Source organism: Miniopterus schreibersii (assembly GCF_964146895.1).
Source record: "Miniopterus schreibersii genome assembly, chromosome: 18".
In the NCBI taxonomy this organism is placed as follows: Eukaryota; Metazoa; Chordata; class Mammalia; order Chiroptera; family Miniopteridae; genus Miniopterus; species Miniopterus schreibersii.
Window position 1 is genome coordinate 38,694,024 of NC_138121.1, and position 68,623 is coordinate 38,762,646.

The 68,623-nt window shown below is 58.4% G+C and overlaps 3 protein-coding genes across 11 annotated transcripts in view; 2 read left to right on the top strand and 1 right to left on the bottom strand.

The window, feature by feature from the left end:
- The first annotated feature begins 8,219 nt into the window (after nucleotides 1–8,219).
- PLEKHF1 (pleckstrin homology and FYVE domain containing 1) lies at nucleotides 8,220–16,927 on the top strand. 2 transcript variants are annotated; one of them, XM_081117665.1, is made up of 2 exons: nucleotides 8,220–8,307; nucleotides 15,013–16,921. In XM_081117665.1, exon 2 carries the CDS (start codon nucleotides 15,022–15,024, stop codon nucleotides 15,826–15,828), a length of 807 nt encoding a protein of 268 aa, XP_080973791.1. In that variant the 5' UTR covers nucleotides 8,220–8,307; nucleotides 15,013–15,021; the 3' UTR covers nucleotides 15,829–16,921. The 2 variants fall into 2 exon arrangements, with proteins under 2 accessions (XP_080973791.1, XP_080973790.1); XM_081117664.1 differs by having other exon boundaries at nucleotides 8,249–8,380; nucleotides 15,013–16,927.
- Nucleotides 16,928–20,557: 3,630 nt separating this feature from the next.
- On the bottom strand, nucleotides 20,558–27,082 carry LOC308547380 (protein C19orf12 homolog). Of its 7 annotated transcripts, none has more exons than XM_081117671.1 (4): nucleotides 26,859–26,970; nucleotides 24,414–24,579; nucleotides 23,693–23,934; nucleotides 20,558–22,571 (listed from the first exon to the last, which is right to left on the bottom strand). In XM_081117671.1, the coding sequence occupies exons 2-4, from the start codon at nucleotides 24,539–24,541 to the stop codon at nucleotides 22,306–22,308; spliced, it is 636 nt and encodes a 211-aa protein (XP_080973797.1). In that variant the 5' UTR covers nucleotides 24,542–24,579; nucleotides 26,859–26,970; the 3' UTR covers nucleotides 20,558–22,305. The 7 variants fall into 7 exon arrangements, with proteins under 7 accessions (XP_080973797.1, XP_080973795.1, XP_080973793.1 ...); XM_081117669.1 differs by having other exon boundaries at nucleotides 24,414–24,660; XM_081117667.1 differs by having other exon boundaries at nucleotides 23,693–23,981; nucleotides 24,414–24,660; nucleotides 26,859–26,969.
- A 41,506-nt stretch (nucleotides 27,083–68,588) lies between these two features.
- Nucleotides 68,589–68,623, top strand: part of CCNE1 (cyclin E1) — a 9,906-nt gene continuing 9,871 nt past the window's right edge. Inside the window, exon 1 of one of the 2 annotated variants that reach the window (XM_081118198.1) lies at nucleotides 68,589–68,623. This exon is cut by the window's right edge and continues 203 nt beyond it. The gene's annotated coding sequence lies outside the window, so the exon portion shown is untranslated. The other variant, XM_081118199.1, reaches the window with a different exon arrangement.

A 68,623-nucleotide genomic window follows, 5' to 3' on the forward strand; every position in this document is an offset into this window, starting at 1 on the left:
GCCACAGCTGAGGGCGGGCGGGGAGGCAGGCAGGAAGGAGGGCCCTGGGCAGCCAGAAATGAGGAAGGTGGCAGAGCTGGGCCTGGTGGGGAGCAGGGTGGGCACACCTGCTAGGCAAGCCAGCAGCTGGCTGTGCTACGGTGTCCCCATCCCCACCCCTAAAACATGCGTTGTGAGTAAAGCAGGAGGGATAGTTTCCCGTGGGACATCTCCCCAAATACTTGGGAGTTACAACAGTGTGTGGTCTCATCTTCCACACACGTGAGACATGTGGCCCATCAGTGTGTCCCCTCCGTGGCAAGCTCCAGATGGGAGCCAGGAATCTGGCCGGTAGTGGCTGAGGACACTGAGGTTACTGCCCCAGGATCGCAGCAGTTGGTCGGTCCCGGGCTAGGCCCCTGTCCCCACGCAGCTTTGGTCCAGAGCGTGAGCACAGCTCCCTTCCCTGGTTGCCCTCACAGGGAGGACGGGACTGGCCTTTGAGAGAAGGGGACCCCTGCCAGCTCCCAGGTCTGGTGGCCTTTGCTGTAGAATTTAAAGACCGCAGTAAGGATTGAATATCCTATTACCCGGCCACCTAATTAATGTAGACGACAGTTACGGCCCGCTCAGCCCGGCGGGTGCTTCCTCAAGGAGGCCCTGCCTGCCCCATGGGCCCCATTCTGGGGGTGTGGATGGTGGCAGCCCCATTCTGGCTCCATCGAATAAAAGGTAAGTCACGGCCCTGAATAGAGAAGACGGGGGGCTAATGGGCCCCTAGAAGTGGCAGCTAAGGCTCCATTCCTCAGATGGAGAGGCACCTCCCCAGGCTCTTTGCTCTCAGACCCATGGGGGTAACTGCTCCCTGAAACCTAAGTGGCCACATTTGCTAGACCTTTGGGTGGGGACACAGGAGGGTTTCTCCCAGCCCCTTTGGGCCCCCTGGTCAGGCCCCGTCTCCCTCCAGCCCCTTCTCACCCCGAGCTAGCCCTGCCCAAAGCTCCAGGTTAGCACAGTCCCAGGCAAACCAGGACCGTCTTTCCTGTTCAATGTCTGGCTCCTTTTAGCTCCTGGGGGGGAGGGACGGACTAAATGCCACCTTCTCAGAAGAGGATAACTGAGTGGCCACTTTGCAGATGGTCACCCTCCCAGGCCCCCTGCTCTGGCCCCTTAGCTGCCCACTGTGACAGCAGCTGTCTGCAGCCCCTTCTCAGGGAGGTTTTCTGCAGATGCTAATGAATGAATGACCCTCACTCGTCCCAGGAAAGGCTGCCTCTTTTTGAAGTGGCTTAGGTCTCTGCTGTTGATTGCAGTCTTCCCAGAGCTGATTTCGGCCTCTCAGCTCTCGTTTCTGAAGTGATGGAGGGGCTGGGAGGAGAGGAAAAGCACTGGGGCCCAGCTCTCCTGCAGGAATTGTAATCTCAGGAGGCAATTTTTTTAGGCAATCAGAATTATAAGGTAGAGAAAATAGCTGTTTTCTTTTCAGTTCAATGTACAATTTATCCCTGGTTTTTCCCCAAGAGAAGGCACACTCACTTCTGCATAAATCACGCCCCGTCACACAAAAATTTGCCGCTTTTTCTGAGCGGCTTGACTTTATCATGGGAACAAAGTTATTTCTAGAAGTCTCATCCCTGACTTTAAAAAGTGAAGTCGATGGGGAAACGTGGCCCGGGGTGGAGAAGTTTATATATGTGTAAGTTTTAAGAAGACATACAAGCTCACAGACGCGCAAGCACTTCTGAAGCCCTGCTGGCTGCTCTGCTGAGCTCCATGCTGCCCTTCACTCACTTAACCCTCTCAGCCTCCGGGAGGCCAGCGGACACTGTTCCATGTACAGGTCAGGAAACGGAGGCCGGGGAGGTGAAGGCTCTTGCACAGGGCAGAGCTGGGATGAGCCCCAGAGCTTGGCCGCAAGAGTGTGCCCTTGACTTCTCTTCGCCCACCAGCACACTGGCACACCAAGACACTCAGGCCTCTGCAGACACACCACCAGCACCCGCGCACGAGCACACGCACACGCACATACACGTGCACACGAGCACACGCACGCACACTGCTCTCTGCTTGCTCTCTGCTTCCCATGAGTCCTATATACACGAGAGAGACAATGCTCACCCGCAGACTGGTCGCCTGGTTTACGACGGTCTCCCCACCCCCTGCACGGAGCAGAGCCCCAGCCTCCCCAGGGCCACTGTCCACTCTGATCCCTTGTGAGGCAGGTGGGCCTGTCCTGTTTGTTCAGGGGAAACTGAGAAGAAAGAAAGCAAGTGGCCAGAGTCACCCTGGGAGTATTGGGCAGGGCAGGGCTGCGGGTGCCAGGCCCCATCCCCAGCCAGGTCCCTCTAGGGCACACTGCACCTTTGCAGGGCAGCAGCAGCCCCAGGCAGGCAGGTCAAGGCCCCAGTTAGGGTGGTGGCGTTTTGGAGGGTCCACTACAGCCCAGAGCAGTCACACTGACACCCGGGTCAGGGGCTGAGGGGTGACACCGCCACGTCCTGCCTGCTGCCCCCCACTCCGGAACCCTCCCGGAGCCACCGGACTGGCCCCACAGGAGGGTTTTGCATTTATTGTCAACCCCGAGTGCTTAGTGGCAAGGGGCCAGCACAGCAGCCAGAGCTGTAAATCTCAGCTTCCTCTCCCAACCCCCGGCTTCTCCCTCACCCTTTGTGTGGCTGGAGGTTTTATGGGAAGACAAAAAATTAAAAAATAATAAAAAACAAAAAAATAAATTACTCGGAAATTTGTTTTTAATTAAGCAATAAGACTCACTGGGGCCTGGCGGCCGCCTCATAAAACCCCTCCCAGGGTGTGGGGAGGCATTCGGTCCAGATGAGCGCCTCAAATCAGCCCAGAATGTGATTAGCTGACTACTCCCCGGAGTTACCGCGACCGTCTTCCAGGAGCTGCCTCGTTGCCATTATAAACGTCTGTGGGCAAGAGGGAAGGGGAGCCGCTCTGCTGCCTGGAGATTCTCGCTGTCAGCACAGACATCAGGCCCGAGCTGCACCCCCGCCCCTTACCTGCTCAAATGGGGGAGCCCATGGGTGGTCCACCCAGCTGGATGGATGCTGACACCTTTAGAAATAAGTGGGAGTAGCATGTTTCAGCAGGGAAGTGGGGGGCGGGTGTGAGGAAGTCACTCTGGGGTATTTCCTCCTGCCCCTCCCGGAGCTACAAGCCGTCCTCACTCCCGGGGCAGCTCTGGGCAGCTCCTGATGCAAGAGACCCAAAGTAGGCATGTCTGGGAGCGTCGATGCTCCCGCTTCCCCGGGGCGGGTTCTAGCCTTCGCAGTGGTATGCCGGCCTACGCCTGGCTGTCCGCGGTCTGCATAACAGACAAGGAAAGAAAACCCAGCCCCGGGAGAGGTCACCTTGGTCTTCACGATAGAGCTGAGCTGGGAAAAGATGAGAAAGGGAAGGCCCGGGAGTCCCTGGGCCCACGTTCCTCCAGGGCCCCAGCTGTGGCTCCCGGCGGAGCTCTTGGGCTCGCTCCCCTGTCACCACGCAGGCCAGGCCCTCTCTGGGTGGCAAAGCAGCTGGCACGGAGAAGACCCCCACCCACAGCTGGCAGAGAGTGGCACCTAGGTCCTGGGTACAGCTTGGGACTGACTTTAATAGAAACAGTATGTGGGGAGACACTCTGCCATGTCTCAGACCAGGAGCAGCCACCGGCTGGCTGAAGCCCCGTGGCTGGAGGACATGCGAGCCGTGATGGCCTGACTCTTCTGCCCCGTGTCCAGCTGTGAGCCCAGCTGGGGAACATGGAACAAGGGGCAGGTGGTTTGTGCTGCCCCTTGAGACCCTAGAGATGCTGGGTGTGGAGGGCAGTCTGCATCTCTTCCCAGCCTGGCTGATAAACATAGTCTGTCTCCAGCTGGAAGGTCTCCCTGAGTCGTCCCACCAGGGTTTAGTCATATTACTGCTCCTTCCCCTTAATAGCTCTGGGGGTGGAGGCGAGGGGCAGGGCAGCTGTAGAAACTAGGCTCACTTCTGAAATCTTCTGTCTCTTAACTTCTGCTGCCCCTTTAGAAAGACCACTGGTGCAATTTCCCCCTGGCCCTTGGAAGGCCATTCCTGTACCTAGGTTGGTTTTTTGGTTTGTTTTCTCCTAGTTTTGTTTTTTCATTTGTATGAGGTTTTGTGTTTCATTACCACTGTTATTGTATATCTTTGATTGGGTTGATTTATTTTTACTTATCAGAGTTCTGCGTGTGGGAGGCTGTGGGAGGGGAAGTCTGACTTATCTGTGCAATTCCCTCCGTGGCTCTGAGGAAGGGAGGGAGTGCTGACCCCGGCCTCCTGGTCAGGAAGCTGCTGAGGAATCCCCAGGCGAATGTCAACTGTAGGCAGGGCCTTTCCCCAACACACAGTGGGAGAGAGTTCTGGACAATGGGGAATTGTGTTGGTGTTTTTCCTCTCCTCTCCTAACAATAGGTAACTCTGTTGATTTTCTCTGACGTCCAGATGGCCACCCAACCCCAACTCCCAGGCTGCCAGCCGCTGCTGGGGAGAGGGAGCAGTGGAGACCAGGACGTGCACTCAAGCTCTGATTTTTTTAGTTACTTTTATCGTAGTTGACTGAGGCATAACCTACATGCAGCACAGAGTGAGGTGTGCAGTCTTGGAGATTTTTACATAGGCACACACACGGCATCGTCGCCAAATCAAGATAAATAAAATTATATAAAGCATTTAGCACCTTCCAGGGCTCCCTCCTACCTGTCCAATCAACACCCCCTTCCCAGGCAACCGCTATTCTGATTTTTGTCACAGTGCATTCGCCTTGTCTGCTCCGGACGTCAGCTAACAGTGTGCTCGTCCAAGGCTGGCTCCTTCCCTGAGAGTTAGGTCCTCGGGCCCGTTCCTATGCGATGCGTGTTCTGTGCAGCGGCGTCTCACGGCCAAGAGCGTGTAGCTGTACAGACACGTCACTGTTCATTACCCGTCACACTGCTGATGGACCTTTAGGTTGTGTTCCCTTTGGAGTTACCATGAGTCATGCTTTTATAGCGGTCGCGCACATTTACGTGAGTGGACACATGCTCTCACTTCTCCTGGTTATGGTCCCTGGCAGTGGAGCGTCCAGGCCCAGGAAGCGGACGCCGAGCTTTGGCAGACACCGCCAGTGGTTTTCCAAAGCAGGTGGACCGTGTACACACCCTCCGGCTTCACCCATCAAAGAAACAAGGTGTGTCTCACTCGCCCTGAAGTGACACTGACATGCAACACTTCTTTCGTCCATCCGAGGAATCCTCCAAAGGCCGCCGTTTCCGTCTTCATTGTTCTCAATTCCTCTTTGAACCCAGGACAGGAAGCAGGCACGGTGGTTCCCGCAAACCTGAAACGGAAGCTGGGACGTGGAATGACAAACGTGGCAAACGCGCACGCAGCCAGGAGCAAATGCCGACAAGGCGAGGCAGGGCGCAGGCGGCCAGCTCTGTGGCTCAGCAGAGCGCACGAGGTCCCGTTTCAAATTCACTTCAGCACTCCAAACTCCAAAAGGCTCGAGAGGTTTTCTTTTGAAATTGCAGTTTCCAAACATCTCCGGGGCTCCTCCTTTAAAACTATTTTCATAACCACTGGAATAGAAATCTCTCCAATGTCCCCCACTTCCACGGCCGTGAGACTCCATGTCTCGGGTGTATTCCTGATAAAGAAAGCAGCACAGAGAGCCATGGGGATCGAACTGATCCGGAGTCGAGTTCAAGGTCTGCCCGTTATAAGAAGAATGGCTCTTTCCTTTTCTTTGTGTGTTTTCCCAGCTTTCTGTTTCCCAGTCCTGACCACCCGAGCCCTGATTCCCACAGTCTGGCTGGAAGTCAGCTTTTCCTCCAACAGGGCTTCTTACTCAAGGAGCAGAAAAACCTCAGGGAGAGACCTCACTTTTTCCACAGCTTGTGGCTTGGCTGACTCAACTCCTGCTTTTCCGTGAGTCACGAGTTTTTCCCCTTGTTGGAGGAACATGGCCCTCCACCCAGGTCTCCTCCGACCACGCGGGCCCTGTGGGAGCGGCTGGACGCTGCCTGGTCAGCCTTGCGCTGCCCCAGGGCCTTTCCCAGAGCTCCATCCAGAATGGCAGAGCTGGAAGGAAGAACAGATGCGGAGACTGGGGCCCGAGCGGGCCGCAGACCAGCAGTGAGACAAGGCTTGTGGGGTCTCCGGACTCCAGAACCAACATCCTTTCTCCAGTTCTCCAGAGTCACGAAAAGGCCTCCTTTTCTGGACACCTGCTCTGCGCCTGGCACGGCGTTGGATGCCAGGGTGCTGTTGTGAAGCAGACAGCTGTGCCCTCACAGGGCTCTCCAGCTCCCCGACCACAGCCTCTCACCCGAAGCAGGGCCTGCCTTCCCCAACAAGCCGCCTCTTACAGGGAGGTGGCGCTGAGGCAGTCCTGGAACAGGGCTTGAGGCTCAGCGTCTCCCGCGGGTGACAGAGTGTGTACACGTGGGAGGCCCTTTCCCAGAGTTTCAGGGCTCCAACTGCCTCCGCGGCTGCATCTCAGCCTTCTCTGGCTCCTGGGGCCTGGCCCCCCCGCGGTGTGGAGGCCTGGCGACACCTTCGGGCCGGAACGCAGGGGCCTGAGCGGGGTCACCGCGCTGCAGGGACCGCGGGCGAGCGGGGGGCAGTGGAGGGCGAGCAGCGCCCCTCCGGGAAGGCAGCTCTGCCTGGGCGCTGAGAGGAGCTGAAGGTCACGATTCCCACCTGAGGTCTCTCCATGGGAGGCGTTGGCGACGGATTTTATAAAGAAAGGTTTAAATACTTCCGTGAGGCCATGGCTCCTCTCGGCAGCTCAGTAAACACTGTGTCCTTGACAGTGACGGTAACAGCAGTGAAGGCGCGGACGTGGGGCGGTGTCAGTGGGGGGGTGCGTGGGGTGGACGTGGGGCGGTGTCAGTGGGGGGGATTGCGTGGGGTGGACGTGGGGCGGTGTCAGTGGGGGGGTGCGTGGGGTGGACGTGGGGCGGTGTCAGTGGGGGGGATTGCGTGGGGTGGACGTGGGGCGGTGTCGGTGGGGGGTGCGTGGGGTGGACGTGGGGCGGTGTCAGCGGGGGGGGTGCGTGGGGTGGACGGGAGGCGGTGTCGGTGGGGGGGTGCGTGGGGTGGACGGGGGGCGGTGTCAGTGGGGGTGTCCTGGGACTCCAAGACCACCGCTGGGGCCTCCCACCTGCTGTCACCTCCGCCCCTGCTTTTCCTCTCCGCCTGTCCCCCCTCTCTCGTCCCCACACCCCCTCCCTTCTCGGCCGAGGCCCTGGCTCCACTCCGCTGGGCAGGCACGTGGCCGGCCCTGGGCCCCACCCCGGAGCCGCCGCCCGCGCCCCCGAGACCTGGGCGCACGGGCTCAGCTCACGGCCTCCGCGCAGCCCCGCAGCCCCGCAGCCCCGCAGCCCCGCAGCCCCGCAGCCCCGCAGCCCCGCAGCCCCGCGGGCCCGGGCGCAGCGGAGGCGCCGGCCGTCAGCCCCCTCCTGGCCCCGCAGGCTCTGCCCCCGCCCAGCCCAGGGTCGCCCCGCTCGGCCAGGCGAGCGGCTCCCGTTCAGCAGACGCCGGCCGAGGAGGGGGGCAGCAGGGCGGCAGCCGCCGTGGGCGCGCGGCCCGCGTGGGGGACGCCGCCGGGCCGCGTGACGAGTGAGTAACAGGATGACTTCGGGTTGGGAGCAATGCTTCACACAGTGGCAACACCGGGGCGGGCGACGGGGCGGAGTGCCAGTCCGAGCCCAGACCCAGGTGCCCAAAATGGGAAGATCCGGGGACGAGGGACGGGAAGGCGGTCCCAGGGATGGGAACGATTGAGTCCCCACTGCAGAGGTGTAAAGCAGGTCAGATGCTGCCGACTCTTAGCAGGAATCTTAGCCTCTGGGTCGCTGAGAGACGACCGTGCCGGCGGGCAGCAGGCAGGCCCCCGAGGCAGCAGGCCCAGCGGGCCCCGCCCGCGTCCCCCGGCCGAGGCCAGCGCCCACCGCCTGCCGCGGACAGCGGCGGGGCGCCGGGGAAACCCGGGACCAGCCCGGGGAGCGCCAGCGGGACGCCCCGCCCCGGCCCCGCCCCGTCTGCCAGGCCCCGCCCCCGGCCCCGCCCAGGCCCCCGCGGCGCGCGCCGCCCACCCACTCGCTCTCCGGCCGCCCGGCCCGCGCACATTTCTCGGCCACAGAGGCTCCCCCGCCGGGCGTCCAGGCCACGCCCCCCCCGCGAGCCCGGGCCCCGATTGGCGGAGCCCCCGCGGGGCGTGTCCGGGAGAGTGAGCGCGGCGTGGGCAGTGCCGGGCTGGGCTGCGGCGGGCGAGCTGGACGCGGCGCGGGGCGCGGGCGCGCGGGGCCCTTGGCCCAGGAGGTGAGGGCGCCCGGCCGCGCGGAGCAGAGGGGCTGCCAGCGGGCCGCGCGCCCTGCGCGCCCCCGGAGTCCAGGTGGGCCCGGGCCCGGGCGGGGCGGGCGCGGCCAGGGCGGCTCGGACCCTGTCCAGGGCGGAGGCGCTGACCACTGGCCGGCAGGGTGGAGGCGGGGTGGAGGCGGGGTGGAGGCGGGGTGGGGGCGCAGGGGCCCCGGGGAGAGCGGGTGGGAACCGGCGAGGGGGCGCCCGGCAGAGGCAGTGTCTGCGGGGATGTGCGACGTGTGGACGGAGGAGTCGGGAGGCGGGCGAGGGCTGCAGGGACCCAGGCGCCCTTGTCCGGGCATTGTTTGGAGACGCGGCCTCCCCCGCCGTCGGGCCTCTTCCTTGGCCCCAGCCTGTGGGGCCGGAGAAGTGGTCTGGGACAGCTGCCCCGACGGAGGGGGAAGGGGAGGGAGGGTGGCGGCGCTTTCCCGCAGGCCTTGGCCTCACTGGCCTCCAATTTAGGAACCGCCTGAACCCCCGCGGTTGTGACTTTCTGTGGGAGCTGTCAAAGGAAACAGGGCTGTGCTCCCGTTTCAGAGAGGTCACTGAGGCAGGCCCAGAACGGCAGTCCCTTCCCTTTCTGTCCCCCTGGACCGTGGGGGCGCTAGCTGTGCAGGGGAGAGGTGTCCCAGCCCCCTTTGCAGGTGGGAAAAGGGAGGCCCATCGCTAACACTTGATCACCGTGGGGCAAGGGAAATGATGTTTGGAATCGGAACAAAGCTGTTATCTCCCCACAGGAAAGAGGATCATTCTTGCCACATAATTTACACTTAGAGTTGGGGTGTACCTGGGACATAATTTCCACTGGGGTCTGTGCAGCCAAAGAGACGACTGTGGCTTCAGCCTATGTCCCTGCACTGTCAGCCCTTGGGCTGCCAAGACATGGAGGTGAGATCAGCCCAGCTGAGCTAAGGGAGCTGCCCAATCCAGCCCGCCCCAAGGAAGGAAGGGGCTGGGCTGCCCAGGCCCCCAGGGGGCCCCATGACCTGGGGGGCCGTTGAGGGGGTGGAGATCAGGCATTTGGAGAGGGGCCCTGGGTTTCTGATTCTGTCTTTGGTCAAGAGCAGCCTTCAGCAGCTCCTGGTTATTTTGGAGCCGGGCTTCCCAGTCTGAGCTGGGACATGAGCAGCGACATTGAGGATGGAGGAGGTGCCTCCCCAGTGGGGCTTCTGTGAGGACTGAGAGAGAGTCCTTGTAATGTGCTCCTTGCTGTGCCTGGTGCTCTCAGTGGAGGGCACATCGGATTTATTTTCTTTATTCCTGATCTTTCTGTGGAGGAGGGCCTTCCAGGAAGCACTGGCTGCACAAGGCTGAGGTGGCCCGCTGCAGGGAGAGAGCATTTGGATGGCGGCACTCCCTCCCACACCGCACCCTGCTCCCTCCCTGCCAGTGCATTGGAGAAAAACCCAAATCCCCATCCTGGTTATGGGCCTGCAGCGCTGGCCCCCACCAGCCCCTTTGACCTAACCTCTTACCTTCCTTCTTTCCTGGCCTCTCAGGGTCAGGTCCTGAGCTGTTCCCTCAGCCCAGAACATTCTTCCCTCTGGCCTTCGCATGGCTGGCTCCTTCAGGGTGTGCAGGCTGGTGCTGACCACTTTCTCAGCAGGTCTTGCCTGCCTACCAGCCCAGCCCTGCCCGGCACATCGGCCTTCCTCATGGTGTGTAGCACTGGCCATCAGAAGTTACCTGGTTGATTCGCTTTCTAGTAAACTCCCCCCACCAGGAAGTCTGTTACTGAGGGCCTGGTCCCTCACTCCCTGCTATGACGTGCCAGCTCAGTAGGACTGTGCCTGGCATGTGGCAGGACACCAGTGGATATCTGGAAGGTGAAGTCAGGCAGGCCTGGACGTGGGGGACTTGTTTGGGGATGGAGGGGTAGGTGATAATCAGTCTCAGTCAGGAGATAGTCCTGACTCCCTACCTCTGTGACCTTAGCCAGGTACTACCCTCTGACAAGCAGTGTCCCCAACTGTAACTCTGTCAGACGGATGGACTCAGGCCCCCTGCCAACCCTACTTCCCAGGTTCCCAGGATGCGGATCCATGCATCCCTCTAGGTGAATTCCAGAGGCTGTGTGTGAGTGGAGGAGAGGAGGGGACAGCTCCCCCAGGACACAGCCCAGCGTCGGGCGCACCCCTGGAGTGGCGCATCCTGCCACAGCATGTGGCACTGTAGATGAGCGACAGCAAACGTTTCCTGCAAAGGGCCAAGTAATGAACACTGTAGGCTTTGTGAGCCAGTGGCTGCCACACGTGGCTGTGCTCCACAAACTGCTTTCAGCAAAGCTCGCAGTGGGTCAGACTTGCTGAGGTCACGTGGGACACCTCAGCTGCCAAGCACAGAACTCCGCGCACTCGGGGCTTGGCTCCCAGCCCCAGCACTCACTCCAAGCTGCTGGCCCAGCTTAGGTGGTTGGATCACGAGGGTTTGGGGGCCAGCCCAGGAGCCTGCCACCCTCCCGAACCCTTCAGGGAAGAACAGGCCTGTTCATTTTCCTGTTCCCAGAAGCTGACCCTCAGGAGTATCCACCCTCTGCCAGCACCCTGGGGCCACACCGGGGTCCCCAGCAGTTGTGAGGACAGTTCAGCTCTGTCCTCCCCTGAGCTGACGGACGTTCACTCTTCTGGTGAGAACAGTAAAAAAAGAGGCCTCCCCATCTGCTGCAGGGGGCGGGGGACTGCTGTATTTACCAAGAAAAACCTCTAGGTCATGTCAAGCCAGGGTGTGAAGTTACGGTCACGGTCACGGGGAGGGCAGGCGGATGTGAGGGGAGCCACCGGGAGGATGTTGTCTGCCCAGCCCCTCACCCAGCCTAGGACCCACTGCAGGCTTACGGAGGAGAGGGACACAGAGCCTTCTAGATACCCCAATCAGTGTGTGATCAGCTGGGAGCCCAGACCTCTTTCATCACCACCAGGTACCCCCTCCTCTTCTTGGGCCACATTTTGCGACCGGTGCTGGACAGGGGCCACTGAGGCCTGGAGGGTCTGTAAGTCACTGACTGGGGATAGAGTAGTGTGGGGGTCCTGCGTGGGGTGTCTTGGTGGCCCCTATGGAGATGGAGAGACAGTGTTGAAGACATGCCCCCCTCCCGAAACACTTTCCTCCCTGGGTGTGCTCCTTCTTCCATGCCCACACCACCTGGGCACATGGGCACAGGTGGACCTGGCAAGCCAGCCTCCAGAGCTCACTGACCCCACAGGGCTGTGGGGGCTGCCCACTCCTGCTCTTCTGTGCCCCAAGTCCGTCTGTGTGTTAGGCCTTAGTCTGCAACCTGGGGTTCCCATCTAGGTCTGCCAGGCGCTGACCCACAGCTGTGCTAGAGGACACAGGTGGCAGTCCTCCCTCGGGCACGTGGCACGGGTGGCCCAGGCCACTCCTAATGCCCATGCAAGGCCTGCCCTCGGGGTACCCCTCGCCAGGAAAGCTCAGAGCTCTTGAGCCGGACATTGTGAGTCTCTTTTTGAGGACCTTACATTCAGAGAGAGACCAAGACGATCATGTTCCCACTTCCCAGAATCCGCTGGTTGAATGTTGTCATGTTTGCTGCTGCTTTTTTCGAATAAAAGAAATAAAATATTGTCAGTAAAGACCTGCTCGATCCCCTCTTCCTGGTTCCATCCAGGCCACTTTCCAATGATATTTTTTTTAACCACCTGAGCCATTTTGAAGCGTGCAGGTCGTAGTGTTGTTTTCCCGTTGCTAGGAAAGAGGTCTCCAGAATTCTTCTCCTTGCAAAACTGAAAGTCCACACCCAGGAAATAACAGCTGGCCTCCCTCCCCTCCCCCACCCCGCCCTGGATAACCACCTCCAACTCCCTGCTTTTAGGGATTCATATTGCCGGGATCGACCGCACAGTCTTTCTCTTTTTCTGTTGGCTTATTTCACTGAGCGTAATGTCCGCAAGGTTCGTGCATGCCGTAGCCCGTGTCCGGATTCCCTTCCTTTTTATGGCTGAGTGATTCCACTGTGTGCATGGATCGCATTTTGCTTATCCATTCATCCGTTGCTGGACACTCGGATTTCCCCCACCTCTTGGCTATTGTGAGTAATGCTGCTGTGAACAGGGTGTGCAAACACCACTTTGAGACCCTGCTTTTAGTTCTTTGGAAGTGGGATTGCTGGATCATCTGGTAGTTGTATTTTTAATCTTTTTTCTGAGGAACCTCCACACTGTTTTCCACAGTGCCCGCACCAGGTTAATTCCCACCAGCAGTGCAACTTCCCCACGTCCCTGCCAGCACTTGTCATTTCCTGCCTCTGACAGCAGCTGTCCTCATGGGTGTGACGGTCCACCCTCGCCACCTTTATTCATAGGTAGAATTCTCCAACACTTTTTAAAGGTTGTCGTAGCTACGTATGTGGTGCTCTGTGTACCTTTCTGCAGGGGACTTTTTCCTCTCGGCATTTAGTGTCTTGTGAGTGCTTGTGGACCCGCGTAGGCGGGGTGCAGTTGTGGTAGCAGCCACGATTCCATGGTGTGGGTGGACCCCGCCGTCTCACTCTCCTGCTGCTGGGTCTCCCGTGCTCTCCCCTGTAGGGACTGAAGCCACTGCCCCTGGCATGTCTCCCTCCACTGCGCTCTGAGCACCTCCCTCAGAGCCCTCATCCATCTCATCCCAGGGCCTCAGCCTCAGCCTAAAGGTCCTGGCATGGCCTCTGGAATGTGGCCAGATTGTCCACAGCAGGGACCAGTGATCGGTCTTGGCAGGACGGCCCAGGGCTGTCACCGATAGTCAGCTAGGTTTGCAGCACACAGCCAGGATCAGCAACCTAAAAATAGCAGTTCTTACATAAGGTGGCGTGGACGGCGCTTCTGAGGAGGGCTTGTGGTCTGAGAGAGGCAGGTCCTACGTTACTCGGGCTGAGCCCCGCCTGTGCAGTCCGCCCAGCCCGTGGGGCCCTGCCCCAGCTTCCCACAGGTGGCCTGGCCGAACCGTAACGCGCTGACCCAGAAACAGAGGGTGTGATGGGCTTGTCGGGGCGCTGTGTGCCTGTGCACGAGCACGTGGTGGTGGCTGCTCTCACCTTCCTCTGACAAGAGCTGAGAGGTGCATGGTGGACCCTCGGGAGCTTTGGAAAGGTCAGCATGAGCCACTTCCGAAGCACCTTCCATGTGCTCAGCCCTGTTCCAAAGTCCCGGGGCTTCAGCAGTGAACAAGAAAAGGCTCCTGCTCTGTAGAGATTAGATCTGAGCAAGGGCCGCAAAACACGCAAGCAAGCGGTGCACAGACGAAGAAATAATGTGAGGATAAAGCAAAACCGGGCGACGTCTTGGAGAAGGGTCAGCAAACTTTCTGTGAGAGGCCAGATAGTAACTGTCGGGCTGTGTGGCCGTATGGTCTCTGCCACCACTGTCAGCTCTGCTGCTGCGGCACGAAAGCAGCCACAGACCACGGTACATGAGTGAGCGTGGCTGTGTCCCAATAAAACTTTATTTACAAAAGCAGGCTGTGGGCCAGATTCAACCCTGAGGCCATCGTCTGCTGATCTGCCCTGGGTGGCGAGGTTCGTGAGCGGGCTGTCAGACCCTTTCAGAAAGGGAAGTGAGACCTGAGCCTGGTCACGGGAAGGAGGGCAGCCCACTTCAGGCACGATATGGTGGCTCCTTGCTGTGGATTCCATGTGGAGTCCGTAGTAAGAAGAGAGGCTGCAGACGGGCTAGATAGGAGACAAAATCATGGTGCTTACTGGGGTTGAACATTGGGGTGCAGGAAAGAGGAGACTCGAGGATGAGTCTAGATTTGTGCTTGAACAACTGGGTGGATGGAGGTTCCGTTCGTGGAACAGAACTGCCAGACATGCCGGGTTTGAGGAGTGTCTTAGGTGAGCAGGTGGGGGGCACTTGGACAGGTAATGTCCATGCCTACAGCTCAGCGGAGAAGCCAGGACTGATGGCCTGGCCTGGGGAGTCGGCCATAGTTGGGTGGTCTTCAAAGCTGGGTCAGGAGGAGTGAGTGGACAGAGCAGACGGGCGTGGGTGAGATCTGGCGCCACCGACACCGAGTGCTTGGCTGAGGACAGCCTGGGACCCACCCCCCTGGGTGAAGGCATGTAGCAGCTCCATCTCCGGGGTGCAAGCTCTGGGCCCCGGATTTACTTGCAGAGCCCGAGTATCCCTCCTGCCCGGGGGGACTCCACCTGCTGGGGCTGGTGTGACGGCGGGAGGTGGGCCGTGCTTGAGGAGATGGAGGCAGTCAGCACGTGGCGCTGTGGTGATGCTGGGGGTGGCCGCTGGACTCATGCCGAGTGGGTGCCGCAGGGGCTGTAACCCTCCAGTCGGAAGATGGGGGCTCTGTGATGGCTGGGGGTGCAGACGCCTTACTGCCCTGCCCGCCCACCTGCGATAGGCCGACACGCCAGGGAGTTCATGCCCTGGGAGCCCGTGTCTCGTGGGCGGGCAGTATTGCGGTTGCGTCTGCCCTGCCCTCCAGGGCGCCCGGGGGGTTTTCCGCCACCCACAGTGGCAAGGTAGTGTCACCCGTCGTCAGCGCTGCCCTCCCAACCCTGGCCGGCTCCACGCGCCCTCCCTGGGGACCCCTCACCTCCCGGTAGTTCCTTGCCTAAGGGTTGGCTTCTGGGCAACACCTGGGGCTGGCGACTGGGGTTGGGCGCGTGGCCCTGCCCTCGGGCCCCCGCTGACGCCTGTGTGCGCCCCTCCCCAGCCGGAGAAGATGGTGGACTATCTGGCCAACACCGAGATCAACAGCCAGCGCATTGCTGAGGTGGAGAGCTGCTTTGGGGCGTCGGGGCAGCCGCTGGCGCTGCCGGGCCGGGTGCTGCTGGGCGAGGGCGTGCTGACCAAGGAGTGCCGCAAGAAGGCCAAGCCGCGCGTCTTCTTCCTGTTCAGCGACATCCTGGTCTACGGCAGCATCGTGCTCGCCAGGCGCAAGTACCGCGGCCAGCACATCATCCCGCTGGAGGAGGTGACCCTGGAGCCCCTGCCCGAGACCCTGCAGGCCAAGAACCGCTGGATGATCAGGACGGCCAAGAAGTCCTTCGTGGTGTCGGCCGCCTCGGCCACGGAGCGCCAGGAGTGGATCAGCCACATCGAGGAGTGTGTGCGGCGCCAGCTGCTGGCCACCGGCCGCCCGCCCAGCACGGAGCACGCGGCGCCCTGGATCCCCGACAAGGCCACGGACATCTGCATGCGCTGCACGCAGACGCGCTTCTCGGCGCTCACGCGGCGCCACCACTGCCGCAAGTGCGGCTTCGTGGTCTGCGCCGAGTGCTCCCGCGGGCGTTTCCTGCTGCCCCGCCTGTCGCCCAAGCCCCTTCGCGTCTGCAGCCTCTGCTACCGCGAGCTGGCCGCCCAGAAGCGCAGAGAGGAGGAGGGCCCGGGAGCAGGGTCCCCGGCCGGGGGCGGCGCGTCCAGCGGAGACGACTCAGACGAGGACAGGGAGGGCGGCGGGGACGGCGACTGGCCCAGCCGCGTGAAGTTCTACGACTCGGGTGTCTCCTGGTCCTCCTTCCACAGCTGACCCAGTCCGCAGACTGAGGGACGGGCCCCCTAGTCGCCTCCGTACCCACGCAGACTCCACAGCTCGGGCCCCCAAGAGGGCAGAGCCCCCGAAGCTCCCCAGGGCCCCAGGGCCCCGCCTGTGGGCGGGAGTCGCTCCTGCCCGCTGGACCCTCAGCGCCTCTTTTGTGGACAATGACGTCTTTCTGTTTCCACATCAGGTAACTATCTTTCCATTCAGCAAACCCGAAACACTTAGGCCTCTTGGGACCAAATGCCATTTCTCAGCCCTGTGACCTGTAGGTCCCTGAGTTACATGACCCCAGGCACCCCCAGGGACCAGAGGGAAGACAGACCAGAGTGAGGTCCTCTCTCCTCTGAGGCCTTGAACCACAGCACATGACCCCAGACAGGACACCTCCAGGGGATAGCATGGCCCCTGGGAGCCGCCAGGAAACCAAGGCTTGTCCACCCACCTTGCTGTTGCCCACCTGCCTGGTCAGTTGGGCCTTGTCAGGCTGGGCATGTGGGCTCACCCAGAGCCAGCAAGAGACTACCATGAGGAGGGTGCCCACCAGGCTGGGACTGCAGTGTGAGCTCCTCGTGATCCAGGGCAGCCTGCCAAGGCCTTGTGCCCCATCTCACCTCTTTGCAGGTATCCAGGGGCTGGTATCGCTCTCACTCCTCGTTTCCCTGTGGCTGGGGAAAGCAGTGTTTCCCACTAGGACTCTTACCTTCCAGTAATAGAAACCTTATCCAGACTGACTTAAAAATAAAAAGAAAGTTTACAGACAGGTGTGGTTGAAGAGTTCAGGTGTCCTTCATACTGCTCAGGGGTGGCACCGCGCTGAGGGCAAAAGTGAACTGTGCCCTAGCTGGTTTGGCTCAGTGGTCACTGCGTCGGCCTGCGGATTGAAGGGTGCTAGGCTTGATTCCAGCCAAGGACACTTACCTCAGTTGCAGGCTCGATCCCCGGCCCCGTCAGGGCGCGTGCAGGAGGCAACCAATCGGTGTGTCTCTCTCACATCTGTGTTTCTCTCTCTCTCCTTTCCTCGCTCTCTGAAAAGCAATGGGAAAAATATCCTCAGGTGAGGATTTAAAAAATAAATGAGTAGAAAGTGAACAACTGTCCCTGAGGCCGGCATTCCTGGGACCATGGGTAGCGCAGTGGGCTCAGATGTTCGCACCACACCTGGGCTGGTTCCCAGGGATACACCGTCTGTCAGGGAGCTGTGGCCATAACCCTGGCACCTGCAGCCCTGTTAACTTGCTGTGAGTTCTCCAAGCGGGTGGACAGCAAGTGAAGGAAGCAAGGAGCCGCATGTCCAGCTGTGTCCGGGCCCCGTGGGGGCGGGTGATCAGGGAAGCCTCAGGTGCAGCCAGTGTGTTGGGGCAGGAGACGGATGCCAGCCTAGCCCACCCCTGGCCACAGAGTCACGGGCCCTTTTAAGACAATCTCTAGTGTTTGCTCCTGCCTTCATTGCCCATCGCCTGGCTCGTGGCAGAGCAGGGCTCGCTGCCAGCTAGAAGGAGTGACTTTGGGTCCAGGAAAGCTTCCCAGCCCACATGCACGGTGCCTGAAACCCCACCATTGGGGTCCGGTCCCCGAGGAAAGACTTGTCCTCTCTGGCTGGGTCTCAAACGCTTTGTTAGAATCTGACTCTGACTTAGCAGTTTGGGCCTGGCTCCCAGGGCGGCAAGGCTGCCGCTTGCCGTTGACAGGTAGCTGCCCTAGTGTGGGGGCAGGAGTGGTAAAGAATAGGCTCCCAGGTCCTGCCGAGGCCTCCTCACAGGGGCAGAGGGACCAGACTCGGTGGGGAGGGTCAGGGGTGTGCTCTAAAATGACTTGTTTGTGTACAGCCCCTGGCCTCCCTGGGGCCACAAACTGGTCCAGGCGGTTCTGCCTGGGCAGAGGGCTCAGGGCGGAACAGGTCACGGGGTGAGGGGCAACTTCCTGAAGACAGATTGGGTGCCCTCTCAGACGCCGAGGCCAGGATGGTGCTGGGGCAAGGGGTGCCGGGTTCCAGGCAGCAGCCTCTTGGTCACAGCCCTACTCCCTGGGGCCTCCCTCACCTGGTCAAGGTGAGCGTTCACTGGGACAGGAGAGAGGACTGCCTGCGGTGGGTTCCAGGCCAGGGGGCCAGGGCCCTGTTCTGAGTCCTTCTAGAATCCTTCCTCCTGCTGCCTGCCCCCGACCACCTCGAGGAGCTGGCTCTGGAATGTTCCATTGCTGACAACAGAGAGGCAGGCCCGGAGAGAGCACAGGGTGGCAGACAGAGCCAGACATTTCTGGGCAAAAACAAGGGGAAATTTCAATCCTTGAAGTGTCCGCTCGGGGTCCTGCCAGATGTCCTGACGCCGAAGAGCAGGCTTTCCGGAGAACAGGTCCTGCTCCCACCCTGCCCTGTGGCTCCCAAGGGACAGGGAGGGGAGTTGGGCCTGGGGCCAGTTGTCTGTCCACAGGTCTTTCTCAGATTAACATGCCCCCCTAGCTGCCCACAGTAATGTCCTGTATCCAGTTTTCAAATTACAACATTCTTAAAATGCCAAAGTGCCTTCCTTCTCTCCCAGCTGAGCCTCCTGGGGTCCCCACCCCTGACCCAGGAAGTAGAGAAACAATTTCAGCCCTGGGCCTAGCAGCCACTAGCTGACAATCCCTGTCCCCATGGCCTGGGCTGCAACTGGTCCCAAAGAGCAGGGGTCCCAGCAGTGACGCTCAGTGACAAGTGGGCCCGAGGCAGGTTTGCACAGTGGACCCAGCCCTTCGCAGGGTGGGGGACAGGCCGTCACCCCAGGACAGGCCCAGGCTCCCCTTGTCCCTGTTCTGCACTAGTGCTGTACCTGCACCCTGAAACACAGGTTTGCTCCCAGCTCCCTGCCACCTGCTGTGGAAATGACTTCGGGGTGGTGGGCACCTGCGGCTCACCCTTGCATGTGTCCCTCCCTCAGGCGGCCATGCTCTGCTATTCCCTGGTGTGAACTAATGCAAAAAACATGTATTGGTCCCTGCCTCTGGTTCCTGGCACAGAGCTGCTAAAACCCTTGGAGTTTCCTGCGTGACAGGAGTGTCCTTTGCTCTAATGAGGCAACACTGAGTATGCACCAGAAAGATCAGGCCACAGCTAGAAGCGTGGATCTTTCGGTTGTGCCCCATCCTCCAGAAAGGGAGAGGGGCTGCAGATTGCATGCATTTGGGCAAAGGCGAGATTACAGTCCAGGACCCAGGGCCAAGATCCAGGTAGCAACCTAGATTGTGCTCTGAGGGGAACAAAGAAAGGCAGGGTTTATAAAGTGCAAAACCACAAGCTGTTCTCACTGTGGTCCTCCATGTACCTGAAGGACGTTGGCCAGGTCAGCTGGGATCCATTAGTCCTATTATGTAAGTGGGGGTAACAGTGTCAAATGGATGGGCCCCTTCCAAGGTGAAGGATCTGGTCACCATGATGACAAGGAGGGAAGTCCCTGGATGTCGTGTGGCAGTCAGTGATCCAGGGGGTTTGCAGTTGGCCCGAGCCAAGTGTAGCAACAGGTGAGCGGCTTCACGGCGGTTCCAAGAACTGAGCCATGAGACTTCCTTTTCAAGCGGCTCTCTTAATAATGCTTATTTCATTATTTTCTCCATTATCAGGTCCATAAAAATCCCACAAGTACAGGGTTTAGGGAGCTTTGGGGTTGGTGACAGGTGGAGGTGCAGGGAGGGTGGAACAACAGGAGAGGGCATGGATGCTCCACCCCCTCCACGGGGACTCATAAAACAGCCCCTTGTGGAGCCACATCCTGGCCTGGCAGGTGCCCCAGGATGGAGGGAAATGTCAGGCCCACTTTGCCTACTAGATGGTACCTCCAAGGGAGTGCAGGGCAAGGCCAGCTTCCCTCCAGCCTGGGCCCAGCCCTGCCACCTGCCCTGCTGCATTGCAGCAGCCCGCGCACTCACCTCTGAGCCAGGTGCAGAAAGCAGAAGATAAAGTTCATTCTACCTAAAAACACACCATCTGCCTGTGAAAAACCTCACTCGACACCGTCACGTCGACACTGGAGCAGGCTAGTAACCAGCTGAGAGCAATGGCTCCTTTGTATAACTGATGGTTCCCCACACCAAGGCTTCCCCCCAAGCTGCCCCTCACCACGCTGGCCAGCCCCCTGGCCGCTCCCCAGCAAAGTCACCAGACCACCTGCCACCAGCCCACCAGCCACAGGTAGAGCCAGCCCTCTGCTCAGGCCAGGGCCCCTGCACCTCCCTGGGCCTCCGCCACAGACCTGGGGACCCTCGGCACCCTACTTGCAATCCAGAGAAAAACAAACCGAACCAAGACATCGGTAATCACCCATCAAATTAAGAAAGGTTGACACTCTCATCCCATTTCTGGGTGAGGACACACGGCGATGCCCGAACCCCGTGGCTGGGAGACACACGGACAGTCCTGCTTCCCTGGAGGGGATCTTGACCAAATACAGTAAGAGCCTTAAAAATACTGTAACTTCCTAAACCAGCAACTTCACTTTGAGGGATCTACCTACAGACCATCTCTCATGAGCCAAAATATGAGCAGAACATGAGCACAAAAATGTCCACGCGGCACGATGGCAGCCGCAGCAGGCGGGGACAGTTAAGTGCGACAGATTTCACAGCTGCCACTCACGCTGGCAACACTTCCAAGTTATAGCACTAATGTTAATCGGCAAAAGGATTCAGTGGGGCCTAAGCAGCAAGAATGAAAAAGCGATAGAAACACACACATAGCGTTACAAGATTGCACAAAATGTACCAGGTTTAATAGTGGTTGTCCGAGAGGTGGAATTTGTAGCACTTTCTATTTTATTATACTCTTCTGGGTTTGTCCAAGTCTTCAGCAATAAACATTGACAAATAAAAGGAAAGGACTCATTTTCAAACATGATTTTAAAACAGAATGCACAGGCGTTGATTGATAAGAGGGGCTGCATCTGGGGGGGGCTGGGCCGGGGTCGGCAGAGAAGGAACCCTCCTGTTTGTGCCTGGTTTTCTGCCAGGCTGGTGTGGCCTATTCAAAAATAAGGAAATGGAGATTTTTCACAAGGAAATACTAAAAGCCCAAGAGCTGAGAGAGCCTAAAGGAGAGCCAGGTAAGTACTTTCAGCTCCTGAGGAAGCGGGGCCTCGAGGGCTAGGCAGCTCTCAGCCCAAAGCCCACTGCAAGCCACCCAGGCCCCAGCTAGTCACAGGCGACTTGCTCAGCAAGGCCTGCAGCATCCAGCGCAGCTGGGTCCGGAGTGGGGCCATCTCCTCCCCATGCTGTTTTCCCAGGGGTAAGGCAGGCCGGCAGGGGAGGGGCTTCAGTGGACATCCACGTGGGACCTCTGGCCTCTGGGCAGGGACCCCTGTGGCCCTGGGGCTGGCAGAGGACCCCACATGAATAACCCCCAGTCACCTTCTCTGAAGAGAATCATCCAAATGGCCCTCCCTGCCCACCCCTCAAGCAGCACAGAAATGATTGAGGCAGCCGGTCAACTCCTGGAGTATGGCCTGTGCTGGATGAGGCAGCTGGAGAGCAATTCTCTGAGAGACAAAGGCTCCATCCTTCCTTAAGCACCGTGGGTTTGAATTCACCCTCAAGTTTTCTTTATACAGGTGGAGATGCGGGATCTGACCCTCCTGGGTTGGAGGGCCTCTCCCTGCCCCCGTACCCCCAGGGAGGCCGGGAAGGTGCACCCTGGCAGCATAGGGAGGCCCAAGCAGCCTGGAAAGGCAGGTGACAGGCAGGGAATCCAGGGCTCCCTTTCATGTTTTAAAGCCATCAACCCCATACCTGCCCTTTGTTCCTGCTGGGAGCAAACGGTGCCTGGGTTAGAGATGCTTCACAGGAAAGGTGTGGGACAAAGACTTCAGGAAATGTATCATGTCTGAAGACAGTGCAGCTATGGTTCTAAAAGCAGGAACAGTGTTTGAGAAACTTCCAGTGGGTGGAAACTTCTTAGAGATGGTTTGTGATCCTGATCCTACCACTTACAAAGAGCAACACCTAGTACTGAAAGCAGTTAAATCAAAAAGCAGAATCCAGAAGGAAAGTAAGGCCAGGCTGGTGGGGAAGGACTGGGTGCACTTGGTGCCCCCAGGCCACTTGGAAGGGCCTGGGGGCAGGGGGTGCTCTCAGGAGGTTGGCATGATTCCTTCAGGGCTGGCTGCCAGGTCCCTACACCCTGGGCCCAGACAGGGCCCAGTCCTGCAATGGGTGCCTGGGACAGAAGTCACCTTCACAGATCAGTGGCTGAGCACGACACCCTCCAGGCTCATGTCGGGAGAGCGGTCTCATAAACTGTCCCTGTGTCAGCCACAGGCACACCTCTGCTTGGCACCTGCTTCGCATGTGGTCACACCACACGAGGTCCTCATCGGTATTTTCAAGAGCAGGATCCAGCCCAGCAGAACCTCTTCTGCAGGAGCTCACTGCTGTTAAGGTGATGCAGGGCAGAGTGGGGCAGCCCAGCCCCCGTCACCTCCTGCAAGACCCCTGCCCCGGGGGCTAGTCGCCATACTGCACTTCAGCCTGGAGCTCCTTGGTGATGTAGCCCACCAGCAAGGTCAGCAGCCGCTGCTGCAGGGCCTCACTGCCCATGACCAGCATGGTCAGCTGCACGGCATCTGTCCACTCCAGGTTCTGGACAATAGCTGTGACCTGGTTGAACAGCTTCTCCTGCTCAGCAGGCGGCAGCTCCATTAGGATCTGAGGGACGGGCTTAAACTGCCCACTTGTCATCCAGGCCCCTAAGAGCCCTCCGACAGCGCCCCCTAGGAGACAAGGAAAGTTCAGTTAGTTTGGGCCTGTTCATAAATGAAGGCCTGGGGAGCTCGCTGAGAGTTCGTCCCGTCATGACGAGTGGGCACATTCCCGAGCAGAAACAGCGGGCTCAGCCCCACCAGGCAGCACCATCTTGGGAGGCACCGGGGACACCCCCCACCTGGCCAGGGAGAGGCCAGCCTCATGTCCTGGGGGCCGAACACTGCCCTTGGACAGGCTCCCCCTGCCTGGAAGGAGAGCAGCATCCAGGGAGGAAACCAATTACAAGTCTCACTGAGCTTTCCCCACTACACTGGTGAAATGCTGGGAACAGGAGCCTCCCTGGGCAGAAACTGGTCACCTCTCCAGCTTCCAGAAAGGACTTCCAAGAGGCCAAACTCTTCAAGACCCCCGCAGCCTGGTGCGAGCTGCCAGCACCCAGGAGGCCATCAGTAAATGTGTGCTGAGCCTGGGTGCCAGGCCACACCTTCAGCAGGTGCTCCTGGCTGCAGGGTCCATCACAGGCCCCTACCCAAGGCAGGCTTGAACCCCACTCTAGCCCACAGTTTGAGCCACAGCCCATTGTTGGGGTCACCCAGGAATTCTCCCTGATCCATGGGAAATCAGCCAAACCTCATTTGTTGCCAGAAACAGGTTCCAACATGGAAGCAGGTTGTAAGACAAGGGGCAGGTGACACTGAAAAAGACAGCTGGCTGCTTTTCCTGCATTGGACTTTTCAACTGGGGAATGGGGCCGCTCTCTGAACAGCTGATATGAACAGCCAGACAGTATGTGCTTCTAGCAGGAGCCCCACGAATCCCAGCTCCCTCCCTGGTCCCTGCTGCGGCGACCTACAATGATGACAGGGGTAAGGGGGAGCAGACTGCCCAAGGGACACCCTGAGATCTCTGACTCCAGGGCACATCCCTGGGCAGGGCACCCTCCAGGTGTGAGACACACAAGGATGTGTGTTTTCACCAGGACACATTATGTACACAAAGCTCATGTCATAAAAGCAACCTCAACTCACCAGGTCCTTACGCAGGGCATGACTTACACGAGGCCTCGTGGACTTGAGGCCCTTGTCCCACACCCATGAGGCTGGCTGCCCTGTGAGGCACCTGAACTTACCAACTGCTAGTCCCGGTGGGCCACCAACCAAGCCACCAACAAAGGCCACGGCACCAGTGACCAGGGCGCCCCTTCCCGAGTGCTTGACGGCCGCCTTCATCTTCCTCGCCTCGGAAACGGAGCACAGCAGCTTCATGATGTCTCCCACCACGAGGGGCATCTTGGCGGCCTCGCAGCTTGACTTCTGGGGAGAGGGTCTCCACCCACAGCTCACTCTTCCTAGGTTGCTGAGGACCGAAGCTCTGCCACGGGGTGACAACAGCACTGTCACGTGACAGGTCCTCTGTCACTGAGAGAGCAGGGCTGTGGTTGGTTAATAGGCAAGCAGGATCGGCAGAGTGGACGAAAGGCCCACCACGCCCCCGAGTAACCTCCAATCTGTGACAGCGGAACTGACCGTGTTCATCGCTGGGGAGGAAGAGCCAGGCAGAGTGCAGCAAGTCCCAGCCCCGCGTCCTCCGGGTGACAGGGCACTGGCTCAGGCCAAGCCAGAGAGGGGGACACACAGGACTGCACCTGCCCGCTGGGGGGCCCTGAGCAGGTGTCAGACTCCTGGCTGTAAGCCAGGTGAGGCACCGACAGGCTAGACTCTGCAGGGCTGTGTGCCAACTGCCCGGGGCGGGGACCCTGCAGACTCTCCACATGATGGCTCTAGGTCAACACCCCACTACTGATCTACACCCCTGGCTTCCAAAAGCTATCACTTTAAAAGGCGACCCACCTCTGCTCATGGGCCGGGACCAGGCAGGAGATGAGACAGTCACAGAATAAAAAAAATAAAGCGGTTCCAGGCCCTTGAGTGCTCATGGTCCGTACGGGAGCAGGACTCGACCTCCAGAACGATGGCATTACAATTCCAGGGGTCAGAAGACTGTTGGTCAAGCTGGCTGGTGGGGAAATGGCAGGGCAGGAGGACAGGGTGGGCCCTGCCTAGGGTCCTGGGGGTAGAGCACCCCCAGCTGGCAAGGCTGGGAAGTAAAATCAAAGTGTAGCTTCAGCTTCAGCTGGAGCCAGGCCGGGGCTCTCCTCCCCTTTCCCTCGGGCTGACTCATGCAAACAGTTGCTGAGGGAACAGATGACATTTCAGGCAGCCTATTGCTCAATGTCTTTGGTCAGATGAGGGGTTTTTATGAACCACAAATAATTCAGACCGGGCTCTCATGTACGATTATCCTCCCAGTCCTGGGAGAAAACTGTGAGTCCTCAGATCAAATCTGTGGACCTACAATATCCCAGGCAGGTATCAGAACTTCTCTGCAGTCCCAGGAGAGCTGAGAGGGGTCCCCGCTCCAGGGCCTGTAATTGCCCTTTCCCTCTGACATTCTCGAGATTAGGGATTTCCCATGGACACAGGGTCACTGAAGGTATCAGTCAGCACGGGTGGGGAAGACTCGGCCCTTCACAACCAGCCCCAGGTGGTCTTCAGCCTTGCTTTGGACAGCAGGACTCTGAAGGAGCCTTACCCAGGACACCGGACGGCCACTGCTCGGTCCTTGAGTTCAGAAATTGCAATAGGTGTCCCCCAGATGTGTCTGTTTGCCAAATGGGGTTTGAGAGGCAGTGGAGGGGCCGGCCCTGCAGGGCTGCCCAGGAGACCGGAGGGGGACTCAGGTGTGCCCGGGCCCGTGCCGACTGCGGGAGTCCTGGGTGTCCCACCCCTCCTGGCTCCCAGCCCCTCTGCTCGCCAGCGGCCACCACGGGCGGACGGGACGCGCACCGCCTCCTCCCTGGGAGAGAGCCCTTCACCTCTCCCAGGTCAGGACTTGTCCGCACACGAATGTCACAATAATAAAATAGTGTCCTAACTGCAAAGGGACAGCGCCTGGCAGCAGCCACTCAGAGCGGGGAAGGAGGGCACCCCCGTTCACTCATGAAGCTGAGCAAAGGAAAGGCGGGCAGCCTGGCTTCCAGAACTGTTTGCAGAGATAAGGCAGGGCCGCCAGCGTGGCCCTGGGCTGAGCGCCAGGGACCGAAACAGCGCGATCCGCTTCCCGTGTCACCGGCTCACCGGGCCGAGCCCCCCCCGGACGGAGCCGCCCCCCTCTCCAACACCCGCCCGTCTTCTCCGGGGGCACCGTCCGGGCTCTGCCCGGGTCAAGGCTCCCAGGAGCTGCTCTTCCTGACCTCAGATGGGTGCCGCTGCTCTCACCCTGAGCGGCTTTTTATTTCTAGGTGAACAGTTGCTGGTATTTGAAAATCAGGAGCCGGGGGGCTCAGCGACTGAGCTCGACCTGATACCCGGCGATCGGGGTTCGATTCCCGGTCAGGGCACAGGCCCGGGCTGCGGGCTCCACCAATGGCTCTCATCACGGATGTTTCTCTCTCTCTCCCTCTCCTTTCCTCTCTCTAAAGTCAATAAAGATATATAAAAAAATTAAAAATCAGGAGATTTCACGTGTACCTCAGACTCCATCTCCGTTGAAAAATCAGAAGAGCCGGCTGCGCTCGCCCTGCCTTCCCTGCCTTCCAGGCGGACGCAGCTGCGCGGGCGCACCAGCCACGGGCGTGCCAGCGCGTCCCCTCCCACCCCCCACCCGCCGTCTCCCCTCCCACCCATCTCCCCCCCCACCCACCGTCTCCCCTCCCACCCATCTCCCCCCCCACCCACCGTCTCCCCTCCCACCCATCTCCCCCCCCCCCCATCTCCCCTCCCACCCGCCGCCTCCCCTCCCACCCGGGTCGCGTCCCGACTCTCAGACCCTCTTCGTTGAGGGCTACAGACGCGGCGGACCAACCCCACAGCCTCCCCGCCACCCGGTTAGCAGCCCCCCCTCCGGCTCTTCCCTAACGCCGCGGGGCCGGGTGCGCCCCCGAGCGCACAGAACCCCCCGGGCCGGCTCCCCGCGGGCCGCCCGCACAGCCCGGTCCCTGCGGGGGGTGGCGCGCGGGTGCCTGAGTTGCCGCAGGAAGCGGCGCGCACGCCCCGGGGTTACTGCGGGGGCCGCAAACACCCCCGGGTCGGGGGCAGGTGACAGGCCCGGGTCGGCGCGGGGCGCGGGGTGCCGCCGGGTCGGGCGCCTGCCCCCCCCCTCCCCGCTCGCGCTTCCGCTTCCTCCGGCCCCGCACGCTCCGCGCCGCCGCCGGGAAATGAATGAACCGCCCGCCCGCCCACGAGCGGCCGCCCCGCGCCCGACGCGCCCGACGCGCCCGCCGGCCCCGCCTTCACCTGCTGGGGCCCGCGCGGCGCTGCGCGGACGCCGCCGTCCTGCGGGGGACACGGGGCTGCGGGCCGAGGGTCACCCCGACCGGAGGCGCCCGCACGCAGGCCCCGCCCTCCCGCCTTCCGGCTCGGGCGCGGGGACCTTCCGGGTCGCCGCCGAGCGGCGCGGCGGGACCGGGACCTCGGGCGCCGCCACCTCGCTGCTCCCCCGGCGGGGCCTCGCGCGGTGTGGCCCAGGGCGCCCCGCCCTCCGCCCCACGCCGCCCGGGCCCCTGTCGCCCTTTGCTCTGTGCGCCCTCAGCCCAGAGACCCACCTCCTCGCCCGCCCGCGCCGGAGAGCGAGGGCCTCGGGGAATACGGGACTAAGTCAGTGTTTGGCGACTTGCAGGCCAGAGTCCAAGAGCAGCTGGCCTGAGGTGGGGCGTGAAAAGGCCAAGTGCAGGCTTTACTCCCAGGGTTCCAAGACAAAGCTGATGTTGGGGAGCCTGGAGAATGCAAAGGGCCTGAGAACTGTGGGGTCACAGGATACCCAAGTCCCCAAATTAGAGATTGCTTGTAATACCAAATACAGAGTAAGTGCTGTGGGAATAGCTGTTACACTGTGTTGTTCAGGAAAACAATGTGTGGACCTCCAGTCCAGAGCCAGTTTAGGCCGAACTGCATAGTGTGCGTGAGCAACAGTGTAACATTTTAAAAAGATGTTTTCTGTCTCTGGTTGGCTGAGTCTGCAGATGCGGAACCTGCAGGTAAGGGGAGTCCAGTGTACTTTAGAGGGGTATATGGAGAGTCTCCCCCACACACGCACACACATAAGGGCTGGCCTTGGACCATCTCAAACGAGGAAAGCCTTCTAGAGGCTTTCCACGGACATCCCAGTTAATCCTAACGGCAGTCCTGTGGGATGGGCATGGTTGTCATTGCCAGATCAGATAGAAGAACTGAGGTACCAAGGTCTGCCTGAGGCACCCAGGTGGAGAGTGCCAGGGTCCAGGTTCCACTGGGTCCACCTGGCTCTAAAGCCTTTGCTCGTAACCAGCACCTTGCCTTTTTAAAGTCTTTTATATCGTATTTTTACTGTACCTTTTTGGGCTCAGGTATGTGTAGGTACACAAATACTTCCCACTGTGTTACGGTTGCCTACAGCGGTCAGCACAGTAGCATGCTGTGCAGGCGTGTGGCCCAGGAGCGATAGTGCACTCTGGGTGTTTGCACAAGGACACAACTGCCTAACAACGCATTTCTCAGAACATACCCTTATCAAGTGACCTATGGCCATGCCTCCCTCCCTATCTATCTATATCTATCTATCTATCTATCTATCATCTATCTATCTATCATCTATATATAGTTTTTAACCACTTTGTTGAGCTATGACTGACACGCAAAAAGCTGTATATATTTAATGTCTGTAACTCAATCTGGGAATAAGTTCACACCTGTGAAATCATCAAGGCCATAAATACATCTGTAAGCTCTGGACGTTCCCCCCTGCCCCCTTTATTATATAGTCCAGTGTGTGTGTGTGTGTGTGTGTGTGTGTGTGTGTGTGTGTGTGTGTGTTAAGAACACAGAAATAAGACCGTAGACTTCAGTGCACAACACAGCAGTGTCAGCTACGGCAGGACGCTGACTCTCTGAAACTTTGTACTCGTCTATCACTTGTTACTTCTGGTTCCCCCTGTTCCCCTGTGAGAAGGGCCTGAAACATTAGCCAGGGTTCCCCTGGCCGCGGTGCCATAGCCCCAGCCCTTGCTAACTAGGAGCTTTGGCTTGAGTTTGGGAGGCTGTCAAGAGCGCCTGCCACCCAGGTTAAGAAGAGCTCGCTTCCCGTGTCCCGGCTCTGGGCCGGGAGAGGCTCTGTCTCCGCGGGCAGCGCCCCCTGGTGGCTCATTAAATCACTGCCTGCTCCCGCCTTCCCCAGAGGCCCAGGCCTGGGACCAGGAGGACAGGAAGATGCAGGAGGGAAAGGAACTTCAAGGTGGGCCCTCTAGAGAAGGTTAGCTGTGAGAAGTCATGCAAATCTCCAACCCGTCAGGTCTGAGGTCACGAAATGCACACACAGAAGCCCATCAATGTGACACCCGGTACCACATCCTCATGATGGCAGCTGGGCCTCCTGCATGGGGATCCTGGGTGGGGTGCCCTGTGGGGTCCCCAGCACACAGCAATGCTTCCAAAATGCTCACAGTCGTAAGGCCTGGCCAGGTGACCTTGGGAAAGTCGTTCAGTTTCCCTGTGCCTGGTTTCCTCATTTGGGAAATGACAGTTATAATACTAAGGGGCTCCTAGAACTGTTCTGAAGATCACAGGAGGCAATGTGTAGGGACCCAAATTGTTCTCATTTACATCGTAGGGTGGGGAAGTGAACAGTGTCTGTTAAGTCCCAAATGTGAGCCTCATGTGCCCAGAGGTTCAGGAAATCCATCCCCCCCCACCCAGCCCTCCACACTGCATCCCATTCCTAAGGGGCCCCAGAATTCCCCTGAGTGTGAGGTTGTGTTCACAGAGCCAGCTGGAGCCAGAACTCAGATGGGGTCTCCTGAGGCCAACACCCCACCCCACCCCCTTTCCCAGAGCCTGAGCGAGCCAGCTCCTACCTTGTACAGCTCTTTCAGGAGAAACCCGCCCAGACCTCCCCACACACCTCTGCAACCTCTTAACCAGAGCACACGAGTAAACTTGGTAGCATTTTGAAAACTGAAATGTTATGGTCAGTGTTCTTTTTATTTTCAGTTACCCTAAGGAGGCACAGTAGTCTGTTTGGTGCTTGGGGTTCCCCGAATCCTGACCCAGTCTCACAGCCAGGCACCACAGAGCCAGGGTTTGGGGTCAGGAGAGGTTCCAAGCCCACGTGCTGGGCCCAGGACACCTGTCCTAAGGGCCTCTGAGTCTACGTCCTGAGGCAGAGGGGGTCCCCCTGCCCCCAGTCACCCCGAGGATGCATGCCATTTCTTTCCTCCATCACGTGTCCCTTTGGGACACACACCAGCTGTATTAGTTTGCTGGGGCCCCATAACAAAGCAACACAAACGGGTGGCTTAAAACAACTGTTCTGCCTCACAGTTTTGGAGACTAGGAGCCAAAGTGCCGGCGGGGCCTGCAGGGGAGAATCCTAACTCTTCCAGCTCCTGGGCTGGCCGTTGTCCGTGGCCTTCTTGGCTCGTAGCTGCATGCCAGCCTTGTCACCGTGTTGGCCTCCCTGTGTGTCCGTGTCTGTGCCCAAATCCCCTTCTCATAATGACACAGTCATATTGGAATAAGGGCCCCCCCGACATGACCTCAACTTGATCCCACCTAATTCCAAGTGAGCCACAGTCACAAAGACCTGGGGTTAGGACTTCACCGTCTCTTGGGGCAACACCATCCGACCCATGACACAGGGATCCCGCGGGTGCCGCTGCGTCCGAGCACACGGAGCGCACTGAGCGCACGCACGGTAAAGGAGCAGCTGGCCTGCGCGCTGGGTCAGAGCTGCGTGGGGGGAGCCGCCTGCTGCCCGCCTCAGTCTGAGGAGAGCTACTTCTGAGCTGTCGCTGAGGGACAGGGTGGCTTTGGGACTGGTAATGAGCTCGTCCTGGCTTCATCACTGTTCTTCTGAATAATTAATTCATCTTCTTCCTTGGTGTTTACATCCGTCAAATATTTGTAGACGGTTATTACATCCCTGTAGTCATCAGTTACCCCACGCGGCATGTTTGCCGTGGTGTGGAGTGTGTGCTCTCCTCCCCTCCACACCCTTTTCATTGTCCCTCCCCGCACACCGCTACATCCCACAGCCCGCTGGGCTCCTCCCAGGCCCCAGCCTTTCAAGCGCCACCGTCCCCGGGACGGGACATTAGAAGTCAGTGGTGAGGACAAGCGATGGCTCACAGGCCCTCTGGCCCCTGACTCCTCTGCCATTTTCATCAGTTTCCCCAAAGCCACACCAAACAGACAAGCCATGTGAAAACTGTTTACAGTGCACCTGCGGCTCCCAGGCCAGTCCCCCCGCCCCCTGCCCTGCAGAAAAGCCTCCGTTTCCTCAACTGCAAAGTGTTCACACTGGACCAGGCGAGGGCCCAGTGAGGAGAGGGTGGGGAGCACCGGTGTGACCCTCAGGGCAGGGCATCTGCCCCAACAAGGCTGCAACTAGGACCCACTTCTGCGGAAGGTGCCTGGTTAGCTGTTTGAAAAGCCAGAAATTTACGAAATTTCATTAGGATTTTAGAAAGCAACACAATAGAACTGAGATTCACCCTAAAACTCCGTTTGTTAAGAGAATATAGTGACGCCCTACTTAAAAACCTACTGTGGGATTTTAGTATTCCAAACAAAGTGTGGAGCTCAGAGCCAGCAGCCCTGGGCACAGGTCACAGGGCCCGAGGGGCTCCGCAGGCCCGGCCACTAAAAGCTGAAAGCCCACCGGCTCCCCTCTCAGGCCCCGCGGGAGAGCCCCTGCGCCAGGAAGACTCGCTTCCAGCCCAGCGGAACGAAGCTCTGTGGTTCTGGGGAACGCGCACTTCCCGGCAAGGATCCCCACGGTTACCCTGCGGCCTTAGACGGTCCCACCTTCCCACCGCAGCGGGACTCCTCCCGCACTGTCCATCGCCCCGCCTGTCCGGGTGGATGTGTCATTGCAGGAAATGATGGGAGAGTGTCTGTTATGATTCTGAAGTTTTTATTTCAAATTGCTCCTAGGCTGGGAATTCTTTCTCCCAAGGAGATTTCAGTGTAATGCTGCTTTGGGATTTGGGTGGGGGCTGCGGGGGGAGCGGTTGAACTTTGGTCTGTTTGGGATTTTGTTCTATGAGCGTCTCCTGTGCTCTGTCTGTGCTGGGGCTGAGTCATGCCCGCTCGTGTGTGTTCATTTGCTGTTAGCATGTGTGCGTACAGTTTCTTTAATGTCAATCCAGATCATTCTCTGCACAGCTGCACACATAAGCCTGCTCGGCGGCCATGGCAAACGCCACAGGCCGGGGCCTCAAATAACAGGCATTCATTCCTCGCAGTCCTGGAGGCTGGAAGTCCAAGATCAAGGTGCGGGCGGTGGTCGGCTTCATCCAGAGGCCTCTCTCCTCAGCCTGCAGGCGGCTGGCACCTCTTTGTGCCCGCAGGGAGCAGGGGCACAGTTCAGGCCATGGCTGCATGGTTTTCAGCATTCTTGTGGAAGACAGTCCCAGAGCCCTGGGGCAACTGAAATTGAAAACCTTTGTTGTTGTTGTTGTTGTTAATTCTCACCAGAGGATACTTTTTTCATTGCTTTTCAGAGAGAGTGGAAGGGAGACAGGGAGGGGGACAGAGAAACATCAGTGTGAGGGAGACACATCACTGGTTGCTTCCTGCACGCGCCCTGACCAGGCTCCGGGAGCAAACCCACAGCCCAGGTACGTGCCCTTGACTGGGAATTAAACCATGATCCTTTGGTGCTCAGGCCGACGCTCTAACCACTGAGAACGCCGGCCAGGGCGACCTTTATTTTAATAAGGAACAAACAATAGTAGCGACAGTGGTAACACAGAATTTGAAACTCTGAGCACAGTGTGACCAGGCGATGTCCCGACTGAGATGGCAGCCCCAAGGGGCAGGCAGGGAGGGTGGGGAGGAGGGGGCTGGAGCGGTTCTTGGTTGACTTGCTGGCCTGGGCCCACCGCTGGTGGAGGCCACACCAACACCGTGACTCCAACAGGGTGGCTCTGGGGAAGGGCGAGCCCCAGGTCTGGGACCCTGATATAGCACTATCAGTTGTCCTGTCCACAGTGGGAGGATTCAAGGACGCTGAGGCGGCGACGATGTCTGCCCAGCAGCCCAGCGTCATCAGAACCCCACCATTGTGTCTGCGTGTCCATGTGTCCGTAGTGAAGCACACTCCCACTGAGGGTCCAGAACCTGGGACAGAGGGACAAGTCCTGGGTTCAGGAGAGTACAGGCCCCAGTCAGAGCCTCCAGCTGGACGGAGCTCAGATCATCTAGCCCTCCCCACCGGTTTCCCAGTGATTTCTTAGGTACCCCAAGAACTAGAGGGAGGAAGTGGCTTCCGGGGGTGTGCTGGCAGGAATCAGAACAGAAGTCCAGCCGCCTGGCCTCCTTTCTGCCCACAGCACTCTCTCTGGGGGGACGGGAGGAGACCGGGTTCCAGGAGCGGGGGGGGGGGGGGTCAGCCGTGGAGGCTGAGGGCCTGTGAAGGCGGGAGGCTGAGGGCGGTACACGCACATGCACACACACACACGCACTGCAAGTACGGAGAGAATCTGAGACTAGAATGCTCAGGGCATCTTCCCAAGTGGAGCAGGACCAGCCAGCTCCAAGCGCCCAGGAGAGACGCATCGGGACTCACAGCCTGCTTCAGAGCTCAGTGCCTTGGGAGGTGGGGTCTTGGGGTCCCACACCGTCCCCTACCCCATGCCCACCGCGCAGCACAGCTGTCCACTGCAAAGCTTCAAGGTTTTGGGGCCACATGCTCTGACTTCAGCATGGAAGCCATGGGGACAGGGCCCACTTTGCTGGGCCACCTCTCGGCTAGGAAAGTGGAGATCCCCCTCTGTTCCCATCAGTGCCCCCCACCCCCTGGACCTAGGGAATGTTCAGGCCCTGATGAGGGAGGCTTTAGAGAGACAAGCCAGGCCCCCCTCAGGCTGGAACGTGTGTGTGTGTGTCTGTGTGTGTGTGTGGTTAACGAGGGGCAGTGCCCCGAACCACGCCCACTGTTCTCACCTGCTGCTGCTTTCTGCTGTTTCATCAGGTAGCATGTGGGCCATTTCAACAAAGTCAATGAGTTATAGCCACGTTTTTGTTTTATTTACATAAAATAAAGTCTGCCTTGCCTTGTTATAGAGAACATTCAGTCCAAGCAGGGTGCACTGGGTGGGGAGACTGTCTCCTCCTCAGCTGCTCTCAGTGTCCTCTCTCTGCTCAGCTCACCTGGCCCCAGTGAACGGGACACTCCAGATCTTCCTGGGACTCCCCCAAAGCATCTCTCGGCCACAGTGCTGCGTGCTCCAGACTAACTGAAGGGTCAGCAGAAGCCAGAGATGGTCGGATGTCACAGCGTGACCCATCACGTAGCCTGGGAGTGACTGCTGACGGAGTCCTGGCTCCTGAGAGTTACTGGGGCCCAGGGGGCTCGCCCCATTTCATTGGGCCTCTTGCTTCTCTCTTCCTGCTGGACCAGCCTCAGGCGCCCCCTTCCTGGACCACCTTCCCATGGCGGTGCAGCAAGAGGCTCCTCTGCCCAGGCCTCAGCAGGTGGGCGTCCAGGCGCGAGCTGGCCGTCACGTTTTGGGCTGGGTGCCCCCCTTCTCCGTGAGCTGGGAGCTTTGCTCTGCTCACTCTGGGTCCGCCCTGAGCTACGCAGCAGCCCCTCTGCCGACCTGGAGCCCGAGCACATCTTCTGGGGGTTTTAAAATAGCACTTTTCATTCTTGCCACACCTAGATACACAGACAGGCCTACACGACTACCGGTAAACCAAGGGTGTGTCACCTTGAGAAAACCAGCAGGTCTCAAGTAAGTCTCTTTCCAGTCTGTTGGTGTGTGGGAGACACCATCGCGTGACAGAACAGTCCGCGTCCACCGGGGATGTCCGGGGCTTCCTGAGGCTCTGTCCTGAAAGAGGCTGCCCAGAGCAGTGGGCAGTGGGAGCGTCCCAGCCACACTGAGGACAGGGGGACTGGTGGGGGACGTTCGGAGGACTTTGAGAGTGATTTGTGATGTCTCAGACAGAAATATAACATCTTTCATCTTACGCGAGTCTGCAGCTGAATTCACCTTTTTTCCTTCCTATCTCTTAAAATCAAAATTTTGCCCTTAATACTTCCTCCCAGAACTTCACCAAAAACGACGTCTTCTTGTGCATATGTGGACATGACCAGAGTCTAAACCCTCAACCCGACCAAAGTGAATGCTGCTAAGCCGGGATCGAGGCAACGGCTCCGTTTTATTTTAGGAGGCGTGGGGGTCAGTCCCCATCACGCTGCACAACTACACTGAAATTGGTCGTGGGCCCAACTACAAACGGAGCATATGTCCCCAAGCCAGGTGGCACGAGGAATTCTAATGTGGGGCTGAGGCACACGGTGGCACCTGTGTCCCCTGTGTCCCCTGTGTCCCCTGCACACGCCCGTTTGAGCGCTGCTCTGACACCCTCCTTCGCGCTTATCTGTGGAACTGCGCACTCATCCCATTGCAGCCCGTGGGAGGCATGGTGTCCTCAACCGACCACATGGATGCGGGACAAACAGGCATAAAACATGATCCTTTATCCTAAACTCAGAGGCGCCACAGATTTATCCTCCGGAGAGTTAAACACCTGATGACTTCTTGGAGAAAAAGCCGTGAAAGACACCCCTTCTGTCACCAATTTGCACTAACGGTGATTTTCCCGAAGGCGGAACTTGAGGCTTTACTGCTGAGCTCGGGACATGCACCGAAGCTACCAGTAGGGGGTGCTAGAGGCCAGAAAACAGGAACCATTGCCCAGGCACGGCTCTGGAGTTTCCTCTAAAATCCAAGCATTTCACTTGGTGAGAACTGCACCTGGAGCACTACCCGTGTCTTCTCTGTTTCTGCTACGATGACATCCTGTAGATGCCCCACTGGTGCACTGATGCACCCTGTGAGGACATGGTCTGCAGGGTAAACGCCAAGTGTCTTGAATACTTTGTGCTCTTTCCACGTTTAGGCTGACACAGACAGGCGTCTCACTCGTCTACTTCGATTTTTTCCCCAGGGAAGTTGGAGTTTGGAGACACTAGCATAACCTGGATCATTCCCAAAAGCAGAGCCTGAGGGAAAAAACTGGGCAAAGGTGGTCTTTGCAAGGTGGTCTCAGGAACAGGGGTGGGGAACCAGAGACTGGGGGAAAGAGGAAAAGCTAACACAAGGATGCGTTCCCAGGGCTGGTGGGGCGGCTCGACTCAGGGCCTCACTTCCTGGGCATTGTGCCATCCTCACGGCTCTGCTCACGCCCCCAACACCCAGGACGGCTCCGGCTCCAGTTCTGGGGCCCTCCCCTCCCCTGGGTGGCCCAGCCAGGGGCCAAAGTTAGAGAGGGAGAAAGAGGGCTTCCCCAAAAAAGCTGGGTGCTCTCACAGGAAGGAGCACTACACGCTGGGCAGGAAACCTGTTCCATTGGGGGAGAGGGGAGAGAGGACAGACGGGTGTGGCACCACCACAGACCATGGAGCAGGACAGAGGGCATCCGAACAGCCCTGGCTATCCTCAGGAGCCCAGAAAATGGGTGAATTAAGGCAACTGCAATGAAAACAAGTTTTTAAAACCACCCCCATCAATGTTTAGAGCTCAAATAACTCAATTTTTTCAGAAGAATTAGCAAAATAATTTAAGGGAAGCATCTCTGCCGGTGAGGACAAGGTGTGGGCAGTCATCTGTGTCCCTCTCAGGGTCCCCTGGCCTGGAGCCCTGGCTTCCTGTCTCAGCCACATGCTCAGCAAGGCCCATCTCTGTAGCGAGTCTTTCCTTCTTTCATCTTCATTCCACCGGCGCCTACAGAGTTCCTGCCACAGGCACAGGCCGTTCTCACCACTGACCTGAGCAGGAACCACAGAGAAAGGTCCCTGCTTGAGAGAGGTGGCCAGTGAGATGAAGAAGGTAATTCAGATAACCATACAGGAATGGAAGAAAAGAAAATAAGGTAATATTATAGATATTAGAGAGATGATATAGATAGATAATGGACAGATGGGTAATGGATGATGATGGATGGATGGATGGATGGATGGATGATGGATGGATGGATGATGGATGGATGGATGGATGGATGGATGGATGGATGGATGGATGATGGATGGATGGATGGGTGGATGGATGGGTGGATGGGTGGATGGGTGGATGGATGGATGATGGATGGATGATGGATGGATGATGGATGGATGGATGGGTGGTGGATGGATGATGGATGGATGGATGGATGGATGGATGGATGGATGGATGGGTGGATGGGTGGATGGATGGATGGATGGATGGGTGGATGGGTGGATGGATGGATGGATGGATGGATGGATGGATGGATGGATGATGGATGGATGGATGGTGGATGGATGATGGATGGATGGATGGATGGATGGATGGATGGATGGATGGGTGGATGGGTGGATGGATGGATGGATGGATGGTAGATGGATGATGGATGGGTGATAGATGGATAGATGGATGGGTGATAAATGGATGGATGGATAGATGGTGGATGGTAGATAGATGTATGGATGGATGGATGAATAAATGATTGATGGATACATATGTGGATGGATGGATAGATGGATAGGTAGACAGAGATACAGACACAGAAATTGGAATTTGTCTTCAGAAAGTAAAGAGGCCTCCACCAATATGGTTCCATGAGGGTGCAGCCCTGGAAGGTGGGTTTTTAAGAGTTAGCAGGCAGACAAAGAAGGTCCCAAGAGTCACAGAGCCTTGTCCAGGCCACTGGCCTACACCTCCAGGCATCTGCTCTCTGTTCTTTTCAACACTCAAGGCTGCACCCACTTGCAAGCCTCAGACTCCTGCTGCAGAGAGAGCTTGGCCATGTTCCCAAGGCCCTCTCCCAGGGACAGGAAGTCACTAGGTGCAAGAGCCAAGGCTCTGGGCTACTTGGCAGTGATGGCTACAAAGAAGGTGGAAGATGCACCGGAACAAGCAGGCTGCCACGCCTCGTCCCAGGACACCAGGAAGGCACGTGGAGCCTGGCCCCAGCCAGGAGCCTCTGTGGTTTTCAGGGCAGGGCCAGGCAGCCAGCGGGGCCACTGTGTAGGTCATCTCATATGGCCCTTAGCATGCCTCCATTTGCACATCTGTGACGCAGGGACACCACTCTGCTCCCTGCCTGCCTCCCTGGTCTGTCACTCAGCGCCCAGCACCCACCACATGTCGCCTCGAGGTCTTGGGAGAGGGGGAGGGGGGATGCTTCAAAGTGCTCGGGCCTCCCCTGCACCCGACAGCGCTGGCTCTTGACACATGTGTACGTCCTGTCACCATCGCTCTGCTTATCTCCCCCGGGATACGGAGCCCATGACAAGAGCAGGACTGAGCACAGTTTGAAAGTTGTATCACGTGTGTCCCCCAGAAGCCAGCACAGGGCCCATGATAGTCTTTTATGAGGACCCATCAGTGTGACAGGAACACACGAGTGAGGAGCAGCTCTGCTGTGTTCCATCAGGGTGGCCAGGGGGCTCTGCAAGAAATGGAGTCTCTGTGCGAGCAGGTGGGCTGGGTCAACGTGGGCCCCCAAACCAGTCACCCCCCAATCACCAGCCTCAGGGCTTCTGCTGGGCGGGGCCTCGGAAGAACAGAACCTCAGGACCTCAGAGTCCAGAGATTCTCCGAGTCTCCCCTCCTTCCCTACCGAGCAAGGCCCAGCCTTGCCCCTGCTCCCCGGCAATCTCCAGGGCCCCACCATCTCCTCCTCACTGGCCGGCTCCCAGTTCCTAGAAGGTCACTGCTCTCTGGCCTCCAGGCCTGGATCACTGCCACTCAAGCGAGGACAGAAAAGGGCAGCCATCTGAGGACAGTGAGCGGCATGCCCAGGGCCCGTATGCCCCTGTGCCCTCCTCCCAGGGGGTGTGGGGGTCCTGGGCTGGGGGGGGGCTGCATTGCACAGCTTGGTCAGGGTGCCTCAGATTTCTGTTCCGTATTTTTGCATTCTGATTATTTCATATACGGCCTTCTGATGGATTCATTTACTGGGAAGCTAAAGATACCCTTAAATGCCTAAAAATAAACTGAACTGCTAAAAATTCAGCATTTCTCTCCCTCGCCTGCACCAGCTGGGCCTGTCTGCTGTCACTCCAGCACCATCAGGAGCCACCAACAAGATTTACAAACGGGAACAAGTTTACACGGGCTGATTAGCAGACTCGCTTTATTTGCAATTTGCCCAAACATTTGGGGATGTTATTATTGAGGCCCTTTCTTTCCTACCTTTCTTTCTCTCCCCCCCTTCCTCCCTCCCTCTCTCCTTTCCTTTGCCCCCTCCCTTCCTTCCTTCCTTTTCTAAGCCCTTCAGTTCTATTTTGGGGGTTAGGAAAAGTTTTGTCCAAACGCAGGCTTCCAGAACTTCCTCCCTCTAGGCGGCTGCACCTAAGAGACTCCTGGCTTCTGTGAAAACCACGCGACCTTCTGCAGGACAGTTAATGACAAACCTGCTAAACCCATAAATCACCTCAGCCTCATGTCCAGAGGAGCCCTTTCCCATAAATATCTGCCGCAGAAAAAAATGCGGTAGATTAATAAGAACCCTCTCCTCCCCCAAACCAAACCATGAACAGTAATGGTTATTAAAAGAATAAACCTATTAAATAAGCAAGTTCGCTCTCCACCCGCTGATGTCCCCGGTGCGCTGAGGGGGACCTTTTAGACAGTGGGTTTGTGCACCGCAGCGCCACCCGGTGCCTGTGATTATGCAGGAGAAAGGCGTTGCTTTAAAGTGGATGAACAGGCGATACCTTTTTGATTTATGGTGAGAAATGGAAAAAATGGTAATGGCGTGAAATAAAGGTTTGCAACCCCATCTCGAAAGACAGGAGACGTTTGATTTACCTCGGGTGCCCTCGTGTTGGGGATTTCAGATCAAAGTAGATAATGGGAGGCAGATGGATGTTGGGGGGGATCTATAGCTTTTCTGTCAACTCCACAAGCAACATGTTTGGAATAAGAACGCAGAGAGTGTCTGTGGCTGCGGGAGGAGCCGTGATTTATCAGCAGTTGGGAAAATGGAAGTGGGCAGTGCTTCCCTGGCGAGGTGAGGGGCCCCGGGCCCTTTCACAATTCCTGGCATCCTTAGCTGTGGAACCTGGCAGCATCCACCTGGTCCTGTCCCCCCCCAGGCCACCTGCACACTGCCCAGCCCTGTGCCTGCCCTGACCTCCGTCTTGTTCTTAGAAACCCTGCAGAGGTGGGCGCCCTGTAAAGTGCTTGGGTGGTGTTGTCACAGAGCCACACGCAGCTGTGGCCTTGGTGTCGCTCACTCAGCACTATCAAGTACAAGCCTTTACTGCCCACCAGCTGTATACCTGAGCCCATGTCAGCTGCTGCTCACAGATTTCTGAATTCCACACAACTCAGTGTTTCCCGAGGCAGAAATCAATATCTGGAAACTGGCCAGGCCCCTGGGAGCCATGTCTACATTCAGGCAGAGGGTTGGAACTAAAGCCCAAACCCTGTTTTCCAGACGCCGCCCCTTCCTGAGTCCCGGAGTCGGTTCAGGGGCTGCGCCTCCGCCCCTCCTGCGCACAGTGGAACTGTCAGGCCCGTGGGTCGGGGCCCATGTCAGTCCTCTCTCTGAGCTTCAGTTTCCACATCTCCAAAGTGAGGACAGCCGTCCTGTGCGGTGACCACGATCGAAGGAACCGGCCATGTCGGACAGCCAGCGGACGGTGACCAGTACTGTGCTGCTGGTTTTTACCCTCAGGGAGACAAGCGGAAAGTACTGGCCGGGCGGCAGGGTGTAGGTCCAGCTCTGCCGGGCGTCTGAGGACCGCAGGCTCTGCCCCCAGGAGGAAAGACGAGGCACTGGGTGGTCACTGGAGCCCCAGCAGCTTGGAGGGGAGGGTGCGGCTGAGCCGCGGGGCAGGTGAGAGGGGGCCGGTAGGCGATGGCGGCATCCACGCAGGCGGCAGCGGGGAGATGGAAGGGGTGTCTGGAGGGAAGGCCCGGGGGGTGTCAAGGGCCCTGGGCAGAGGCCCTGGCTGAGCTCAAGGAGCATGAGACCCACTCGCAGCCGCACAGGGGCCTGGCCTTGTCCAGCAGCTCTGGCCTCAGTGGGGCCGTCCATCAGGTCCCCCAGCCTCTCGCTGCTCTGGGTGCGGGCCCCAGGGACCACTGGGTGAAGGCTGTCCCCTGTGGGCCTGAGCCAGCCCTGGCTGTGCTACCCACTCAGCGCCCAGCGACTGCTCAGGGTGGTCAGCCTGGCCGGCGCGCAGACGGAGCCGCGCTGAGAGCGGCGGGGACGCAGGGGTTGGCAGATTTACGGTCAGATGCACTAATATCTTTTGACCGGCTTAAGAATAAATATAGCCCAACAATTTGTCACTCTCATGGCTATTTACAGCCAAGGCACTTTGTAAACCTCTGAACCGGTATTTAAATCCCAGATGAAACCTGGCTCCTGATTCTTGATAAATTCTTGGAAATTCAAACCAGCCCCAGCCCAGGGGTTCTCTCTATTTTTTGGCTCCAGAGAAGACAGATTCACGCTTACCTGGGCAGGTGAGGGGCTCCAGGCCCTTCCTTCAGTTCCTGGGGTCCTTAGCTATGATCCCAGCATCCACGTGGTCCTGCCCCACCCCAGGCCACCTACAGGCTGGCAGGGTCTGGGCCCCACAGCTGCCCTGCTGTCACTGCCGGCCATCCCGGCTGCGCACAGCAGCTATTCCTCCTGCCTCCCCTGTTCCAGAGAACCACTACCCAAAACAAACACCCCACTCAGCAAACATGCTTTTCTGAGCTTGACCATTTAAAAACCACACAAATAAATGTTGCATCGAAGCAAGGCCTCTCCCCACAGTGCTCAGTGTGGCGACTCCCTAGGTTGCTGGTGGGGCATGGGGGTCTCAGTCCTTGTAGCCCAGCAGGCCCGGCTCCTGGGAGTCTGACACCTGTCCCTGCCCACCCAGGAGGGCCTGTGTCTGTGGCCCTGACAAGGGCTCCTTGTTCACAGGGCTTGGGGAGCCGCCCTGGTGGGGGTCCCAGGCAGAGCTCTGGCTACAGGCCCAAGAGGAGATGTAGCAGCCCCACAGTGCCTGAGGGAGCCAGAGCCGGGAAGGCAGAGAGGGTGGGCCAGGGGCCAGGCTGCTGGGTCCTGGGGTGGATCCCGAGGTGGATTCTGATGTGATGGAGAAGCCAGTATCCTCGGATCCAGGGACCAACTGAGTGTGGGGATGAGGGCCGGAGTCAAGGGTGCTGCCAGGGGCTCTGGGGACAGAATTGTGACAGGAGCAAGCTCATGAGCAGAGGGCCCAGGGCCTCCTACTGACGGGGCATTGAGGGGCGAGCCCACGGTTAGGGTAGCGTGGTTGGGGTGGGCTGAGGCCACGCGAGGGCACGTGCTGGGACCTGAACAGGCGTCAGGACTGCGAGCCCCTGGTCAGTGGTTCTGAGGAGGCAGGGCATGATTTTGCCTCCTGGGGGGGGCATTTGGCAGCGTCTGGAGACATGTTTGGTTTTCACGACTGGGGGAGGGTTACTCCTGTGTCCCGTGGGTAGAGGCTGAGGGTGGGGCTCACAGCCTACTGTGCAGGGTGCCCCCAGCAGATGTATGGGGTCCTCAGCTCGGTAGAGTCGGGGAGAAAAGCTCTGCCCTGGGCCCCAGGACAGCGGGACAAGGGAGGGTGGGGGAGAGCCCAGGGTGCCCCTCAGGCTGCTGGGTGGTACTCAGAGCCTGAGGTTGGTAAATAGCAGCCTGGTCTCCAGGTGACGTGGCGGCAGAACTGAGTCATCGAAGTGTTTCAGTCCGGTTCACAGCTGAAAAATTGAGGCCCGAGGGGCCTGGCCTCTGCTTCTTGGACTCTTGCTCCAGGGGAGGACCCAGGCCTGGAAAGGTGAGGTATGGCCCTGCAGGGGCCCTGTCGCAGGGCTTGGCTGAGTGACTCTGGAGAGCCATTGCTCATTTGGCTGGTACTTGGTGAACCGGACTGGGCACAGGCAGCTTGCTGGGCGCAGGGGGCTCTGAGACTTCCCATCTTGGACGAGAGGGCAGTGTTGGACAAAACCCAGGGACTCTGGTCCTCGTGGGCATGTGAGGGAGACCGTGGCACAGTGGGATCCAAGGGTGGGGGCTCAGGGCCTGGAGTGAGGCTCTATGGAGTCCATGGCCACTCCCTGTGGAGACCTTACCCATGCAGCCCCTTCTGCCCCCCTGTGCCCACAGGTGAAGTCACTCCTTTCCCAACCAGCCTGGAGCATTCCCAGGATCGCCCTGGGGAGAGGGTCCCCTGGAATCTGAGTCCACACACAAGAAGCAGTGACCTCTGGGATCACTACTGTGCCCAATTCACAGATAAGGGAAGCAGAGGCTCCAATTTGCATAAGGCCTGCTGGAGGGAGTGTGAACCCGGCTCAGCCAGATCAGCCAGTTCCCTCCCCGCCTGCCAGGCGCCCTCCCTGCCCTGGCTGCCCCCAGGGGGTGGGTGGGGAGGCCTTTCATAAATACCAGTGTTCTGGAATCTCCAAGGTATGGTCCTGGTTCAGCGTCAGTAAACTAGAAAGCCATCCTCAGTGTCCCCTCCTAACCTGGCCTGTGCTGAGCCACACTGGCCCTAACCTGTGAAGGGCACTGGGGATGAGCTTGTAGGGGGTTTTAGTCTTTGGTGGGCAGCCCAGGGAAGCCATGAATAAGGGCAGGTGCCCACCTCTCTCCCTGGCCCTCCTCTCCCCACTAGAAGGCCCTTCTGTACCGGGTGCTGGCCCAGGTCCCCCCTCTCCTGGAGCCTTCTGCCGAGGGTGGAGGCTGGCTGCACTGCTGGCACTGACCATCAGAGGGCGCCCAGCCCGGTGGCTGCTCCGCAGGGCGCTGGCCAGGAAGTGGCTCCGGGAGGGCCCTTATCCCAGGGGGCGGCCCAGAGCATCTTCAAGAAGAAAACAGGACCCCAGACCTCTGGGCAGTGCTCTCCCCTTCTCCCCAACACTCGCCTGATGGGAGCTATGAGTTCCGTTCTTCAGGCTTTCTGTAATCCCTCCTGTTCTGTGCTAAACCTCCCCAATCAGATTTCCCCTGGTGCCCCATTTTGCAAAAATTGTAATTAGATCCCTCAGAGTGCCCGCTTCCACCCACGAGGACCCACAGCACCCCTGCTCTGTGCCAGGGCCGAGGCTGGGACTCGGGGAAGATGGGTGCAGGTGCTGGTGCTGGAGCCAGGGGAAGGGAGGCCTTGTTAGGTGGAGAGGGAAGTTGGGGGTTGGGGAGGAGACTGGGTTTTGCTGTAGGAGCTAGAGACTTACTCTGGACCCTCTCCCACCTGGACTCAAACGCCATTGCCCAGCCGTGTGGCCTCAGGAAGGCTATTCAATCTCTTTGTGCCTCAGTTTACCCTTCTGTGAAATGGGGACACTTGGAGTGCCTCTCTGGGGGATTCCACAGGGCCACACGGGGAAGTGCTGAGCATGATGTCAGCATGTGAGATATCGCAGCTCCCTTCATCATCATAGGCGGGGACGAGAGGAGGCAGTGACAGGATGCCCAGCGCCCCCTCCGGCCCTGGCCCCGAACAGGCTGCTTCCCCTCATCCCCCAGAAAGCAAGCTCGCCCTGCCCCAGCGCGGAGCCAGCACAGGCGCGCAGATCTTCAGTGTGTTAGCAGAACAGCCTCCATTTGAATATTGGCTGTTCCTCCCATCTGTGGCCGCTCGCACAGACTCCTCAGCATGGCAGGATGCCTCATGGGCACGGTGGCACTGCAGGCGCCCTGCAGTGCCACCAGCCCCCCACATGGGACCCCCCCAGATCTCCCCCTAGCACCAGCTCCCACCTCTGCCCAGTGTGGGATCCCGCAGAGGGGCTCAGCAGCCCCAGCTTTGCACAAGCGGGCCCCAGATTTGTGGATTTTACAGACCAGTAAAACTATCCCCCTAAAACACACCTCAACTGGAGAACTTATGATTTCTTCAAGGAAAGCTAATCCAGAAGAAAAAAATCCTATTATGTATGGTCCCCTTCAATCACTAAAGAAAGGAAACTGCCATTGGAAAGGGAAGAAGGCCAGAATTAAAGGTCCTTAAACAGTGAATTTAGCTTTATGAAGACTCACCACATTGTCTCTCGTTTTCTCCATTGTGGTTAAACATAACCCCGAGTAACCTGCAGGCCTGCCTCATGGTGCCCAGGAGCTGGGCGCCCTAGAAGTGCCCGGCTGGACCCTTCCCAGGCCATCGGGCTCACCTGGCCCCAGCCCCTGCTCCCCACGAGAACACACTCGACAACTCAGTCCTTGGGAGACATACGCTGCTCCCAAGCTTGTCAAGTGGCAAAGAATCCAGGAAGGAATAAATAGCAATATTTTAGAGTTTTAAAGTGCTATTTTAACACAAATACCAGAGCAACTATAGCATAAATCAACAGACACCCAAAAGTATGTTTGTGCAAGAAATGTAATAAGCTGGTATGAAAAACAGTGTCAAACGATGCAGATGGCAGGAAAAGCCAGGATTCGAATGTGTGCTGTTTTACTAACACATTGGAGATCAACATTTTGCTCCCTGCTGCTCGTGGCAGCGAGAGTAAAACACACAACACACACTCATCCTGTGCGCCTATCCTAACCCAGGGAAGGAGAGGCCCTCAGACACTCTCGAGCGCTTTCTATACTTCATCTCGCAGCTGCAAAGTTTCTGTGGTTCAGTGAAGGATTTTCATTGGAAAACGCAGCTCCCCCCCCCCCCCAAACCTGCCTGACTTTTGAGAAAACCAGGAGGGGAGGGTGAGGGCAGAGCAGTGTCGGGCCTTCCAGGTCTCCTGGGCTCGGCACAGGCACAGCGGGAACAGAGTCCCCCCAAGCGCACACGAAGGGGACCCCTCTCTCCAGGCGCAGCACACGGCTTTTTCAGGGTGTTTTCTCGGGCACTGTAGCTCTGGGTCCCAAAGAGCGCTATGGGGGGCAGGGCGGGGAGCACCAGCCCCACACTGAGGATGGGCAAACTGAGGCTTAGGCATGGTGAGCAGATGGCCAAGGATCTCAGGGCCAAAAGGCGCTGGATGAGGGGTGTAGACCAAGCACCTGGCCCAGCCAGGAAGTTGCCAAGGAATTCCCAACTGTCCCGTGGCTTAAATTCAAACCCCAGCTCCTCCTGACCTGACCTCGGACAGTCAACCTCCCGTCTGAGCATCCACTTCCTCGGCTGAGAAATGAGGACAGGACCCTCCCCGTGGCCCCAGCACAGCCTGCAGGGCCCCTCAGGGCATCGGCCTCCCCGCCCAGGGCCCTGCTCAGCTGCTCACAGGGCCCACCACGTGCCAGGCTCCGCCCGGCCCACGGCGTCTGCCCCTCGGCCCGCGCTCCCCTCCCAGGGAGTGGCCCAGGCCCCAGCCTGGCCTCTGTGCTGACCCCTCAGGCTGACACTGCCCTTGCTGTCCTGACATCAGCGCCAGAACCCAGCAGAGAGCCCCAAACCTGTCCGAGGTGCAGCACCAGTGATTACGTGAACACAAACGAATGTGCGAGCGCCAGGCGAGGAGGCGGGAATGGGAGAGCGTGAGGAGGGGAAACGCCGGGGACAGAGGGAGGGGAAACGGTGCCTCTCCGACCCACTCGGGGGTCTGTTTCCACGTGGTAGCCGCACACTCTGGCCCCGCACTCAGTCCTCTGCCTACCCTGGAGAAGCCTTAGAGACCTAGGCAATGCCTCCCGCAGCCTCGCTGTCGCCGTGAACTTCGCCTCAGGATTCCCAGCCCGCCGCGCACAGGAAGGGACCGCGCCTCTGCGGGTGTGTCCCCGCGCTTAGGAATGAGGCGCACCCCCCACGCACCCGCCGCCTGGCTGGACAGGACCAAAGGACCCGCAAGTTACAAAGTAGACTCCTGGTTTTTTTACAAAGTATCCCACGGAGTAGCACCGGCTGTCACCTGGGCAGGGTTCTGCGACGCTGTGGTTTATAACAACAAATGCGTATTGGGCCTCTGTCCCTGAGTCCGGCACAGAGCTCCGAAAACCCTCGGGATTTTCCTCAGTGATGGAGGTGAAAAAGGGGTCAGTTTTTATGTTAAAGAGTGACTTGCAGAAACCTCCCAGGTCACCTAAGGGGGGGTGCTGCTCACCAGAGGAACCCACCATGTGATTGACCCTTGAGGAGGGGAGAGGGGCTGAGGTGGAATCAGTCACCTGTGTCAGGAGCCCCCATAAATCCCAGAGGATGGATGTGGAGAGTGGAGCACAGTAGACCTGGGCCTGTCCTGTGTCCTGTTCCTCCCCCCAGGTGGAAACACGAAAAAGCCATAGTAAAGCTAAAGGCCCTTATCCTGACGCTGGCATCTTTGGGGGTGTCTGTCCCAGCCCTGTACCCACATGGGTGTGCCCACAGGAAATGTCTGAGGACACAGACTCCACGGCCCCCGAGTCCTGCATCCCGCTCTCCTCACCCTCTCCAGGCCAGGAGGTGTGGCCCGCTGCGCCCGCCCTGCCGCCCTGCCCTCCACAGCCACAGCGCCCGTCCTCGGCCCTCGCGCAGGGACACGCTCCCCACGCCCGCCCCACAGGGGTGCGCATCTCCCATCCCACCGCCTGCTGCCCAGCTAGGTTCCGATGCCGGGACAGGAACGCCTCACTCAGTGAACCCTGCGGCTGACCCCCATCCTCCAGGACCACAGGGAGGGTTCCTGGGCTGGACGTGCAAAGGGTTGAATTGTGACCCCCCAAAAGATGCCTTGAGTCCCTAACCCCAAATACCAATGACTGTGACCTTATCTGGAAGTGGGGCCTTTTCAGGTGTCCCCGAGTTAAGCTGAGATTATACTGGCGTAGGGTGGCCCCACCCCCAGTGGCTGGCGCCTGGAGAAGCGGAGCACAGTGCCAGTGCCGCCTCAGCACCAGCGCTCCCCTCAGCCCCCCCCCCCCCAGGGAGATGTCATTCACCCAGACAGGTGTCGGGCCTGAGGACGGTCTGGGAGGTGGGGAGAAATGAGCGTGCTGTGTGTGGAAGGCAGATGAAGGTCCTATGGCCAGAGCATGGAGGGAGGGCTGCAGGGGGCGCAGAGCCCGATTCTACCCCAGAGCAGAGGAGAAAGCACCGTGGGTGGGGCAGGGGTGCCTGCAGCAAGGGCCAGCCAGCCCCAGCCTCCCCCGTGCAGCCTTTCCCACCCGGGCGGGGCCCCTCCAGGCTCCCGGACACAGCAGTTCCCACAGGCTGCAGGCAATGGAGACATCTGCTACATTGTAGACACAATTGGACACTTTTCAACATATTGCTCAGCCTATAATTTCCTAAGGCTCTGTCCAATTCAGCCTGCGAGGCGGGGCTCCGCAGCAGAAGGGGGAAGAGAGATGTCCCCATGTCCTCCTACGGCTCCCAGGTCCTGGGCAGGTGCCAGTTTCAGGGCAGCTGACGGCTCTCGGGCCCCAGCCCTCTGCCTGGGGGTGTTGGGTTGGTAGAGCCCGGGTCGTGGGAGTGGACAGTCAGGAAAGTAGAAGAAGAGGCCCTGCCCGGTGAAGGAGGGCACAGGCGCCTGAGGGCTGCACCCTCCCGCAGGAGCCCATCCAGCCTGACAGCCTCCCGGGCATTGTCAGGGGGACCTCTGCTTGCAGAGGGAAGTGACTCGCACGAGCTCACACACACGGAGTGACCCACCCCGCCCCCGCTCTGGAGGGCCTGAGCCTGGCTCCGCCTGCTTCTCGGCCAGTCCCTGGGCAGCCACAGCGGGGTCAGCAGGGATCACCACCCACAGGACCCAGGGCACTGCTCGTGTCACGCCCTCTTGGGGAACAGATTGGGGACCAGAGGCTGAGGACTCAGGGGCCCCAGGGACCCCTGTGTCCAGAGCACCGGGTGGGGGGCAGGCAGAGGGACAGCCCCCACCTCCCCTGGCCAGCCTCACAGATGCCCTGCCAGTGCTCTTCGCTGCTGCTGGCCCTCGGGTAGGTGGCAAGGGAAGGGCTGGCAGTGGGCCCGGACTCTCAGGGAGATTCCGTGGGCTTTACCCCTGGCTCGCACCTATCCTGTGCCCATCTGAAGGGGAGCAGAGAAGCTGGGGCTGTGGCGGGCTGCGTAGCGGGACAGGAGGGGCTGTGCCTCTGCAGCCCCCACTTCCATCTTTGTACCCTCAGATCCTGTCAGGGCCTGGGCTGCCCACGGCCTCGGAAAATCACGACTCTCAGCCACCTGAAGGCAGCACTCAACCCCAGCCCGGGTCCTGGACAGGACCTCAGCAGAGGAGGGGGCTCTGGGCCAGGGCCCAGCCTCAGGGACCAGGATGCCCGGTCTGTGAGTTTCCCCAGTTCTCCAAAGGCGGGGCTCCTCAGTGAGGGCCCTGGGGACTCTCACACCCTCACTTCTTGTCAAAGGACCAATTCTCTCATTCCAGCCGCTGTATCCGAATAGCCCAGAAGTCAGTCTCTGGGGTCCGTTGTGTGCCCACCAGGACACAACTGCTGCTGGGGTGGCCTCTGCCAGACCGTGGGCTTGAGTGACAGGGGGCTGGGCAGGAGGGGTGCTGCTTCCAGAAGGTGGGGCTACAGGCAAGCTCAGCAGGAGGAGCTTGGAGCTGGAGGAGGCCTCTGCACAGGCTCTGAAGGGTGGGCCCCTCTCAGAGGCTCAGGCGCTCAGAGAGGAGAGCCGTGGCGGAGGGGTGGTGGGCGCACGCAGGCCCGTGCTGCGGGGGGCAGGGGTACAGTCGGGGTGGCTGCACTGTGGGCAGTGTGGCCGGGGGTCAGAACACCAGGACAGGTGTCCTCTAGCTGGCGTAGGGCCCTCAGGAAAAGGTGCCCCTGGCTGAGCTCAGCCCAGAGGTGCACAGCGTGGCAACTGGAGCGTGGGGTGGGCTTGGCCAGACCATGCAGCGCCCTGACCAGGATGTTAGGGCCGGCCGTGCAGACCCTGCCACCCACATACAGGCCTCCTCTCTGGACCTGAAGATCTGGTGTCCCACGGACCCTGACGAGGACCCAGCCTCCCGCAGCAAGAGGCAAACCCGAACAAGGATGGCAGCCCTACAGCTGAGAACCAGAGGGGCAGCTCAGCGAGCCCGCTGCACACGGACCCATGCAGGCCTGGCACAGAGAACAGGGAGCCGCCCACCAGCCAAGCGGGCCTGCGTGGACTCCCACCCTGCTCGTGGGCCTCAGGGCTTCTGCTGCCCAGGGACAGGCCTACGAGCCCCCCTGCCCCACCCCCACCCCCTGCAACCATGAGGCCGGAGGCAGCGCCAAGCACCAATTACAGGAGCCAATTAATTCACACTTAAGGGGGATATTTTCTTTTACTGCTCAGAACCGAGGGGCATAAAACCCTGATTCCTCTTCTGTGGCCTGATCCCGCTCTCCGTGTGCTCATATCATTTAATAACTCCTGCTGCAGACTGAGGGCCAGAGCTGTGGGGACGCAGGGAGCAGGCCGTTCCCCATCAGCAAGCTGGCTGTTTATACTTCCTTCCCCCTCCGAGCCTCCCAGAAGTTTCCATAAAAACAGATGTAGGTAATCAAAGACTTCCTGGCCCGAACAGCTCTGCTCCTAAGGCTTCCGTGCAGCCTGTTCCCTCTGCTGGGGTCTGAGGCTCCAAGACTCCTAAACGGGCCCCGAATCTCTCCCCAGGAAGGGGCGACCTCCTGGCCTGCAGATCCGCGTTCATTTGTCCAGAGTTCTACAGTCAATAAGAATGGAAAGAGCACCTCGGCCATCCCTGGGGCCGTTTCCCATCAAGCTCTACGCACGCACGTGGGATCTGCCGCAGTCGGGGTGCTGATGGGGGAGCGGTGCCAGCCCCATTTTGCAGATGGGAAGGAGAAGGCAGTGAGCTGAAAGGACCTGCCTTGGTGCCTCTGCTCCAGATTCCTGACATTCCAGGAAAAAGGTGGGAGCTATCTGTCTCCTTCCTTGTGGCAGGCGGGCCTGCTGCTAGTCCGGTCCCACGGGCCGAGCGCACCTCTGTCCCGCACAGAGGCGGTGCCCACGCCCTGAGCCCAGCGGCCGGTGGGATGGAGGGCCGGCCCCTGGAGCACCAAGGCCCCGGCCTCCCCCCGTGCTCCCTGCAGCTCATCGCTTACTGCCCGCAGAAGCTGAGCAGAGCTTGCAAAAATGATGCTCATATCATTTTTGCGGGGTTGGGTTCCTGTCTCTCCCTGGTACCTCATGGGTATAGTCTTGGCAGGAGGGCAACCCCCTTTGCCTGCCTCTTGCTGCCCCTCCACACTGTGGAGATCAGGGTGGGTTCAGATGGGTCCCACTTGGGGACCCTCTGCCTGAGAATGAAGCCGACACAGGGGTAAGCAGAGCCCTGTCCACCTTGTTTAGGCCCCGCTTCCAGCCAGGCCTGAAGTCCCTGGACTTGACAGCAAGAGCCAACGCTCTGTCGGTGTTGTTTCAGGCCTGACTTGAGCCCGCTGGTCAGGTTCCGTGCCTGTGCGGACGAATCTGGCGCACGCGGGGCCGTCCCTCAATGAGCTCGGCTTCCTCCCGCAGTCGCAGTGGGAGGGCAGCTCTGACACCTCGGGCGGGGCTGGCCTTCCTTGCGTTCCATCAAGAGAAGAGGAGGCAGCTGTCCCAGAGCCACCCACCCCACCCCTGAAGGCACCCGGGAGGCTATAGTCAAGGAACAGAACCCCAGTGGGGATCTAACAGAAACCTGTCCTGCCTGTCCCTTGCTCAGAGCCACCCAGGGCCTTCTCATGCCCTTGGGTTGGACCAGGCCGGGCTCTGCTCTCCCCTCCTGGCTGGGCTGCAGCCTCTCTAGCCTGTGGTCCTACCGGGAAGGAGCCGGCTGGCTTCACCTCCAGGCCTCCCACTCAGCTCACCCCGCACGCCGGCTCCTCCCAGCTGCTCCTCCTGGGTTGCTCTCAGCGCCACCGTCACCTCCCCTGGGGCCTTCCTGGGGCCCCTTCACTGTGATCCCCTCCTTCCTTTCCCCATGTTTATTGTTTGCTTCCCCCCACGGGAACAGAGGATTTTAGCGTTGCTGTGACCACAGGGCCTGGAGATGGGCCCTACACAATGAATGAATGAATGAATGAATGAATGAATGAATGAATGAATGAATGAAGAGAGCACTGCCTCCAAGGCCTTGCCAGTGACCCTCCACCCCTCCTGGTTACCTGCATCTCATCTTCACCACACACATCCACGGCGACCACCCTCATCTCTGCCTTCCTTCCGGAGATCGGGGGTCCTTCCTTCCCCAGAGCTCTCTCACCGTGGCCGCTGGCCCCTGGTCACCCGGGAATAAAATGCCTCTGGTTGTGACTGACCTCAACCCACCTGGTGCCCTGAGGGCGGTGGGGACTCCGCAGGCCCAGTTCCAGGGAGCAGTGACCAGGATAGTGGTGCTGTTTTCTTCCATATGCGGGTAAATGAGTTTTCCCTACCAGACAAGAATGACAATTTACAGAAAATTATGCTCTCGGTTTGTCATCTGGAACGAGCGGAAGTGCGATTCTATAGTAACCCATCCCGACGGGCTCGCTATTGTGCGCGCACCTGCTAACATTTGTTAAGCCCAGGCTTTGCGGGAAGGACATTCTGATCGCTTCTGAAGTTTGCTGCGCAATTCCCCTCACTCTCAGCACACGGTCTTTGTGCTGGAAATTTCCCCCGGGGCTCCTGTGAGCACCCGCGACATGCACGTGGCCCACGCAAGACAGCCCAGGCAGCCGCAGCCCTCCCTTCCTCAGGACTCTGACGGGGGCCCAGCAGGTGCGGGGCTGCGAGACAGTTGGCACCTGTGTGGAGCTTGCCGGAGGCGGAGCTGCGCGGCACCCACTGGAACTAGAGATGCTTCCCAGCGCGGGCGGGGCGGGGGCGGGAGGCAGCAAGGGGCAGAGGACGGGAGGGTGGAGGGCTTTGGCTGGCAGCATCTGGGCCACGCAGGGTGGGCTTGTGAGAGGGGGGCACTAGGCTGCCAAGGTGCTGTCAGGAAGGGCAAGTGATCATTCCCCCCTCTCACGCCCAGTCTCTGTGGTCCTACAGAAGCCGCTCATTCCAGCCCACTGGTCTAGATGGTAGCCCCCCAACCCCAGGTCCTTGCCTTGGAACAGCAGCCCAGCAAATGCCAAGTGGCCTGAGAGCCCCGTGGGCAGGAATGAGGCTGCTAACATCTCTCGGGGCCTCGCTTAGGGCCGGGTGCGTAGTGGGTGCTGGGGAAGCACCCCCAGGCTGAGTCCTGGCTGGTCAGAGGGCCCTTCCTCTGAGTGGGCCCTTCATGCTGACTGGTCCCGTGCAGCCTCCTGGGTGTCCAGGGCCCGTTCCAGGGTCTCACCGACACGAGGCTCAGAGGACAGGTGGGTCATAGGCAGAGGCAGCAAGGACAGGGCTTCTTCCATGAGGACCCTCAGGAAAGTATTGTCACACCCACCTCTAACTGGCAATGACTCGGGGACAGGAGAAGGTGGACACAGGAACGGACATTCGCTGAAGCTTTCTCTGTGGAAATAAACACTTAGGAACGTCATAAAGGGACAGCGGGCAGGCGTGACTAAAGAGCTTTGGCACCTTGGGCTACAAAGCAGTGAGCATACAGAAATCACATATGTATTGGTTCTCGCTCCTTGCAAAGCCCCTGTCCTTGGCTTGTGAACTTTACTCAGCCTTCAGGTCCAATTCAAATGTCTTCTCTTGGAAGCACTATATAGTGCATGCCCTCCCATCCCCAACCCACATGAGATTGCCCCCTCGGCTGAGCTTCCTGCTAGTAGCTCCATGTTGTATTCACAGACTGACAGCAGGCAGAACTTGAGCAGGCTGAGGAGGAGTTTCGTGATGTTAGCTGAGTGGGTTAAAAGGTTCCATACCTGTGCAGGTACCATGACTGGCTGTCCTACATTCAGCCTACTTTACTTCCCACCAGCACCTAAATCTGTGATTCCCACTTCACAGTACATTTGGGTGTGCAGTCATATTCCTCCAACCACTGCCCTGCCCACTGAGTCATTCATCCAGGCCAGTCCATGCCCACTGGATGGAAGGAAGGAAGGAAGGAAGGAAGGAAGGAAGGAAGGAAGGAAGGAAGGAAGGAAGGAAGGAAGGAAGGAAGGGAGGGAGGGAGGAAAGGAGGGAGGATAAATAGATGGAGTGTGCATGGATGGATGGAAGGAAGCATGGATAGATGGATGGATAAATAGATTGATAAATGGGTGGATGGATGAATGAATGAATGGATTGATAGATGGGTGGATGGATGGATAGATGGATGATGAATGGATGGATGGATGGATGGATGGATGGATGGATGGATGAATAGGTAGATGGGTGGATGAGTGGGTGGGTGGATGGATGGATGGATTGATAAATGGGTGGATGAACGAATGGATGGATTGATAGATGGTTGAATGGATGGATAGATGGATGATGGATGGATGGATAGATAGATAGATAGATAGATAGATAGATAGATAGATAGATGAATAGGTAGATGGGTGGGTGGGTAGATGGATGGATTGATAAATGGGTGGATGAGTGAATGAATGAGTAGATTGATAGATGAGTGGATGGATAGATAGATGGATGATGGATGAATGGATAGATAGATAGATGATAGAGATAGATGATAGATAGATAGATAGATGATAGATAGATAGATAGATAATAGATAGATGATAGATAGATGATAGATAGATAGATAGATAGATAGATAGATAGATAGATAGATAGATGAATAGGTGGATGGGTGGATGAGTGGATGGACAGATCGACCAAATGAAAGAGCAAGGGCAGGCCTACACCCAAGTGTCAAGCTGCTCTGCATCAGGACCTTGGGAATGAAGGAAAAGGACGGGAAGGGTTGGGAGGGGGTGTCTCCATCTCTTTTCCAACAAGGGGGAAATGTTATAAATTAAATCAGCCGAGAGATAACTGCCGTGTATCTACTGTGTGCCACCTGCTGTGCAGTGGGTGGGGAAGATGTTAGGAGGAAGCGGAGGAGATAAGAAAGAAAGTCGAGCAGGGAGAGGGGAGGAGAAAGGGAAGGCGAGGCCCAAGACCATGCAGACTGGGTGGTGAGGCCAGGGGAGGCTCCAGGCAGCCTAGAGATCCACTAAAGGGAGGGCAGTGTCCTGAAAGTTCAGCTCTTTCCAGCGCCACCTGCAAGCTCTTCTGCTTTAGTGTTATTGCTTGTTCTGCTGAGAACTGGGTCTTGAAATGCCCAACCTGAGGTGAGTCATTTTTCGTCTCTCTGGAACAGCCTTTGCCACCCAAAGGTTTGGGCTCTGGGGCAGATTGGGGTCCCCAGAGGGAGAGGGTCACGGAGCCTACTGGAACTTCCAGGTTGGTACCAGCCCCCTGAACCCTGGCACCATAACAATTCTCCCCAAAGGTGGGTCAAATGGGGAGGGTCCTGGAGCTCAACCATCTAATGAATATGTATTGGGCCCCTTTGGTGTGGGTTCTGTACCAACCTGGGACAGGGCAGGTACTGAAATCTGTCCTGCAGCCGACCAGGTTATGGGTACGGGGGTTGGAAGAGAGGCAATAAGTAAACAAGCCAGGGAAGGGTTAAATGTAGAATTCCCATGTGGCTCAGAAGTTCCCCTCCTAGGCACGTACCGAAGAAATGGAAACATACGTCCCCACCAAAGCTTGTACCCAAGTGTTCATAGCAGCATTATTCGTAGTAACCAAACTGTGGAAACAACACAAATGTCCACCGGTGGGCAAGCAGATAAACAAAATATGGCGAATCCAGACAGCGGAATACGATCCAGCCACGGGAGGAATGCTGCTTGGACTCCGAGCGAAGGCAGCCCCACATGCTACGTGATTCCGTCCGTCTGACGACCCAGATCAGGAGATCTGAAGAGACGGGAGGCAGATTAGGTGGCTTCGGGCTGGAAGGGAGGCTAGTGGGCGAGAGTTCACAGCCTTCCCTCCGAGGCCATGGGAGTGTTTCAAAGGGACCGTGGTGAGGGTTGTGCGTGTCTGCAAATATACTAAAAGCCATTGCATTGCTCACTTTCTTTTTTCTTTTTTTGCTAATCCTCACTGAGGATATTTTTTCCATTGATTTTTAGAGAGGGAGGAAGGGAGAGAGAGAGATCAGTCGCCTCCCCCACGTGCCGCCACCCGGCCGGGGATGGAACCTGCAACCCAGGTACGTGCCTTTGCCCGGGAACCAAACCCGAGGCCCTTCGGTGTGCAGGCAGGCGCTCTAACCACCGAGCCACCCCGGCCAGGGCTGAGTTGCTCGCTTTAAATGGGTGAACTCTCTGGTATGCGAATCATATCTCAATAAAGCTGTTGTTTTTTTTTAAAAAGAAGAAAAAGCAAAAGAATTGCAACTATCAGACGGATTCAGAGCGAACGATGTCCTACAAGATAACTGGGCTGGACTTGTCCAAAAGCCAGCGTCACGGGTCCGAAGAAGGGGGTGGGGCTGCTCTATTTGAAAGGGACCGAAGAGCAGGGACTTTGATTGGATTCTTAAAAAACAACCTGGGGACAACGAGGGGGTTGATGCGGGTTAGACATCAAGTGGCATTATGGGGTAATTGTTAATATCTATGTGCAAAGATGCTGTGTTCACTGAGGAGAGTGCCCTTATTCTTAGGGAACATATAGAAATATTTGGGGTGACATGTCACGAGGTCTGCAAGTGTGCCGCAAAAAGTGTGTGTGTGTGTGTGTGTGTGTAGAAAAGGCAAGAAAAAGCAAACAGCAAAATATTAACAACTGGTGCGTCTAGGCATTCATGATACCAGTCTTTCGATGTTTTCATACATTTGATATACAGAGAAGTCAGAGAAAAAATGTCACTTTGCCTTAGTGTTACTCCTCAACACCTTCCAAGTCCCAGGGTTTCTCACCCCATTAGAGTCCAGCTCTGCAGTCCAGAAACTGGGTCTCTGGATGCCACCCAGGCTCCTGTTCCCCAGGGCCAAGTTCATCTTTCTCCAAACAGCACAATCCAGCTGCTTCCCACCAGGCCCCTCCAACCCGCCCCTCAGCCGCCATCCTCCCCCCAACACCTGGCTCCCCAAAGCCTGTGCCCCACATGGCAGCAAGAGGACTCCCCTTCTGCACCCTAGCCTGAGCCTCCCAGTCCTCCCCACCTCCCAGTCCCTCAGAGGAGCCTTGTCCCACCAGTCCCTGGCCCTGCTCCCTGCACCCCCAGGAGGAGCCTCTCCTGCTGGGCTCGTACCTCTCAGCTCCAGGACCAGCTCATCGGGAGCCAGGCTCCCTCCTCTGCCCCCCCCAGTCCGCGCAGGTGGAAGGACTGCTCCTGCCCTCAGAGCCGGTGTCCTGCTCCGCAGCATCCTCGCTGGTGAGCTCAGCTGCTGTGGCCTCCCTGGCTGTGTCCTGACCTGAGGCGGGCCGACGGCCGCACCAGCTGGGGAGCCGAGGATGGTGTGTGGTCGTACCTCACACGTGCTCAGAGCTGCACCTAACACCTGACTCACGGCAGGGACCTGGGTGTGGTCACACGGTCAGTGTCTCCCTGCCCCACCAGCCTGCGGGCTCCCAGTGGACAGGACAGCTGGGGCTCCCCACTCCTTGGACCCTGGGCACATTGGACAGAGGTGTGGCTGTGATAAAGACCAGCACCGACAGTTAGATCCCCACAGGCTGTCTGATGGGGGCTTGCTTGATGGAGTATGTTTTGCCCCCTTAGCTGTTGGCAGGTAGATGGGCCTCCCGCCACTCTCACCCCTGCTGGCAGTGGCCTTGACCTTTGGCCAGCCCCATTTTGGGGGAAGGACGCTGTGCTGTCAGCACAGCCCCAGCTGCTGGTCTACAAATCACTCCCGTCTGGGTTAGTGCAGGTGAGGGGTGTGGAGATGCTCTGCCTGGACCCCTGAAGAAGGTCGCACTGCCCCAGGTGCAGAGCCAGCCCCGGGCCTCCCGCCGCAGTCTCATCTGACGCCCCAGCCACAGAGAAACCTTGCTGGGTGGCCCTCTGCAGTGACCAATGACTCCTGCCCCTCTGCTACTCCGGCTGCTACCCCCTCTTTTGCCGGGTGTTGGTCCCTGGACACTCTCTCTGCTTTAGAGAACCCCTGTTCTCTCTGTTCCAAGAGAAGGCAAGGGAGCACCCCAGTACCTCGAGTCCTCACTTGCCAGCCGGAGCAGGACCACCAGGCAGCAGGGGGAGGGCTGGCAGACACCCCATGGCGTGGCACCCCCTCTGCAGAAGAGTTGTCTGGAGGGCCCCTGTCCCTGGCGGCCTTAGGTAGTGACTGCCCTCTCCAGACTTTCCTGGGCAGAACCACGTGTGTCTATGACATGACGTGTCACTGCGCTCATGACCATGGAGGTGCGGGGACAGGAAGCTAGGCCTTCCAAGGGGAGAGACACGCTGGCAGCTCGCCTGCGGGGGTGGAGCTATATTTCCAGGGCATGCTCTGCCCAGCCACCCCTTCCCCGGCTCTGGTGAGCCTCCCAGGCGCCGGGGGTCTGCATTCTCAGCAGGCGGTAGGTAGCCCATCACTCTGTCTGCAGACATAGCTGAGCCATGTGTCCCCTCCACCTCCACCTAGCTCCGACTTTGGCCACGCTGCCATCTTGCCTGGGCCATGTCTGTCCCCCTCCAGGGTCCGCCAGCCTCCCGCATCCACACCCCCTTAGCAGCAGTGATCTGAACACATGTAAATTGTCACTCTCCCACTTAAACCCAGCGAGGGCGGCTAAGAGCATTAGAGTAAAATTCAAACTCCCTGGCAGAGCCTCTAAGGCCCCGGGCAGGTGCCCTGCCTCCCCACCTATCTCAGCCTCGCCCTCCCTGGCCGCCCAGCCTTCTTGCTGGAGCCCTCCTAAGGCTGAGACTCACTAGCACCTCTGGGCCTTGGCACACACAGCCCGGGGGACCTTCCCCACAGCTCTGGGGGCTGGATTTTTGTCGTGCTTCAGGTCTTAAAGGCTCAAATGTCTCCTCTTGAGAAAGGCCTTCCTGAGAGCCCTTATCTCCAGCGATAAGCTCTGCTCGCTTTCTTCCTCCCTCTCGCATCCCCCAGGACTTTCCCCAGTGCTCAGAGCTGCGAGCCCCACCTTCTCTCAGCACATGTCAGTTTACTTATGTCCTGACCCTCTCCCACCCTGGGACAGGTCTGCACCTGCCCTGGTTCCCTCGATTCCAGGTGAGGGGATGGTCCTGGCACACAGCAGGACTTCAGTGAAGATCCAGGGGTGGGCACAGGATGGGAGATGAAGCCTGTGGCCCTGGTGGGTGAGGGACCCCTTCCCACTTCCTGTCTGTGCCATATGGCTCTCTGTGCATTGGGCCCAACTGCAGATGCTCTAACTTGGAGCTTTCTTGCTTTTGTGTGTTGATAACAGAAAGATGGAACACAGCGTTCCACACATTTTGTGTTTGAAAACTATGTGTATATAAAACAGACTTTGGTGGTACTAGCCAACCACTTGTGAAGTGGGAGGAAAACACAGCAATTAGAGAGAGAGGGGGAGGTGCCAGATGAGGAGGAGGCCACATCTTGGGGACTGTGAGTTTCCCAAGGAGTGGGCTCCATCCACGAGGTTGTGGGGGCACAGAGATCCTGTGGCCCCCAGGTCCCCTGGAGGCAGAGTCCAACTCTGCAGGAAACATGGCACAGAGGGTGCTTGTCTGGGCTTCTGCCCTGGGGCCCCCTCCTCCGCTGGCCCTCTCCCCGCCATGCTTTCTCTGTCCCAGACACTTCCTGGGGTACCACGCCACCTCAGCCTCAGGGTCTTGTCCCAAGCTTCCTCACCCATCCCACCTCTGCCCCTGCCTCCTGGCCTTATTCCGAATCTTTCGCTCCTGGGTTTGAGTGCCAGTGCCTGCCCTGGGCCTCTGGGCAGCTTCCTTCCGAAGGGCCCCAAACGAGTAAACAAACGCACAATGAAGAACCAGCTCCAGTCCCCGGCACTGGGACAATCAGAACATGGGGCTTAATTCAAAGGGGAGAAGTAAGCATTTATTCCACTGCGTGAGCTGTATTTCAGGGCAATTGAACAGCCCAAACTGATGCAGACCATTTCTTCACAGTTGGGCCCAGTGGGTGCATCAGGAAGCGCCGTGTGCCCAGAGGCGGTCCATCGCCAACACCCTTCAGGATGGCAAGGGCGCGGTACTGACGAGAGCTGAGGACTTTTGGTCGGTTTTATTAGTTTTTAAGTTATTTACAGACAACACACCCCGACCTTGCCTGCACCAGGGTGGACTGCTCCCACGCACCATTGCCCCCTCCCCCCAGCAGGCCTTTAATTGGGAAGAAATGAAGGAAATAGAAAGTCACCATTTTGCAAACTCTAATGAAAAAACAGATTCAGGAAACAATCATCAATGGATGAAAGTATTAGGTGAGGGGCAGTGGGGAACTTTAGGAGGGAAGGATGAGGCTCCCACCCCCTGACCCCCTGGCAGTGGGAGGGGCCATGGTGAGAGGGGACTGCCAGGCACAGCGGGCCTCTGGAGCTGGAGACCCATGAAGCATCACCTACATCAACTCGATCCCCTTCTTCTACTGGGAATACCGGGGACGAGCACACAGGCTTCTGGAAGGGGAATCGGCTCTTGGGGAACCCACCTGGCCTGCAGCACGTCTGGGAAGGAGGGGCTGCTCCAGAGTGAGCCGGCCCAGGACACAGCGGGATCCTGTGCAGCCTAATTCCTGCCAAGGGTTAAAAGATGTATTCAGAACAACTGGGAAGTTAGATTCTAGGCTGATAGCAAGTGATACCAGGAATTGTCACATAATCAGGTGTGTCACTGGCATTGTGGTTAGGTGAGAAAACACTCGGACTTTTTAGAGATGCTACTCAAGTATGTGAAAGTGAAATCACATTATGTTTGGGATTCACCTTAAAAATACTTCAGCAAAGGGGAGCAAAAGGCCACAGGCTTCGGTCAGCAAATCCAATGAAGTCTTAATTAGCAATCTGCAGGCCAACATTATGAGGCTCACTCACTGTCATCGCTCCACTATGTGCACGTTCAGAAATTCTTATAATTCAAAAAACAAAAACAAGACAGGATGCCGAGGGAACACTGGTGAGAGGCAAGAAAGAGAATACAGTCCTGAGATGGAGCCTGTTCAGAGGGTGCGGATGTCAGAGAAAGGGGAAGAGAGCCTGGGCTGGGGCGCAAGTAGGCGGACAGGCCCCGGCTCCAGGGCGGGAGGGTGTGGGCTGTGCAGCAGGTGTTATTCTGCCATCACTGGGTAGCTGGCAAATGGTTTTAAGGGGCAGGTTTCATTGGATTTACAGAAGTACATTTCTTCAGAAGAAAGGTGACTCTAGTTGTCCCATGACAAAGGCATTGCAGTGTGGCCTTCTGGGCAGCAGACAGTGGCTCCCTTGAGGGCAGGGCGGAGAAGGGCAGAAGTGTAAATATTTGGGGGACAGAGAGCCACAGGGGCTTGCTGGCGCCTGCGGTGCAGAGGGAAAGAGAAAGGGACAGTTGAGGAGGAACGCCAGGTTTGGGGCATGAGCAACTGAGTGAATGAATGTTGGAACCTGGTGGAGAGGGCGTGGGACAGTGGGGGAAGCCTGAGCTCACCTGCAGGCCTCTAAGGCCCAGAGGCCTAGGGCGGCAGGAAGGAGCCTGGAGGGGCAGGGCCGAGGTGGGCGGGAGAGTAAGCACACCCGGAGGGAGCATTAGGAGAGCGACTCCAGGGCTTACCTGGCAGAGTAAAGGCACTGAGGAGCACAGGGGGAGGAAACCAGGAGTGTGCGGTTCTCCCTGGAAGAAGGGACTGGGCCTCGGCATCCCACACCCGACAGGGCCGTGAAATGAAGCCTGAAAGGTGCCCTTTGGAGTGGGTGAGATGGAGAGCGTGGCTGGCTTCACAAAGCCAGCTTCAGGGCCTCCACTTCCTGCCCCTCCCCTCCTGAGCCGGATGGGACCTGCTGCCGTGCTCCCTCCCCTGCGTTCCCCTGGCTGTGGTGAGGGACTGGGGGCACTTCTCCCTTGCACTGGGGCTGAGCACCTTGGGGGCAGGATGCCTGGTTCAGCCTTCAGGCCCCGGGAGCAGAACTCCTCCTTGTAGCCAGTCAGTGGTCCCCTAATGAGCACCACTGTGTGCAAGGCACCTGGTGAGCCCGGTAAAGTGGTCCAGTCACCAATTCCTCTGTCGCCCAGCGTCATGAAAGGAACTTGATCAACTGTCCCCAACAAGGGAACTGAGCCCATCATTCCCCCACCAAAAACTGATCAGCGCTAACCCAGGGCACACCTTGTAGGACCGACGGGACAAACGCTGAAAAGACAGCCGTCCTCCACCCCTGGGCCACCTGCACAGAACCCACCAAAGTGCCCTCCCACACCCCCCACGGGGGCCTCACATCCACCCTCTTCATCCTGCTCTCCGCCAGCCAGAGGAGGAGCTGGGGGGGTGAAGCCTTCCCCAGGGTCATACTGAGATGGGACCAGGGCACCACGGTCGCGCCTTCTCAGCACAGCCGGGCCTCCTCCTGCTGGGCGCAGGCTGAACCCACCCCCTCCCCGCCTGCCAGTCATCCCTCTGCTTACTGACCACAGTGCTACGTGTTAATTTCAGTGAGAGCAGGTCACACGTGAGTCACCCCCTTTCTAATTCCCTCACATATTCTGCTGCATCAGGAGACAGTCTCAGTGTGACACTGAGGTGGCCTCAACACTGCTCCAATGTTTGCTCACCTCCGTTTTTAAAAAACTGTGGTAAGATACACATCACACACAATTTACCATCTTTTTTTTTTCTTTCAGTCCTCACCTGAGGATATTTTCTCCATTGATATTTTTTAGAGAGCGGAAGGGAGGGGAGGAGCCAGAGAGAGAGAAACACCTATGAGAGAGACACATCGACTGGACTCAGGGCCCTGACTGGAGTCGAACCTGCAACCCTTCAGTCCAAGGGCCAGCCCTCTAACCACTGAGCCAAACTGGCCAGGGCAAATTTACCATGTTAAGTGTCCAGTTCAGTGGCATTAACTACACTCACCCTGTTGTGCAGCCAGTATCTCCAGAATCTTTTCATCTTGCAAAGCTGAAACCCTGTCCCCATTGAACACTGACTCCCTCCCCCTCAACCCCAGCTCTGACAACTGCCATCTACTTTCTGTAGCTATAAATGTGACTGCCCTAGGCACCTAATCAAAGTGGAATCCCACAGTCATCCCTGGTTTAGGCAGAAAGGGCTCAGGCACACTCACTTTGATGCTCCCCTTCTCCTGGGAGCTGTGATGCTGGTTTTCCATCTAGATTTTCAAGCCAACAGACAAGTGACAAGTGTAACATCATGAAAGGCTGAGGGGGGAGAGGCTGTCAGACAGAGGAGAGAGGGTAGCGGGACGGGTGGTGGGGAAGCCCGGCCTTGAGCTCAGAGGCTTCTGGTGCTGAGCCCGGTGTCCCTGATACCAGCCCCACGTGGGCCTCTGCAAAAGAATGTGCCGGCCATTCCATGCCCCACCTCCTTAGCTCCGTCACCACCTGAGAAAGGCTTTCTGTACCTCTCACCTTTGCCCCCGACGCATTCATCCATCCACTTATTCAGCAGACCTGGCTGTCCAGACCCTGGGCTGAGTCCGGGAAACGCTCGGGCCTCCGGGCTGGGTCGCACCCAGCTTGTCCCCTCCTCAGTGCCTCTTCCTTCTCTCCTCCTCGTTACTTAATCCTGACCCTCCATTACCCAAGACCCCGCTCTGCAGGCTCCAAGTCAGCTCTTAATTCCCAGGTGGGGGCTCAGTGTGAGACAGCTAGTGGCCAGGTTGACACCTATAGAAGTAGAGACAGAGGGTGATGCTGACCCACCCAGAGGTTGGCTGTGCTGTGGCCCCGCTCCGATGGGGGCCCGACTTTGCCCTACCTTCCTACTATTCACCGGGTCAAACCTTGAGTAGACAGGAATTCCGCTTTTCTTTTTTTAAAATTTTGTTTTATCTTTATTGTTGAAAGTATTACAAATGTCCCCTTTTTCCCCTCAAATTGATCCCCTCCACCCTGTACCCCTTCCCCCAGGCCCTCACCCACCACTGTGTGTCCATGGGTTATGCATATGTGCATATAAATTCTTAGGTTAATCTCTCCCCACCCCCCTTCCCTCCGAGATCCCTCAGTCTGTTCTGTGCTCCTATGTCTCTGGATCTTTGTTCATCGGCTTATTTTGTTCATTAGATTCCACATATGAGTGAGATCCTGTGACACTTGTCTTTCTCTGACTGGCTTGTTTCACTCAGCATAATACTCTCCAGGTCCCACCTGTCTCAGAGGGTAAGGGATCCTTCTTTTTTACAGCAGCATAGTATTCCCTGGTGTAAATGTCCGAGGAGATGCTTGATATGACTTCCACTTTCTTGAACTTGTAGGGACCTGTTTTGTGTCCTAGCCTGTGGCCTGTCTTCGAGAATGTCCCATGTGCACTTGAGGAGAATGCCTATTCTGCAGCTTTGGGGTGGAATGTCTCCATCTGATCTGGCGTGTCATTTAGAGTCACCGTTTCCACGGAGACTTTTTGTCTGGACGCTCTACCCGCTGAAGCCAGCGGGTGTTCGGGTCCCCTCCGGCGACTACCGCTGTCGGTCCCTCGCTTACAGTCCTCCAGAGGCTCTTGCGGCCCGTGTGTCTTCTGCTCTGCGGAGGGTCTCGTCTCTGCAGATGGCAGACAGCTGGGTCAGGTTTTCACCGCCGTCCCCTGGCCACGGCAGCGGCCTGCGCCTCCACGCAGCCACTTTGGGGCACCCCGCTCTGCGCCGCTGGTCCCCAGAGGGAGTGGGGCGGCCCTGGCACTCCCGGTTCCGCCGGTCCCCGCCCACTCGCGTGACTGACCAGTGCCTCCCGGTGCCGGAGGGACTCGGGACGGAGCCAGCGACTCCACCGGCGCCCGCGGGCCTGCGTCCGCGGCCGGGGAGGAGGGCGCACGTGGGGCTGCAGGCCCAAGGCGGAGGTCGTCGCCCTGCCCCTCACTCGCGGCGCCCTGGGTTGCAGGTTATGAGAAACCCAACCCCAACAGGCCGGTACACACACGGGCAATCCACGGGCTCCGGCATCGACGCTTCCTCACGACGGAGCCCGACTCCCTCCGAGGAAGGGCGCGAGAGGCAAGATGGCCTCCGGGTCCCAGGCCCCTTCCCGTCCGCTCAGCAACAGCCGAGGCTTTTCATTGGCCCAACTTGGGTCGGGTGCCTACCCCTGAACCAATCGCAAGGTTATGAATGTTGTGCTCTGATTGGCCAAGAACCCCTGCCCATCAAAGTGCCCAGAGCGGCGCCTAAAGGGAACTGAGAGCCTGGCCAGCGGGGCGCCGAGGCCTCCTCTGCCCGTGCCCGTGCCCGTGCCCGTGCCCGTGCCCGTGCCCGTGCCCGTGCCCGTGCCCGTGCCCGTGCCCGTGCCCCCGCCGCCCGCCGGCCTCCGTGTCTCGTAGCTGTGCCTGTTTTCAGAAAACCCCAAATAGGGACATTTAAGTGAAAGCTGGGCTCTCTTGTGTCTTAGCCCAGGCGGGGGTAGCTTGTTGCTGCATATTTGCCCCCCAACCTGGTGACCCCCCCCAGTTCCTTGAAGTGTCTTCGAATTAGTCTCTGTTCCTGGCAACTCTGAGCTCAGCACAGAATCCATAATGTCAGCTCGCTGCTTTATCACCTGCTAAGTTTAAAGGTCAATTGTAATGCTCACCGGAGTGTTTAAGTTGATCAGCGCCTCTGGAGAAGTACTGGCCGGCTCGCTCTCCAGCGGAAAGGGGGTTCGGCGGGGCTCCGAGCCCCCGCTGGTTTGCCCGGCTCCCCCCGGATCCACGGCGAGGTGCGCTTCAGCCCAGTGGTAACCAAGACTTGGGGCGCACCCTGGGGCCAGCGCAGCCAGGTTCCAGGCCTCAGCCCCCTCCCGCTGGGCCCCCTGCGTGGCCAGGTGGGCCCTTCCCGGGTGGTTTTCCAGTCTGAGCCCCGCGAGGCCTCTGCATTGGCTCAGCCAGATGGCGACAGCTGCCCGCTCCACTCCCAGCCACAGCCCACACCTCCTGGATCAGCCCTCTGGGGCAGCGGCCGTCCTGGACCTTGCCTGGTGCCTTTAAGGAGGTGGTAAAGGCTATGCACACAATGGACTGTCACTGTCAGCAGGCAGTTTCCCGCCCCGAAAGCTGTCTGGGGTCCCGGGTCAAGGAATCCTGTCTGGGAAGGACTTCTCCCATGAGCTGACTTCGCCCATGAGCTTGTATCCTGGCTCCGGTCTGGACCCTTCCACCACCGTCAGGGCCTGACCCACATATGAAGCTAAGCAGATGCCCCCGAATTTCTTTATGAATGATAATAATTGTTAATACATATTGAGCACTTACTCCATGCTAGACACTATGGCAAATGCATTATGGATATTAATACAGCAACCCTAGAGGTTGGGAATAATTAGAATCACCCTATTTTACAGATGAGGAAATTGGGTTACCAAGAGACTAAGGAGCTTTCCCAAAGTCTCATGGCAAAGGTGCTGCCCTCCCTCCACAGCACCTGGTTTACTACCTCTAGTCCAATCCACGTGTCCCTCCAGGCTGAACCAGTTCTTGGACACCCTGAACCCAAATAGCCAAAGGTGAACTGCCCCGGACGAGTGGCCACTGATAACTCTGAATACTCCAAGCCTTTGAGCAGCTGTTTCCGCTGCCTCAGACTTACCCTTTCTCTTGCCTCTACCACACTTGTTATCCTTCCAGCCTTCCTCCAGGCAGCCTTCTTGTCATCCAGGAGTAGGTTGGGTCCCCCATCCCCCTCCAATTCCATGTGAAGTCATATCCCCCAGAATTTTCCCATCTCAGCCCTTAGCACTCTGTACAGCAACTGACTGCCTTTCCTCCAGACTGGAAGCTCCCAAGTAGGCAGGGATTATTAAAGTCTTGCTTTAATTTGTTTTAGTTATTTTTTTTAAAAGAAAATGTAATTGTTTATTGAAGTGTAATACTTTCAGTAAAGTTCACAAATCTTAAACGTGTATACAGCTCAATGAATTTTAATGTATGCACATAGCTATGTCACCACCGCTCAGATCAAAAAATAAAACGTATGTAGTGCCCAGAAGTTTCCCTGGTCCCCTCCCAGTCATTATCCCCACCGGGAGGTAACCACTGTTTTGACCACTGTCACCACAGTTTTGCCTTTTATGAAACTTCAATTAAATGGAATCACAGGGTAATATGCTTTTGTGCCTGGCTTCTTGCTCAGCACTAGGTCCGTGATAGTCGTTCGAGTTGCTTCCTGTTTCCATGGTTCCCTTTTTATTCCTGAGTAGTATTCCATTGAATGGATTTACCAAATTGATTTCTCTGTCATACCAGTGCGTGAACATGGCGGCTAGGATATGAAAGATCTGGAACTCTCATTCTTTGCTTGTGGGAGTGTAAATTGCTACAACCACTAAGGAAAACTCTGTCTTATCCATCATTGTTATAATAACTATCATTTATTGAGCATTTACTATGTGCCAGGCACTTTACTAAGTGATTCGTCTGCATTATCTCACTTAACCCTCATAATGATCCAAGGAAGTAGATAGTTGCCATCTCAAAACTGGACAATCGTGGTATCAGTGCTGTAGGATTATTGTGACGTTTCACTGGGCTGACACCTTGAAGGATTAGCTCAGAGCTGCCATTCTGGACTCTTGGTTTACGATACCTGTTATCGTTATTACTAAAGGGCACAGGGTTGGGAGTTCAGGGGCCTGGGTCCCATCCCTGCCTAAGCCAACCTGAGCAAATCACCTCAGCAGCCCTGACCTCAGGTCCCCTGATAGGTCAACAGTCTACTAACAGGGGCCTTGTGGAGGTGGCACAAGTTACCCTCTTCAGCAAGGCCCAGGCTCTAACCTCAACACCGCTGCGGAGGGGTGGGGAGGACACAAGGCTGAGGCTGTGTATCAGGAAGGACCTTGGGCGTGTTCAGGAGCCCTCTGCTATAGCATCTTCTAGAAACTGAGTGCAGAAGGTCCTTTCAAGCTGTGATTGTTCGATACCTGCCTCTCAGTAGCCTGTAAGCTCCTCAAAAGTTTGATCCATGTATGTTTTTCAGGCATTTGTTCACAAATAGGATTTAAGTGCCTCCCTTCCTCCAGGCACTATGCCAAGACCTGGGAGATACCACAGTGAACAAGACATCTGAGGTAGGGAGAGGGACACCACACGAGGCAACAACCAAGGAGCGGGAGACTTAGGGTGTGAAGGAACCTCAGGGGGGCCACGAGGGGAGGAACCCCTGGGGAGAAGGGTGCTGGAGAGTAAATGGTCACTGAGACCTTGAAGCTCTTGGGGAGGGGGAGCCCAAGGGGACCCGAGCAGGTGACAAGCTCCTGGGCCCTGAGAGGGCAGAGGGTGGCCGAAGCCGTGAGGGAGGTGTGGAGGGGAGGTCTCAGGGGGCCCAGCTGCCAGTTCACAGTGGGCGCTGGAGGGCAGGGCAGGGAGCGTGGGTCGGATCCTAAGGCCCACAGGAAGCACTCGCAACGCCTCAGGCTAGAGGGCCACGTGGAACCCAGGTCCCGAGGTCTCCTGACGCCCGGTTGGGGTGGGGGCGCCCGTGGAGGGGGCCGGGCTGTTGCCCAGTGAGTGGGTGAGTGAGTGCGGGCATGCACGGACAGACGCGGGTCTCGGAGTAACAGCTGACCCAGCAGGGCCCAGGCCCGCGCCGGCTCCCTGGCTCCAGGCCCAGCGACCTGGCGCGGTGACCTTGGCTCATCCCCGCCCCAACTCCGGGCCGGAACCCTGCGTCTCGGGGGCGGGAGGACGTGCGAGGAGGGACCGTGCGCGCGCAGGGCGGCGGGCGGGGGCCGGACCGGGCCGGGCCCGGACCACGGCCCCACCGGGGCCACGCCGGCCCGAGCCCTCGCCGCCCGCGGTGTTTACATCCCCCCGCGCCGGCCACGCGGCTTTTGGCCGCGTCCACCCCGCGCGGCCCCGCCCTCCGCCGCGCGCGCCAGCCGCCTCCCGCGTCCCGCCCCGCGCAGGCCCTGTCACCCGCCCCCGCCCCTCCGGCGCGCAGGCCCTGTCACTTAGCCCCGCCCCCGCCGGGCCCCGCCCCCGGCTCGCAGGCCCCGCCGCGTAGCCCCGCCCCGCGGGCGCTGGCCCCGCCCCCGGCCCCGCCTCGCGCCGGCCCCGCCCCCAGCGGCCGGGCGCCTGGGCCAGTCGGCGCGGCGGAGGGCGGTCCTGACGGCGGCGCGGGGCGGCCCGGAGCCGGCGGGGCGGGGCGCAGGGTGGCGGGAGGGCGGGAGGGCGCGAGGGCGGGCCGGGCGCCGGTTCCG

Coding starts and splice junctions, on each gene's coding strand:
- LOC308547380 (XM_081117671.1), bottom strand. CDS start 24,541: ATGCCATCGTTCTGGAGGTCGAGTCCTGCTCCCGTACGGACCATGAGC. Junction 23,935..24,413: donor GTCCCGGCCCATGAGCAGAG/GTGGGTCGCCTT, acceptor ACCCCGTGGCAG/AGCTTCGGTCCTCAGCAACC. Junction 22,572..23,692: donor CCCACCGGGACTAGCAGTTG/GTAAGTTCAGGT, acceptor CTTGTCTCCTAG/GGGGCGCTGTCGGAGGGCTC.
- PLEKHF1 (XM_081117665.1), top strand. CDS start 15,022: ATGGTGGACTATCTGGCCAACACCGAGATCAACAGCCAGCGCATTGCT.